At 42.3% G+C, this 72,089-nt stretch overlaps 2 protein-coding genes across 2 annotated transcripts; both read left to right on the top strand.

Moving 5' to 3' along the window:
* The first annotated feature begins 15,839 nt into the window (after positions 1 to 15,839).
* Positions 15,840 to 51,429, top strand: LOC139650832 (FERM and PDZ domain-containing protein 4-like). The gene is made up of 15 exons (XM_071527614.1): positions 15,840 to 16,009; positions 23,127 to 23,278; positions 34,410 to 34,512; positions 35,625 to 35,670; positions 36,859 to 36,963; positions 37,281 to 37,388; positions 39,254 to 39,385; positions 40,787 to 40,906; positions 41,415 to 41,551; positions 42,301 to 42,427; positions 44,361 to 44,450; positions 44,592 to 44,774; positions 44,972 to 45,110; positions 46,411 to 47,448; positions 48,074 to 51,429. Exons 1-15 carry the CDS (start codon positions 15,840 to 15,842, stop codon positions 51,427 to 51,429), a joined length of 6,006 nt encoding a protein of 2,001 aa, XP_071383715.1.
* A 2,848-nt stretch (positions 51,430 to 54,277) lies between these two features.
* On the top strand, positions 54,278 to 60,523 carry LOC139650835 (uncharacterized). Its single transcript, XM_071527618.1, has 6 exons — positions 54,278 to 54,600; positions 54,955 to 55,062; positions 55,541 to 55,671; positions 56,486 to 56,647; positions 57,023 to 57,249; positions 60,076 to 60,523. Exons 1-6 carry the CDS (start codon positions 54,534 to 54,536, stop codon positions 60,176 to 60,178), a joined length of 798 nt encoding a protein of 265 aa, XP_071383719.1. The 5' UTR covers positions 54,278 to 54,533; the 3' UTR covers positions 60,179 to 60,523.
* The last annotated feature ends 11,566 nt before the right edge of the window (positions 60,524 to 72,089 follow it).

The raw sequence follows: 72,089 nt of genomic DNA, 5'->3' as shown, positions 1-72,089 counted from the left end.
GCTCCATGCTAACACTTTAGCATACACTGTGTTGAGTGATAGTAGGCGACTACTAGACTCACCTCTTAGTGTTTTTTTTTACATGGCCTGTGGATTTATAAATTTTAAAATACCATTAACTCAGTATTGCTGATGCAGCAAGGTTTATTTTTGGAACTATTTAATGTGAGCAACCATGTATTAATCTGCTGTGGAGTAATTTTTCACTGTACAGTCTCCCATTGCCACCACCTTCACTTCCTGTGGAAACAGGGAAAGTAGTTCCCAGTAGTTCAAAACAGGATATTATTTTAGCATCATCTTTTCTGTCAATTTTACAAATCTACTACACAAAACTGCCAGACTTAAACACATATCATTTATGATCACTCACATTTAGCATTATAGCTGCTACATGTTCTAATTTTCTCACTGTTGAGATAATGCTAGTCACCTCAACGTAGTGTATGTTCCATCATCACATGGTGTAGAATGACTGTGGTCAGTGGGTGGTGATGTTTGAAAAATACAACCATACTGTACATTCCTCTTAGCAAGTGCATATTCAATAATTTATCAGTTTGGCTCCATTTTAGACTGCATAGGGAACTGTTTTCTGTGTGGTGGGACACAAGGGAGGTTAAAAATATCTCCTTCTTTCTTTCTTACTTCTTTGCCTACATGCTTATATTCTGTCTCATTCTCTCTCACTCTGATTCTAGGCGAGGTTTGAAACAGCGAGAAGGAGACAGCGATGTGGCACAAATAAATCAAATAAGTGAGAAAAGAAGATGTAGGGCAAATGAGTCCTTGTTATTTATCCTTTATATGGAATTGCTCAAGCTGAGGAGTTTTGTTTTCTGGCATGGATTTGTGTTGTATTTCTGTTGGGTGGTTTTGGTGAGAGACCTGGATCACTTGTCTTATCTGACAAACTGTGTTTACCACATCAGGACAGAGACAGTGTCACATAAGTTGGAAAGGTTGTGGAAAAGTTGTGGAAAACCGCACCTATCTGGAATTCCAAGCAAGTTATAAGATAAGATAAGTTAACATAACATAGCATGATATGACATGACATGACATGACCACATAGCATCACATCACATGACATCAGGATATTATGGCACGACAAAAAATCATATTAAAACATCTTTGGAAACTGCTTTGAACTGATATCAGGAAGATATTTAAGTAAACATTTCACAGAATGATGCAGGTAGCAGCTATGTGCGACTAGGAACTTTCATTTTGACACTATATTTACAGCATACTATATGCACAGATGAGCACAGAATAGAATGGAATACAATTTTACTGCCCACACAAGGAGGAAAATAGTCTTTTGCCTCACCCAGGATATAAAACGAACATTAGTGCGCAACATGCAACAACAGCTGCAATACACTTCACAACACCACAACATGGCCTATGGAAGGTTGTTCAAGTGTGACATTTGCTAGTGCAACTAGTAAATGATGACTGAAGGCTGATGGACGACCCCACACACTGAATTCAGTTGTGACGCTTTACATCAGCTAGCTGAAGAAGCCAGTGGAGCGATTAGTTCTGCTCCAGATACTATCACATAATACTTAAGAGAGATTGTGCCACTGTATACTCAGAGCCACTCAGCCAAACATGCCAAATATATACCTACACACACACACACACACACACTTAGACATGCACGTGCATACAAATTCACACATGCACTCACACACTCACGAGTGCACACATGTTCAGGCTGACAGCTGCTCGGATAAAGGTTGCAAAATGTCGGCGCATATCCCACAATCACCACTTGTCAACCCCAGTACTTGTGGGTGCGGGTCTGTTGGTGTGTGTGTGTGTGTGTGTGTAAACATGAGCATTCACATGTCAAAGGCCGAGGTCAAAAGTCAAAATCTCAGTCTGAAATTACATTAGCAACTAATTGAATTCTCCCAGAAAAAGCCAAGAGCCAGAGCTGTAGTAATCATGCTTTCAGATCACAACTTTCTGGATGCAGCAAGCATTATATTTAAATATTTGGGGCCAAACAAAATTGAATTGTTATCTTTGGAATAAACAGGTGAACCACTGTGCATGTAAAACAGTATTTTAATAGTGTGTGTGATTGAAAAGCGTTATCTTTACGCTTATAGCCATGGTTCGCAGAAAAATGCTGCGTGTGGAAAATGTTTGGTCTGGTGTACAGTGACTTGCGTGATTGTTTTAAGAGTCAGGCACCAATCCGCAAATGATTCGAAGTGCATATTGTAATTCCCGTGTTGTGTAGCGGGAGCACTGTTTGGGAAAAACACAAAGGTTTAGGTTCTAGGTTAGACGTTTCCCCACTGAATACTGGAATAGCACATTCTTTTAAATTCTTTAAGGTGTGATGTCTTTCACTGCATCACGTCTCAAAGTGCCGCAGGAAACAGCTAAGGAACCTGTCAGTGTTGCAACATGCTTATCTGACACATCCTTCCCCACTGTGCTGGGCTTCTTTTTTTTTTGACTGCAACTGCAAATGTACTACAGAGATTTTGATTCCAATAATACTACGATTCAAGACGCGAGACATAGGCATAAGTGTTTCCTATTCATCCTTAATGATCGGCATCCTTCTGTGTAATCTTATTTAGCGAGCATTTAGCTACGCTTGTTCTGGTGTGGTATTTTTAGCTGGCGGAATTATGCTTCAATGTTTGGTGCAGATGTTCCCGCCTGCTGTAACGTACATGTGTGTGAGTGTGCGTGTGTGTGTGTGTGTGTTGTGACATGGACTGAACGTACCGAGCGGCAAATTAACTCGCTTGAGCGTATCATAGAAGTATGTGTATTTAATGGTGTACATACACTCATCAGCTATGGCGTTTTTCACGAGCAAATACACACACACACACACACACACACACACACACACACACCTTTAACCTTTCCAAATGACTTGAACCACACAGATGGAGATAGTCAATGCATGGTCGCCATTACATCACGCTAGTACAATCAACCAACCGGAAAGCGAATGGTAATGAAACTCCCCATTGGCGTGACCTCGGTTAAAGTCCCAGTCCTTGATCCAAAAGTAAACAACAAGAGTAAAAGGCTCAGACACAGAAAGCCGAAGCAAACTCACACTGGCTTTAAGAGATCTACAAGGCCTGGCAGGGTGTGACAGCTAAAAATGACTTTCAAATTCATCATTCGTTCACATTTGTGGTGTAAACACAGAATGCTTAGTGATGAAGGTAAAAATAAAAAAGTAGGTAATACTTCCACAATATGAAATGAGTCCTTTACCTGTAGCAAAGCAATTCATTTATGTGATAAGAGTGATAAGATGCCTTTAAGGTGGAAAGAGTAAAAATACTATATGTGAGCACACCTTGAGGAACAGATTTTCAAAATTGCTTCATGAACTCTGTGAACTCAAAACCTCCACCTGGCTTGAGTCTGCAAGGTGTAATGATGCCTTTACTAAATCCACTGCATCTCCTCTACAATATATTCTTTAGAAACAGGGTTTGACAGGGTATCACTGGCCTCTCTGGGACCATCAAGCACTTCCTTTATCACAAATAGAGAAACTTAAACCTCTAGTAATTGTCACTAGTTTTGTCTGGGGAGCCAGCCCTTTGATCCTACAATCAGTACAGAGAGTTATTGGTCTTTAAGTTGTCTGTTTGAGCTTATTCTTTGATCCATAAATGGACAGTATCTCATTATTATGACATATTCTTCTGCTCTGATAAATGAAAATTTTGATATTACAATGAGAGGTTCAGAAACAGAATCAGAATCATTTTATTTGCCATATTTGCCAATTTACAGAAATGTGCAAAGGGACAGTGGAAGACATATTATAGAAAGTAAGGTATACATATTTCTATTGTGCATATATGCATTCTACATGGACGATTGACAGTACATCCATTAGAAAGTCACTTCACAGTTCAGGTGAAGTAGCCAGATAATTTTATTCTGCAACAAATCAAATGACTCTACTCCTAAGATTTGAAATACAGTAGTTTTTCTCTCTCCTTTTCTTTCAGTCTGGATGTCATTAAGTAGAATACAATAACTGAAATGCAGTTGCTGTGTTGTGTTGTGGCACACTGTTGCACCAAACTCCAAATGTAAAGATTGACGATTCTGTGACCGCATAGAGGCATTTCTTAAAAACATAATTAAAACAGCCAATCATCAGATTTCTTCCAAAACATAATTTAGGACTTGCTTAGCTGCCCTTTGTATTTGCTGCCACTTGATTCCACAGGGCTTTATGTGACATTTACAAAGAATCAATGAAGTGGCGCGCTGTGGATTGTTGTGTCCCACAGAGGCGTGCCGCAGCGCCGCAAAGGTTGCAAACCGCTGCTATAAAGTATTTTAGGTCTGCTTCTGCAGATACAGTGGAAACTAACAGCATATCACACAGTGACAAGCTACAGACACGGGTGAGTTAAAAGCAAGAGAAAATATTCTCTGGTTGACTTAAGGTGAAAAGCATGTAGGCAGAATAAGAAATTGCATCACTGTCATAAAATATACAGAATACCTTCTTGTCCTGATACAGCGCAAGGCATTTGTCTTGTCCTATCCAGCTGGTTTTCTTCTTAGGATGCTCATGTCGGTTTCTTTTTGCCCTTCTAACTTTCATTTAGAATTAGCAGTGGCTACAATTTGCTGATGTTTTGGCAACAGCCCAAGATCCAAACTGTTTCTGTTTCACCTGGTTCTTAAACTCCTTTCAGACCAAAGAACTACAGCAGGAATATCACATGAAAAAAAAGGGATTTATCCCTTAAGGACCAAGCTTTTCAGTGTCACCAGTGATTAAAATTCCAAGAAAAATGACAGAATGCTGCATGGCCATGATGCAATTCATTCTCATTATGCAAAAAAACTGTGATCCATCCTAGGTTAGGTTTCCAGTGGGCTCTTCCTTACAAAAAACTGTTTTCAAGGTATGTATAGTAGGTCATTGTGGCTCAAATCAACCACAAAACACAAGTAAATGCAACAAATAAGTTGTCCTCTATAGCATATCACAAGAAGACAAAGCTAATATAGCAAAACAAAGCAATACTCCCTGCTGCACAAGCAAGACCTCCTGCTGTATGGTGAGGGTCATGCTACCTATTGATCTTTGTTTCAGCTCCGCCATTTTCATCCCACTAGGCCGTCCTGTCAGTCAATCAAAGCTTTGACTTACTGGCTCCCCCAAGGGCAACATGCAGTTCATGTATAAAAGCACCATGGATATTCACGTCTAAATGGTCGCATTTACAAGTATAAACTACTTATATATTTACTTCTGTTTGACAGAGACAGAGAGTTTCGACACGCTCATGCTTTTGCCTCAGCCTGCTTAAGTGCAGAGGGAGGCTTACAGCTCTTCATGAGGCCTAAAGATGCAGTCATTGAAGAGATACGTGTGTGTGTGTGTGTGTGTGCGTGTGTGTGTGCGTGTGTGTGTGTGTGTAGGGAGTGGATGTTTTTGCTATGGTCAAGAGTCTGGCCAGCAGCCCGTGGAATAGTCCAAATGTCTGCATTGGGAAAGGACAGGGTGTGCCCAGTTCCAGCCTAGTACACTGCGTGTGTGTGCGTGTGTGTGTGTGTGTGTGTGTGAGAGAGAGAGAGACTGCAAGAGAGAGAGGAGTGGACGAGGAAGAGATAATAAAAGAAGGGAGGAGGGGGTTGGGACTCAGCACCAGATAGCGGCAAAGTCCTCATATTCCTTTGCCAGATGAAAAATAAGTGATGAAATGTTTACAAAGACCGGTGTAATGTATATCTGATGATGTGTTGTCCACAGCCACAGTGGGAGATTTGCTGTGAAATAAGGGAGCGGTGGCCTGAGGTTCAATCAGGCTGGACAGCTGTGATTGATGGACCCGGCAGCATAGTTAATGCCATAACCCTGACGCATCTTTGTGTTTGTGTGTGTGTGTCATGTATGTGCATGTGTGTGTGTGTGTGGGTAGACAGTTCATACATCATCCTCACCCCTTTGCACCACACTGACACTGAAAATCCGCATTCACATTCATGCATACAGGGAGAGAGCTGTCCGTGGTCCTGAAGTGGACTGAGCGCAATTACAGATGGCGGGACTGAATGAATGAAATGACAATGAAATAACTCTTTATCCTACTTTTTTTTTTTTATTTCCCCTTAAGGAGTCGCTTTGTATGGCGAGCTTTTAATTGCTTCCATCATCTCACGCGCTGTTGGCCGGGCTCCACATCATCGAGCCCGGGACGCGTTTTATAGATTCAGTGTTTGTAGGGAGCGGAGAGTTTCATCTCTTGAGTGTACAAAGAGCCAAAGCCCACTAATCAGCGCAAGTACAGTTCGGTCTTTATTATGATCCTGCAGGACACTTCATTTGCAGCGGAAAGACTGTAGCACACAATGCAGCACAATGCAATAAGACGAATGCAACATTTACCCGCAGCTATAAAATACCAGAATCGCAGTCTACATTCAAGTGCCTGACTACTTCTGCAGTTAATGCTGATAGACTATGGATTTAGCAGTGTGATAGCAAATGGTAAAAAAAATAATGTATTGCATTTGTTGGTTGGGTCTTGGCAGCCTGAACCAGATGCAAGAGGAGAGGGTAAAAACTCTGAGTGCAATGGCTCTGACAGTATACTGTAGGAGCACTGAAAACACAAAGTGCAATATATCAAAATGAAATATACACAGTTTGAAAGAAAATGACCTCTTTTCATGAAATGACGACACAAAAATCAACATGCTTATCACTTATTTGGTCCTTGATTGACAAACACTTTCACTGACTGGATTCTGTATAATAGAGACATTGACTGACCAACTTCAGATACTGTTTTCCCCAAAAGAGATATATGGTATGTTGGAGCACACTTTCTACAGAATTTCATTGGTTTTTCAGTTTTTCATCAGGACCTTGTATGCTTGTAACTTGTATGACTTTACGAATGACTGACTGCTGTTTGAATTGCTGTTCACATAAAACCTTCCTCCCTTTGCTGAACTCCTGCCGAACCGTCCAAGGTTGTGAAGACTCACTGCTACTAAAGGTTGTAGTGAGAGGAAAGCTGAATGTGGTCTTTAAATGCTAAATGTGTCAGTTCTTCAGTTTCAGATGGATGGATGAAAGGATACGATTTTTTTTCATTGCATTCAATTATTTTTCTGGCTTTTCATAGCAAAGTGTTTGCAAAGCGTCTGCTGGAAACACTTCACAAGTCTTGCAGTTTTTTTTTTTATGGTTCTCTATTCCACATCGCTTGTTTAGCAAACATCTTCGCTAGGCAAGATGTTCAGAGAGCATGCAGAATGGAGCTCCTTGTTCAGTGGGTTACATTAAGATTAGATCTGTGTGTGTGTGTGTGTGTGTGTGTGTGTGTGTGTGTGTGTGTGCATGTTAAATGCACTGAGAGCCAAAGCATGTTATCTCGAGATAGTAAAGCAATATAAAGTGGGAGCACTTCCAGGGCAACTTTTAACAACACGCGCCAATGTTTCATTTATGAATAGCACAAAGCCATGTCGAGAGAGAGAGAGAGAGAGAGTGAGAGAGAGAAATAGAGGAAGAAAAGAGAGAAAGCAGCAGAGAGGGAAGTGAGAGGATGTGGATTGGATGGAAGCAAGGTCAGGCGATGGCTTGAGTTGTCTTGCTAGGAGCTAACTGTGTTAACTCGGAACAGTAATGAGCACAATGACTGTGACTGTGAAACTTCATTAGTGGGTCAATTAGGACGTTTCTAGTGACAGATCAATGCTCAGTTGGACAATCCTATAGTACTGACAACAGCGCAAATCCAGTCAAATTGAGCTGTATCTAACATACATCTACTGTACAAACATAAACCCTTAAAGGTGCTACAGCACATGTAGCATTTAAACATCGCTAAATCATTACTACATTAATTTGAGACATTACTATTAGTGTAAACAAATGATACCATCGCAGAGAAGATTGTCAGCCTCTGCATGCATTTTACATTGTGTGCCAATGGGTTGGATTTTGTGGGAAATTCACTGTATTCACTTTAAGGCACAATTGGATATTGTTTTAAGGCACAAAACAGGGAAGTAATACACAACTTTATTCCACTTCCATTCTTCTAACTGCAGAGTTTAAACTTCATGTTCGCTTAGCTCACATTGGGAATAGTCTTTTTCTTTTTAATGGAGCTTGTGGCTGAGTTTGAAGGAGGATGCATTCCTGAAACATGCATGCTAAGAATCACTATTGTGGACTTGTACATGATGAGCCTTTGGTTTATCTTTGCATGTCTAGTAGTGGGAAATCACATTAAGTAAGTAGCAGGCTCTTTGCATGCACAGCCTACTTTGTGCGCTATTTGTGCCATGTGATGTGCCTAAAGGTGGAATACCTATGAATAATATAGCCTTTATGGTAGAGATCAGAACAAGTAAGCCAAAAAAAAAATTTACATTTACATCAGGTTTGGCATTGAAATAATTTAATTTCTAATCAATTCTGGATGTGGATTTTCCTAAACACTCAAAAATAATATTCCATCAAAAGTCCTCATATCATTCTATAAAGAAATAATTGAGAATGAAGACTTTACTACGAACTGTAGTTTCAGTTCCCATTTTGATGTGAGCGAATTGAGAGGGAATCGACTCAAACCCTGATTTACATTTTATCTGTGTATTTCAAACTGGAATTTGGAATGGCTCCACCCAGCACTTAACCTGCATGTCCTCGCATCCTGAGAGGGGTTATCTGTTCCAGCACCACCAGTATGCAGGACACTCAGCAGCTGAGCTTGCAAAAATAAAAAAGATTCCATAGATTTGTGGTTGAGGGTGAATTAGCCTAGTTGTTCTTTAGAGTGTAAAGGGGCGAGAGTTGGCAAGAAGACTAAGGCTGGCGGGGGCGGGGGGGGGGTGTTACGCTACTGGCTGTTTTAAGCATTGTCATAATGTAGGCTAAAGCATCTTGGGAAAGCTCTTCGCCTTTTGTGCAAATTCAGTCTGGATAAAGATCTTGAGGGGGTTTAGCAGATTTAGTGTGTGTGTGCGTGCGTGCAAGTGTGTGTGTGTGTGTGTGTGTGACCTTAACAAAGCAAGAAGGCCAAACAAAATTATTTTCTGTCCCAGCAGTAATAGGTAGCCGGCAGAGATTTGCTTGAAATGCCCTTAAACCATGCTGAACCTCTACAATATCTTAATCTTGTTTTGATTATAATTTAATTCAGTTGATTCAAATTCCACATTTAAAATGTGTGTGAATAAAGGTCAGAGTAAAAACATGCCACTGACCTCCACACCCCCTCTGCTACTGATTTCTCTTTGAAGTGGCACTCAGCAAGAGACTGGCACAGGGTTTCCAACCTTGGGGTTGGGACCCAAACTAGGGTCCCCTTACCTACAACTAGGGTCCCTAGACCAAACTAAAATGACTAATACTCTATGTTTGTCATTGGACATGTGACTACTGCCAATGGCTTTTGTGAAAGCCACTGTAATCTTACTAGCTTATAAACAAAATCAATATAAGAGAAAGCCACTGCTCCACCTCTCATACCACAAACAGTCACTGTAACGGGGGCTGTGCTCACTCCCTAACATTTAAGTGTCAACAGTGAAAACATCATTGGTCCACAATAAGCGAGTAGACTAGCAGGTCGCAGACTTCTGGGTTCAGTCCAGACTGCAGTTGACTGCACAAATAGGATTCAAGTCCTGGCAATCCGTCGCTCCAATGCGCACCTGGTCTCCTCAGTAATAATTGTTTATTCCGAACACTACAACCAACCAGGAGAAGGGACAGAAGGAAATAGAAAAGTGGTTTGGGAGAGTTGTGTGTCTACCATGGACAGCAGTCCTCTGATCTTCCTGTCATTCTGTCTGTCTCTCACTCTCCAACTCATTTTCCCTCACACACTGACGGAGCTGACGCAGAAGGCTGAGGCCCATCGTGCAGCGCATCGCCATGAGCTAATCTTTGCTCTTAGTGTTTTCAGCAACCTAATGAAAAGAATGGGGGAATCAATGTCTGTAATGGCAGGCTATGAAGGACCGGCCATGACAGATCAATCTGGCTGGGGAAGTGTTACAGGGGAAACAAGTATCGGCATTCTAATTTAGTAAAAAACACTGAAATACAACAAAACGTACTGTCTGGTGGCCTATCCAAAACTAAATAACAAACCCAACAAACAGGGAGTCTTGGTGTTTTGTCTGCTAATTTAACCACAGCTGCATGACTTTAAATTCTGCGTCTTTCTGTTGTTGCAAACTCTCTGTCTCTCTCTCTCTGCTGTCAACTTGTCAGAAAATGTATAAAATACTGAAGTGGCAGACATTAAAAAGACAATAAGTTGCTGTGATCATCAGTTAGCTTTTAAGTGGTTTGGCATGTCTCTAGGCTAACGTATTGGGTTTTTATGGATGTCACTAGTGCTTAATTTGTAAATGATGAGGTCCCGCAAGTCGGTCTGGAGGGAACCTATCAAGACAACAAGCGCATTGGAGGCACGGTGGTGCTCAGTGCAGCCATACAGCTTACTGTAGACCTAACAGTCTAAACATTACTAAATGACTATATGACCTTAGAGCTCTGACTACTGGGGACCTATAACAATATTTGATTATTGCATAGGCTACATAATGCTCATTTTGTCCAAAACAATGGGTTTTTACAAACCTGCCCTTCAAGAACTGGACTAAAGATATAACTGCCCTGAGCACAACATAAAAATGCCAACACTTGGCTGTGAGATATCCTAATCAAACACATCAAGGAAATTCCAATGGCTTCGACCATCTACCAGACAAATTCTGGCTTGAGTAGTTACGCATTAATATTCAACACAAATACTTTGAAAGTAGGAAACAATGTCAGCGAAATGAAATGAAATCACATTGAAATGACAGAAATAAAAACGTATCATGGTCATGCCATGCAGCTAGAAGTTGGCCTAAATGCGACACTCAGCTGGACCACGCTGGTTTTGAAATGCCCACATTGATGTGGCTTACAGCCCTTCACTCAACCAATTATATTACCAATTATTTCTGGACACTCAGCATAACATGCGCAATTGCCCACATATTTTAACTGCGGGACTTACAGGTCCGCACTCGAATAATTTCTGTTTTCATCTATGTAAATATGAATTTAGATGTTATTGTCCCAGCAGAGAACTGTAACACGTTTACAAAAAAAAAACTTTTTTTACCTACTTACCTTGTCTAATTTTCCAAAAATAGTCCACACAGCAGATATATGGACAGTAAATTCAACTGTCTTTTAGCCATGACGATGTCTCAAGTTCACCATAATAGCAGAGCAGCTCACTCATGTAACGTGATTACTATGCGCTTGTTGCTACTTTCTAATAGGGTAATCACCTGTCTTCATATGGAAATGAGCCAATTAGGTTTTTGGAAGGGAGGGGAAAGGAAGTGTCAACTATCGGGATTATTACCAAAAAAAAACAAAAAAAAAAACTTTCATGCCACCAGAGGTGCCGGGTCCACACAAATAAGTACCGGAATGCAGGTAGTCCAAAACCGTGAGGTGCCAGATCCTGTTCCGGCAGGATCCGGCACAAATTAAGCACTGGATGTCACATTTCATACTAGGTGACAATTTGAATCTGCTTTTGAGGTGTAGTTTTGTACGTCATGCAAACTACAAAATGTGAAAGCATCATTTGGCATTTTGCATTTAATCATGCTCTTTCTTTTCACTGGAAAATGTGTATTTCTGCTACATTTTGTCAAAGAAACAACGAGAAGTTGATAGAGTTTGTGTTACTACTTTTTCTCTACTTTTCTGAGTTCGCTTTCTGCTCAGTAGTAGAAATGACTAAGAGAAATTGATCCCTGGAGGTAAAGGTTTTTTGAAAGGAGGATGAATTGATCATTTTGAAAGAAAAAGTACTTTTTGAAGTCAATACACAGTGGCCTTTTCAGCAAAGGCGCCCTCGAGAACAAAGCCGCCCGCAGCCCTGTTTCGAATGCATATATTTGGATTCCTGAGATTTTTAAAGGGAAAAGCATCAAACAGGAGGGGAACAAGGGGAAGGAGCATTGTGTCAACACAGCATGAGCATGAGTTTGTGCCGTATCAGCTGGGGCAAAAACTGTGTTGCATAGTTCATCAAGCAAACTGCCTTCATTTTAATGCATGAATCCAGTGTGAAGTCAGGGGTCACATTTCTAGCTACTGCGCCTTCTGTGTTGTGATCTGTGTACGATTGTAACTTTCTGCACAGAGATCCTACTGAGTCAGTCACCATCTGCTTTCCTATTATATAAAATAGCAAGAAAATACTGAAGAAAAAAATAACAAGACAAGCTCGAAGCCTGAACCAGCCCAGTCAAAGCCATGAGAACGGAGGAAGGCTTTTTCAAGATGCTGCCTGTTGGGTTTCCCCCCATGAACACGCCGCTGTAAAATTAGCGGTGATGGATTAGGTGTGAAGAAATGATCTGCTTTGTGCTCTCATTTAGTCCAATTTGAGAGTGCTTGAGCTTGAATCCCCACGAACACTGAAAAGTAAAGGGAGGTAATGCTGATAGAAAGCAGCTTGGAAGGAAAGGGCCATCACACTGCAGAGAACATCCATCTTAACATGTAATATAGTATAGTAATGGGTCTTAAAGTCTTATTTTTCTTTAATCAAGTGAAAAAATGTGCCAATGGGACCAGATAATTGCACTTGTCTCTAATGCAAATCAGATTGTTTTAGGAATTTTCTCAAATTAAGTGTCATTTTCTTGTCGTTAGTGCAATCATCTGTTTTATTCTGCCTTGTTTCAATATTTTGGCACTTGTTTCTAGAAAATGTAAATTTTTGGCAGTGTAACACAGTTAATTGAATGGCGATATATTATAGATCCTATCCAGGTTAACTTTAAGGAGCAGTTTCCCTTTCTCCTCCCAGCTGTGAGGCTGCTGCTCGGAGATGGAGTGGTGTTTCCACACACGTTGTCGCTCTCTGAAAATCCTCTTACTCTGCACACACACACACACACACACTCACACATACATGCACACACACACACCCTCTCTCTCCCTATCATTCTCTCTCTCTCTCCCACACACACACAAACACACACACAAACACACACGGCGTGGATTTGTTTTCTCTGTGATGAGGGGGATTATGGGATGAAGGAGGCGAGGCCACGGCAGTTTAGTTCAGTTCCGACCAAAGCTGCTCTCAGCAGCAGCACAATGACAAACAGATGAGTGTCTGTCTGAACGCTGGACGTCTGCACACTCTGGACAGCCACTAACACCACAACGTACGAATTCCTGTACATTTTCTCTACGACTCTGATTGGGATTTATAAGTGGCAGCGGATCTATTTTATCCTTCAGACGACTGAAGCTCATGAGAAGCAGGATTGTCTGTCTAAAATCAGTGGATTGCAACAAAATCTGGACGAGTTCAAGCCATCACCATGTTGAAATGGATCTATTGTTTCTATGGATGATTTAAATACCAGCTGTTTTTCTTTTACACTGAGAAACAAGGGTGTCTAAGTATCCAAGTATCTAAAGAGTTTGCATGGATGGAAGCTAGCTGTGCCACAGAGTGGAGATGTAACATTTCTTGAGATGTTACAATAATTCATATTTTCTTGTGTTAATTGGAAAAAGGCTTACTGGCTGTCATCTCCATGACAACTTGACGGTAAAGATCTATACAGTCTGGATGGATTGATTGGAGCACATTGAGGCATTGGATCAGTGTTACACTTACTCTTTAAAATGCAACGATGACTGGATCGATCAACAGCGACCATTTTGATAGACATAACCACAACATGGGGATGGATGAAATGCATTCATTTATTACAGTCATGTTTGTGTCTATTTTATTCAAGGGCTCATTTTTTTGTTTTTCACAATGACAGCTGACTAAGCAGCTTCAACACACTATATTGCCACACTGTGGTAATGATTATACTGTTCTAGTGAAGCCTGCGCTGATGTTCTAATCTTTTTTCATTGAATCATATGAGGACAATTTTACTTTTTCACACTCCACAAGCTATGAGATGACTGACTGATGTATACAACCCATCGACGACACAATATGGGAATGGATCCATTGGATTGTTACAGTGATGACGTCCTTATCTAGTATGCATTTACAATGAACTATTGCCTATTTTAAAAATTTGTATAGTAAGAATTTGCTATACATATGACTAATGACAACCCCATCTGTAATTTTGAACTCTTTTGCAAAGCTAGAGAGCATAAATTCAGACCAGAGTGATGTACAGCATTGGACATAACCATTGGAAGTCTAACTATGCTGTCTCATAGCATTAGGTATTAGGGTGATTTTTTGTACTGAAATACTATTAATGGTGTTTATCAAGAATGTAAAATGTCCCTTTTTCCCCAGAAAATATTGTTAGTCACCCCTTTTTTTATCTTTCCTCATTCATTGTTGTAGCTGTATATCAGTGTGCTATCACAGATTTGAGGTCAGCAGAATAAGCTCTTCTGTATGGTTTATGACAGTAGTATGAAAGTAGTAAATGTTCTCCAATACAAATCAAACATGAGAATAACATATTTGGACGCTTCAAGTGAGTGGTATTTCTCTGCCTTGATGATACGTTTTATATTCCTGATTATTCCTGTGGAGAATTATGGGATGCGTGCTTTATGACCTGCGCACGATTACTCAAACAGAGCATGCACTAGCCCACTCCAGCATATTTCAGAGCGAGACAAGAGAGGCTCGGCTCCGGCAGCGTTAACTCAGCCTCGCCTCTCGTGATGTGGATGGTTGATTCACAAGGTTGGAGGCTGAATGTCAGCGATGTGGTTCATTACAGAGGAGGGCGATTCACTTAAACAAAGTTATAGCAAGGCGATGATGATATGCTCAATTCTCATTGACTAGGAGATGAGATTTTTTTTTTTTCTTTTTGCATAATGCACATTGCTTTCAAGTGGCGCATTGGAGGCACTCTGTCTAGTCTTTGTGTTTCTCCTCTCTGTCTCTCTCTCTCTATCCCCGCTCTCCTGAAATCCTCAATGACATTGTTAACGTAATCTGCAATAAGCCAATCAGCTGTCACATCAGTGGTTTTTCCTCCCCGCACTTGTACGTTTTTGCAGAGCATATAGCCATTGATTGCCTATCTGTGGAGCTGGCGAGCCGTTATTTGACTGTGGTCGATTGCGCTAAGCAGCGCTATCTCACACTGCAGCACTGCAGGCCACACACCAAGAGACAAGAAGGCACACTAATTGGACTGAGAAGGACCTATCCATAGCTGTACAGTGGTTCTCTTGAGTGTCATTACTCAGAACGGAAAAAATCATCTCTTAAATTTTTCAGCTCTTGAAATAAGTAGATACGGATACTTTATCTGTGAATTATGATCTCGACCTGTACTCACTCATCTGGCATATATACAGTACCTTCTAATCAATCTCAAGCCTTGCTGCAATTACGTCCACACTGCAAAAAATATCCATCTTAACTCGCCATTTGATCTAGTGTTGAGTCTTAAAATCAACTTGTTTCCTTTCCCTTCCTTTCCTTTCCTATCGTCTCATTTCCTTTCCTTTCTTCTTGTCCCCTCAATTCCTCTTCTTGCCTTTCCTGTAGCAGATACTAATGATTTGTCTTACCTGTCTTATTCTTCTTAATTCAAGCTATATTGACCCTTGTTTCTCGACTATTCATACAAAAAATAAAACTGCACTGGACATAAGTGGAAATGTTTCACCCCACTGAGACTTTTTCACTTGTTGAAAAATCGTATTTGAGACTGAATTTCAGACTAAATGACTTTTTTATGACGGACATTTATTTTGCAGTGGACTGACAAAACACAAACCTCTTGGTATGATAATGATCAAAAGCTTATTTAAGCTTTTTTTCCTTTCTTTGTGTTTCAGCCATAAGAACAAAGCGTCGGGCTGGCCGCCCCCCGGCCCAGGCTCCTGGGGGGGTTTACAGGGCCCCCCCTACAGCTGGGACAGCATGAACACCGCCAGGGAGCCACGGGACTACCTCACCAAGTACGTACGACCACACACTTGGCATGCACTTAACTGTCGGTATGTGTACGCACCAGCATGCACGATCACACACCTACAGTTCCCATAGACTTCCATGTGTGAGATGTCACCGGAAAACCCTCCATACATCGTCTCAGCTTAATGCTTTCAAGAGCCATTCTCACTCTGTGTTGTATGTTCATTCCCACCACGTCACATACGCTCACCCGCTGTATCAGCAGCGGATTGCACCGGAATACTGATCCTCCTCCTCCTCCTCGCCTCTCCTCTGCTCTTCGTCTGTCTTCTCCTCCCCATATAAAGTCTCACACCATTACTGAACGCCGCCTTTCCAGTAAGCCCATCAGCTTTGCCAGCATCACCACAAGCACACCCGCTCATCATCAATATCAAAGTGCCTCTAAAACCACGTATCTATTTGTTTATCGTCACCTACTTCTGTTTTTGTGTGCGGCGGATGATTAACAATGCAGCACATATAAAACCTCTGACGTCCATTATTGAAAAACGCCCCGGCCGAGCTCCGGTCGCTGCTAATGCGCGACGCCTGTTATTGTTTTGGCCTTTTTTCCTGGCATCACTTCCTCTGTCTTCCATGACTAGCTGTCGACAAGGCGGGGATGCGGTGCTGGAGCGCCGATCCAAGGCTCAGGAGCCGGGAAAACAGAATTAGCCCTATCTCCGAATGGCGGGATGTGTGTCTGATTTCGATAAGCAGAGCATCCAGTGAACTTTGTGCATCCTAATGTGTTGTTTGTCGCAAAAATTGGCATATGCATTGATGAATCTGTTTACATACTGTGGACTGACTGTGAAATTCGTCATCCAAATCGTGCAGGAAAGCGGGAAGAGGCACATCAGATCGGGGCGTGTCCGATAACTGATTTCTGCTAATGGACGCATTTGTGTTACCTCCTCCTCTCGTTTCCTACTCTCCTTATTTGTATTCTCCTCCTCTCCCCACTGCCTTTCTCCCTCATTTCCACTACTCTCCTCCCCTGCTATCTATCTCATTCCCCATTCTTACATTCACACTTTCCACCCATCTTGCCTCTTCTCATCTGCTCGCCCTCTCCTCTTTCCTCTTTTCTCCTTATCTATATTCTCAATTTCTGCTCCCCCTTCCTTCTCTCTCCTCTCCTCTCCCCTCCTTTCTCCTTTCCTCTCCTGTCTTCCCATTCTTCTCCTCTCCTAGCCTCTACGTTTCCTCCCCTCTTTCCCCCCCCCCTCTTTCTCCTCGCTGCATCTCCTCTTGCGACCTCCTCTCCCTCTCCATGTTTGCCAATCGTTTTCCATCTTTTCTCCCCGCTCTCCTCTCCTCACCCCTATATGCCCCCTCTCCTCCTCCACCATCCCCTCCTATTTTCTCTTCTCCTCTATCATCTGCTCTCCTTTTCGTCCCTCCCGCCCCTTCCCTCCCGCTCGCCTCCTTGACACCAATTCCCTTGGTCTCTGCTTTCAAAACACTGATTCTCTTGGCTTCGGTGGACAAGCGCAGCACGTTATATTGTGATATGCCAGCTGCTGCTTAAGCGGCGAAGCACTGTACTTCGGAAATAGGTTTTTAATGGAGTTCCCAAAAGCTTTGTAATACTAATTTTTTCTTCATAGCATTATAAGCCAATGGAAAATAGTAATTTTTGTTGTGAACGTGCTTTTGGGGAAGCCTGGCTTCTCAAGAGAGGGTTTATGGCTTGGCAGCACACACACACACACACACACACACACACACACACACATACACACACACACACCGCATAAGTCTTCCACCTTCCCAACCCACCTTTAATGTCTCTCTCTCCTCAATCCTCTTTATTCTCGCTATAAAAAAAATATTCATTTAATCTCGTATTCAAGTCTTGAAATCTTTTTTTTTTTTTTTTTTTTTACCTCAAAACAAGTTTCAAAAATCTGACACTGTGGTAGGATAGCTTGAGTTATTTTTTGTGCAGTCTCTCTCGTTTAAATAATTCTGCTGAACCCAATGCCGGTATCTTGAAATGACATAGATCCAGGATTCAAGATTGAAATAGTTGAAACTCCATTGGAAAGCTGTCAAATGTCCTCACCCAACTCACAGGTTTTTGTTTTTTTTTGCTTGTATGATGTAAAATGAGATTTTAAGACTGAATTGAATTCAATTAAATGACTTGTTGAAAATAATAGTTTTGGCAGAGCTCCCCGTTTCCATTTCCTCTTTCCCTGCCTTTCGCTCTTTCTCTCTACCAGACATTATTGAAGCGGTTGATTGAGCTCATTAGGGTTATTTTCTGTTTTCCCCACCTCTCTGCTCTCCACTCTTCCTTTTCTTTCCTTTCCTTATCTCTTGTCTCATCTACTGCTTTCCTTTTCTTTCCTCTTATCTCCGGGTTCTGAGATTGGTCCTTTCCTTCCCTTCCCTTCCCTTCCCTCTCCTTTCCTTTCCTCTCCTTTCCTCTCAGCCTCCTTTCTTTTCATTTCCTTTCCTTTTCTTTCCCCTTATCTCCTCTCCTCCTTTCCTTTCCATTCCTTTTCCTTTTCTTTCTTCTTGTCTCGTCTCATCTCCTCCTGTCCTTTCCTTTCCTTTCCTCTCACCTTATCTCCTCCTGTCCTTTCTTTTCCTTTCCTTTCCTTTCCCCTTGTCTCCTCTCCTCCTTTCCTTTCCATTCCTTTCCTTTTCTTTCTTCTTGTCTTGTCTCACCTCCTCTCCTCCTGTCCTTTCCTTTCCTTTCCTCTCACCTCCTCTCCTCCTTTCCTTTCTTTTCCTGTCCTTTCCTATCCTCTCACCTCCTCTCCTCCTTTCCTTTCCTTTCCTTTCCTTCCCTCTCCTTTCCTCTCACCTCCTCTCCTCCTGTCCTTCCCCGTCCTTTCCTCTCCTTCTCTGTCCCCCCCCATTAAATTCTCTCCTCTCCTCATGAGAAGGGAGTCAAACATGACGAGGGCAACAAGCTCTGGCTCTGGGGCTTTGTTCCCCGAGAAAAGCTGTTGGCTTAAGAAGAGGTGACACAGTTATCCAGATAGAGTATCTCAATTGGATTTCTAGGAGAGTGAGACAGAGACAGAGAGAGGAAAGAGAGAGGGGAAGAGAGGCTGAGTGAGTAAAGCGAATGATTGGTTTAGCTAGATTGTTCCCCTAACCTCACCTAACTTAATCTAGCAGGTTTTACTGAATACGACAGTCTGCATTCAAACATGGGAATTAAAATGAATGCACAAAATATTAGGGACTCTTACTCTTTTCATGAAGTAAAAGAGTGAATCCAGCTAAATATCAGGAAGATGTTCCTGTTCAGTGTATGTGTCACGTTTGAGATCTCTGAGATGTGTGTGTAATGAGACTGCATGTGTGTGAGTGTGAGTGTGAGTGTTTGTGTAAGTGTGTATGTGAGTAGTGTAAAAAATGGCCATCTTTACAGGTTATTTAGTCATATGTTCTGTCTTAAAATCATATTTTTCTTAAAACAAGAAGAAATTCCTGCCTGGAGTGAGGTAACTTTTCTCGATTCCAGTCCTGGTTTACTTGTTTCAGGAACATAACAAGTTTTAGTATCGTGAGAAATGACAGAATAGTGAAGTAATCTGCTACTTCACTAATATCAAGAAAATGACACTTTTCAGATTTTCACTTATTTTAAGAATTTTAAGACTGAATAGCAGATTAAGTGGATATTTTTGCAGTGAATATGTGCATGAGTGTGTGCATGTGCATGCTCTCACATGCTTGTGTGTATGTGGTTTAAGCACTCTAAGTAAACATAAAGACAGTGAGAGAGAGAGAGAGAGAGAGAGAGATTGGAGATTGTGCTGACTCTCAAAACTTCACTGCAAAAAAGATCAATTTTAACAAGTAATTTAAAGCAATAATCTGCAACATTGTCTACTGACGATTGAAAAAACACAATAGTGATTCAACCTATAGCCAGGTCATGAAAGCTTTTCCATTTGCTGTTCTGAACACTTGGTGTCTGGTAGGTCTTTCCTGGGAAAAATCCTATGGCGCACAGGAAGAGATGCCAAGATGTGTTTTGCGTTTCTGGCAGCTGCAGCGGATAAAGCGAATTAATAGAAGAAGAACTGGGTTGGTTTCTGTTGGTGAACTCAAACTTTATCAACAGAAAATCCAAGGAAACAGAGGTCACAGTTCTGGACACACTGTTTGATTGACAGGTGATTTGTGGGAAGAGCAGAGCAGAAACACCACAGCAATGAGCGCTGAGCAACAAAGATGGAGACAAAATTTAAAAAAAACGTGCAGATCACCAATTTAAACTAGTATTAAAATTGTATCTTTCTTAAAACAAGTGAAAAGATGGGGCAAGTTAATTGTACTTGTTTGCAATGCAAAATAATGGGAAACCATTTGTAATGCAGAAAGTAAGCAAATGTATTTATTCCATCTTAATATTGCAAACAATTGTGTTAGAAAGCTGTGGAACACTTATCACTGCCTTAATGCACACTTGGCAACACGTTTCAAGTCTACTCTTCCTGCTGCCTGAGGAAGAATTGTGTGCATTAAGTGTGCATTAAGCCAGTGATACATGCTCCACAGCTTTCTAACACGATTTTTTGCGATAAATAAATTTCCTTTATGCATTCCGAGTATTTTCCCTCCTGGATTGCATATAAGACTAAATGACTTGGTAAGATTGTAATTTTTGCTGCGTTTTTGCATGTTTTTCATTCTCTCATGTCCACTGTGGCAGCACCAGCATTTGACCTTTCGCGCTCAGCTTTGTCCTGACCCCCCCCAGCTCCTAGGTCTGCCCTCCCGGGGGATTAAACCCCACCGATCCTAATAGGGGAGATGAGCCCACATCCCGGATTGGAACACGCTTCATTACGGACAGATTTAGTTTGAGATTTCAGTGCCGTATGTACGATACAGAGCAACGCAGTAATGAGAGAGAATGAGAATGAGAAAGAGGAAAAGGGAGAGCCGTAGAGGAAAAGAAGGCAGGATTGTGGAGACTGATCCGGATTGGTTGGAGATCAGGTCGCATCCCGGATTGTTGGTACATGCTTCATCATCGGGGCAGATTTAGGCAAAGCCATAGGTATATATATTCTAATAACTACATATATAACTATGAGCAAAGCTATGCAGGTCGGGGCATTTGAAAATGGTATTTTAGATAAAAGAGAATAAAAGAGAGAGATAGATTTGTGAAAGGGTTGCAAAACCATGTAGTCCCACACCATATCAGGAGTGAAGGCTAAGACATTGAAGACAGTATGTGTGTTTGTGTGTGTGTGTGTGTGTGTGTGTGTGTGTGTGTGTGTGTGTGTGTGTGTGTGTGTGTGTGTGTGTGTGTGTGTTGGGCTGGAGGTGGGGTGGGGAGGAGAGAGAGAAATCCATGTCGGCTTTGCTGTGTGGACAGCAGAGACAGAGAGAAAAAGAGGATGGAGGTTGGCCAGTTGACAATAGACACCCTGTGCTGGACTTTATGTTCAGAGAGAAAGGAGCGGCTGCCAAGAAAGCATTTACAGGAGAGAGAGAGAGAGAGAGAGAGAGGGAGAGAGCATTCAGACATCTGAGGTTCAGAAAGGAAATAAGGTTCAACTGTAGTTAAGTTTGATATGGTACAGTTACATTTTACTGACGCTCTTATCCAGAGTGACTTGCAGTACGTACAGTAGAATAAACTGAAATTCCTAAATTAACCATAAAGCTGCGCTAGGCATGCTGGTCCCCAAATGGCAGCAAAGGTTACCTGTTTGAATTCTGAGGACTTCAAAACTCAGAAATTGTGTATGTTTATATGTAAAGTGCGCGCTCCTCCGACCTAAATTCCTTTTTTAAACATTCATTTTTAGCTTTTGATAGATCGCATAAAACTTGGAATAAATCACCGTAAGTCACTGATTTTAGCACTAAGATCAACTGTTCATAAATCACCGCTTTGGCTCGGATTTGGTCGTTAGCACCAAATTGTATGCTTAAGAGCCATTTATAAATGAAAGCCCAGGTCCTGCATTCATTAAATGTCTCAGAAGAGCAGCGGCGATCTGGGCCCAATTTGACTCTTAGATGAAAGTAAAAGTCTACAGATTATGAAGTCAAGTCACGATGATTATCTTCTTATTGTATAAAACACTTTGTAACTCTATTTTGAGAAGTGTTCTATAAATTAATGTCTTTTTTCTTCTTCTTCTAAATCAGTACTTTTCCAAGAATCTCTATGTAGGGCCTGATGTGTCACATGCATGATATCTAGTTTCTATATCTATATCTATGATGCAGGTTTCCTTTGGCATCTCATTTCCATTAATCTGATCTTTCCTGAGTACTAAAATGCCACTGCTATGATTAATATGTGCAGTGAATATTCAAGATGTAACACTTGCTCAATATCTACTCGCAACCCCTTTTTCTACAAATCATGCCTCAATTATCTCGAAGCTTCAAAGTCCTTATTTAAACTGTCTCCTCCTCATCTACATTTCATGACTGAAGTGGATTTAATAGGTGAATCATTTAGGGATCATAGCTTTTAACTGTCAAGTATATAGCAGGCAGGCCAAATATTGGTATTGCTCTGATACCAAATGTGTTGCAAGCAGGTGGTGATTTGAGGGTGCAGAGTGCAAAAAAAGAACGTTCAAATTATCAACCTTGTTAGGGAAATTATGAGGGAAAATATCTGCTTATCTGCCTACACCCCCCCTCGATAAATTATATGGACAGTTAACATAAAATATGCACACTCACACACACACACACTGGTAACTGGAACTATCACTAGAACCCTAGGCCAGCACTCATGAAGTTTCTAAGATCTAATTGTAACGTGATTTTTATCATATTCTTCAAAATGATCGCACAATGGAATCTGCTGGAATTGACAAAGTGGCCCTGTGGTTAGAGAGACCCTCCCTTAACCATGAGGTCACGAGTTTGATCCCCGCGACAGCCAGTGTGTCCATTAACAGCCACCTGTCTTGTTGAAGTGAACCCCTCTCTGCTGACTCACTGCAGGTCGCTCAGGATGAAGAGAGTCAGCCAAATGCCCGAATTGTAATTGAATCAAGGACAAAGTCATAAGAGTCAAATGAGGCCGTTGCTCCGTATCTAGAAAAATGGCTTTTTGCTGGTGCTCTGTTCCTCACTGTGTCCCTCCTCTCCCGTGTTTTCCAGCCAAGTGTCCCAGAGCAGCTCCCTGGAGGAGGTGCGTCTGGATGGGGTCCCCCCCGCCCCGCGCCTGGTGGAGATGAGACGAGACCCCGTCCTGGGCTTCGGCTTTGTGGCTGGCAGCGAGAAACCTGTGGTGGTCCGCTCTGTCACGCCAGGTAGGTTTGTGTGTGTGTGTGTGTGTGTGTGTGGAGCAAAGAGGTAGATTACCCTGCCTTCCTATCCCAAAATGCACCCAGCGGACATCTTGAGACGGGACGAGTCGAACATTTCTCCACACAATACACAAACATCGATACTTTTTGTAGGTGTTTTAGGTCCAGACGACATTTCGGCTAATCTCTATAAACAGATATCTGCATATGAGACGTCGTCTCTCAATTCCAACTCCATTCTCGTGTCTCAAGTTGCTAATCGGACTGTAAACAATGACCGGCGTATGGAAGAGGAAGTCTTGGCCCGGATGTCCGCTGGCTACACCAGAAACCCCAAAATATTGTCCGTCGCCCCCAGAGTGTAATCGTCCTCAGACCGATAGACGATGGGTTCCGAGATTGTTCTTGATGAAACTACCTGCTTAAGCCTTCATTTGACATTTAGTCAACTCAGAGTTGCCTGTCTGTTTTAGCTTGCATCTCAAACCAATGAATGGAAATCACGATCAAAACAAAAAATTTAATTCATGCATTGACTTAGGTAAAATCACTGATCTCCTGGTAAGTGAATGTCCACTGGCTGCAACAAGGATCCTGTCCATGTGTGTGACTTCTAGCCTACTGCCTGGTGTACAAGCCAATCATGGAACATTTGGCATCTGTCAAATTCTGCTGAAACCACCTAGGTTTAGGCTAGTTGCAGTGGGTTGCTGAGTCTCGAAACATTTTGAAGCAGTTTACCTGATTGCTAGTTTGTTTACCTGGCCTCTGTCAAAAGTCCAGCTAGTATCAACTTTTTTAACAGACTGATATTTTCACGCACTGATCTCTATTAATCCATGCCATCCAGCAATGCACAGGTCTCAACGAAGTACATTCATAACTAGTAATTTTTATGTAGTACAAATGCACATGTGAACGCCACCATATTGCGGCGAAAACAGTCTATGGGCGTAAAGAGCGCGTACCGTAATTAGGCTGGGGGATGAAACCTTTCTTAGCTTTCATGTGCGGACTGGGAGAAGAGCTTCATTTTTGTAGCAAAACACTGGGATCAGGTTACTGGTAATTAACACATTAAAGACTACACAACTTTTTGGGAGCCAATATATGAAAATCATCTCTGTGTCTCTGGTGCATAAATCTACCTTGTGCGCTTGCTAACGCTTTAGCATACAGTATGTTAAAGGACAACTCCAGCGTGATTTGAGTTTTTGCAAATTTTTGACATTTTACATCCCTTTAATGTTGACTGTTTTTACAGGCATGTGCCACAATTAAAGATATTTTAAAATCAGTTTTGCCATACCGCTCGGGCTCATTCACTCCCATTCAATTCCAAACGGCATAGAAAACAACACTGGAGACTTAATTCAGTCAGTAAAGGTAGTCCATCACTGTGAACGAGAGGCTGCAAGAGCTAAGATGAGACCGACTTACCACCGTTTTCTACTTGTAAACAAATATACCGCTTCCAGGTCATTACATGTCTGATTTCTGCATTTTCCACTCCAAAATAAAACTTTTAACCACTAGAACACAACAACTATAACAACTTAAACCTGGAGTCAATCGGATTTAAGTTTTGGTCGGTCGGTCGGTCGGTCGGTCGCATGCAACACGCAATGAGTCATATTTTGGGCTCAAACATATGGGAGAGTCGTACACTTTTATTTTAACAAAATACGTTCTTCAAACATAAAATGTTCTATGGTTTAGTAAAATAGCCTCTTACTGTATTGTCTGAGAGGTTGGAGAACACTTTGAGAGGGACCGTGCCTCCATGCAGAACATTTCAAGATCCTTGATATTCTTAGGTTTGTGCTTGTGGACTGCCCTCTTCAATTCAGACTGCAGATTTTCACTAGGGTTCTGGAGACAAGATGGCTATTGCAAAACATCGATTTTGTGTTCCTGCAACCATTTCTGTGATGATTTTGATGTATGTTTGGGGTCGTTGTCTGGTTGAAAGGTCCTTCCACGGCCAAGTCTCAACCTCCTGGCAGAGGCAACCAGGTTTTGGACTAAAATATCCTGATACTTAGTGGAATTCATTATGCCATCGATCTTAACAAGATCTGGACCACTAGCAATAAAACAGCCCGAAAACATCAAAGATCCTCCACCATATTTCACTGTGGGCATCCGGTGCTTTTCCTTGTATGCAGTCGTCTTTTGTCGCCAAACATGTTGATGGTTCCATTTTGGTCTCATCTGACCACAACACACAATTTCAACTGTAGTTGCTTGGCAAAGTTCAGGCGCTTCAGTTTATGGGTTGCACTCAGTAAGGGCTTCTTTCCTGCAACCCTTCCAAAGAGCTTGTTGACATGGAGGAGGATTTTGACACTTGATAACCTCAGCATTCCACTCAACTGTGCAGTTGTGAAACTGTGATCCTTGGGTTCTTCTTTGCCTCCCTCACCATCTTCCTCCCTGTTCATGGGGACAATATGCACATGCGTCCTCTTCCTGGTGAATTTGCAACTGTTCCATATTTCTAAAACTTTTTGATTATTGCCCTGACTGTGCTTAATGGTATTTAACTATCTGTCTCTGAGTTGAAAGCTCTTTGATTTTCCACAAAGTGATGGATGACAAAGTGATGGATTTTACATGTATGCAACCTCATATTTTGACCCCAGTGAAACAGGAAATGATGAAAGCAATACAGTTTCTGGATTCTGAGTTCAATTAAAAAGAAAACAATAGAATTTAATTTATTTTATACAATACATTTTGCTCATTTTCATGAAGGGTGACAATAATTCTGGAGGTGACTGTATATGGATATTCCTGTATGATAATTTCAGAATTTTATAATGCATCAATTCACAGTAAATGAAAAAAAAATTGACTGACATGGACTGATTGCAATGCAACACTGAATTTATTTTTTTGCCGTGGGATTTCAGTCCCTCTCAGTTTCCTTGGCTGTTTTCCTCAGTGTTTGGACCAGCCGACGGAAGAAGCGCCAGACTCTGTTCTTCTTCTTCTTGGTCTTTTTGATCTCTGAAAAATAAAAGAGGACAATGCCTCAATTCATCATCATGGAAGTAGACATGAGCTACAGTGTGAGCGGACCTGATGAAGAACTCCTACCTGATGTGGTGTCAGAGGATTGTTGCACCTCCTTCTCTTCAGTGCCAACCAGTCTGCTGGTCAAGCCTTCCTGGACTGCAGTAATGGCAAGAGCTTCAGTAGGGAGGGTCAGAGGAACCAGAGGAGCTTCAGAAAAGAGGGTCAGAGGAACCACAGGAGCTTCAGTATGGAGGCTCAGAGGAACCACAGGGGCTTCAGCAGTGAGGCTCACAGGAACCACAGGGGCTTCAGTAGCGAGGGTCAGAGGAACCACAGGAGCTTCAGTTGGGAGGCTCAGAGGAACCAGAGGAGCTTCAGTATGGAGGCTCAGAGGAACCAGAGGAGCTTCAGTAGGGAGGCCCACAGGAACCAGATGAGCTTCAGTAGGGAGGCTCACAGGAACCACAGGAGCTTCAGTAGGGAGGATCAGAGGAACCAGAGGAGCTTCAGTACGGAGGCTCACAGGAACCACAGGAGCTTCAGTAGGGAGGATCAGAGGAACCACAGGAGCTTCAGTAGGGAGGCTCAGAGGAACCACAGGAGCTTCAGTAGGGAGGATCAGAGGAACCAGATGAGCTTCAGTAGGGAGGCTCACAGGAACCACAGGAGCTTCAGTAGGGAGGATCAGAGGAACCAGAGGAGCTTCAGTACGGAGGCTCACAGGAACCACAGGAGCTTCAGTAGGGAGGATCAGAGGAACCACAGGAGCTTCAGTAGGGAGGCTCAGAGGAACCACAGGAGCTTCAGTAGGGAGGATCAGAGGAACCACAGGAGCTTCAGTTGGGAGGACCACAGGAGTTTCAATAGGGAGGCTCACAGGAACCAGAGAAGCTTCAGTAGGGAGGCTCAGAGGAACCAAAAGAGCTTCAGTAGGGAGGATCACAGGAACCAGAAGAGCTTCAGTAGGGAGGCCCAAAGGAACCACAGGAGCATCAGTAAGGAGGCTCAGAGGAACCAGAGGAGCTTCGGTAGCAAGGCTCAGAAGAACCACAGGAGCTTCGGTAGTGAGGCTCAGAGGAACCAGAGGAGCTTCAGTAAGGAGGTTCAGAGGAACCAGAGGAGCTTCGGTAGCAAGGCTCAGAAGAACCACAGGAGCTTCGGTAGCGAGGCTCAGAGGAACCAGAGGAGCTTCAGTAGGGAGGCTCAGACAAACCAGAGGAGCTTCAGTAGGGAGGCTCAGAGGAACCAGAGGAGCTTCAGTAGCGAGGCTCAGAGGAACCACAGGAGCTTCAGTAGCAAGCGTCAGAGGAAACACAAGAGCTTCAGTTGGGAGGCTCAGAGGAACCAGAGAAGCTTCAGTAGGGAGGCTCAGAGGAACCAAAAGAGCTTCAGTAGGGAGGCTCAAAGGAACCACAGGAGCTTCAGTTAGGAGACTCACAGGAACCAGAGGAGCTTCAGTAGCAAGCCTCAGAGGAAACACAAGAGCTTCAGTTGGGAGGCTCAGAGGAACCAGAGAAGCTTCAGTAGGGAGGCTCAGAGGAACCAAAAGAGCTTCAGTAGGGAGGCTCAAAGGAACCACAGGAGCTTCAGTTAGGAGGCTAAGAGGAACCAGAGGAGCTTCGGTAGCGAGGCTCAGAAGAACCACAGGAGCTTCGGTAGTGAGGCACAGAGGAACCAGAGGAGCTTCAGTTGGGAGGCTCAGAGGAACCACAGGAGCTTCAGTGGGGGGGCTCAGAAGAGCTTCAGTAGGGAGGCTCCAAGGAACCACGGGAGCTTCAGTAGGGAGGTTCAGAGGAACCATAGGAGCTTCGGTAGGGAGGCTCACAGGAACCAGAGGAGCTTCAGTTGGGAGGCTCACAGGAACCACAGAAGCTTCAGTTGGGTGGTGCACAGGAACCACAAGAGCTTCAGTTGGGAGGCTCAGAGGAACCAGAGGAGCTTCAGTTGGGATGCGCACAGGAACCACAAGAGCTTCAGTAGGGAGGCTCAGAGGAACCAGAGGAGCTTCAGTAGGGAGGCTCACAGCAAACACAGGAGCTTCTGTAGCGAGGCTCAGAGGAACCACAGGAGTTTCAGTCGGGAGAGTCAGAGGAACCAGAGCAGCTGAACCAACAGCAGAGTCCATTTCTGGGCTTGGTGTTGTGTTCTCTTCCAGTTCCACCTTAAGAGCAAGACAAGCCATTTGAATTTTAGAAAATATTTTTTTTTCTTTTTTACTATACAGTATCTTCAGTATCCAGCTACTCAGTCGTACATCTGCGCAGGTCTTCTTACCTCTTTGGTGGTCAGCACTTCAGACATTTCCATGTGTTTCTGTGGCTCGAACATCACACAGATTTCCCCCACTGTGACGTCAACAATCCTGGTCAGCAGCTCTGGCCCAAATCGCTTCAGCTCCTCCAGCAGGACGGCTGGAGTGTACTTCTCTCTGACCTTGTTCTGGATAGAAAGGACCTTCTCATCCCGGATGGAGCGGGAGAAGGAGGCCTGACGGTCTGTGAAGGTCAGAGAGGCAGACAGCTTATCCTGAACGGCCTTTGTGAGTCCGACGGCCAAGTCGCTGAGCTGCAGTGGGGGTACGGACAAGAGGATCGCCGGATTAATCCAGAAGCCCTGCAGGACTTTGGGGACAACCCGCATCACCACTTCCTGGGGGCCGAGGAGGCTGGAGCTGGGCTGCTGCTTCTCCATCAGGCTCCTGATGGCTTTGTCAGCCAGACGGATGATCTGAGGGTCTCTGTCAATGAGAGTCGCTCAAAATGAGTTGAAATACAGGTTTTCTGAAAAGACACAATTTCCCCACAGGAATCATTCGACTTTCATCTTATCTCATAACTGTGACTTACTGAAAACAACTGTTGGCTTCATGTGAGTTGAGCACGATTTGGGCTAAAAACTCAATAACAATCATTTTCATACTGATGTTCACCTCCCACATCTGAAACAAGAAATGAGATGCACCATTCAGATTTGACATATTTACAGGATCAATCTAGTGTTATGTGATCATTTACTCCAAACTGAGTCTTTTCATGTTCTTGGTCTTACCAGTGTGAGGAGAGGCTGGACACTTTCATCAAAACTCTCAAAATCAAACCTCCACAATCTTCAAATAGAAAGAAAACAGAAGGTACATCTTAACTGTTGCTCTCTTTTCTTCTCATTAGTAACAGACTAGCTTAAAGGAATAATCCACACAAAAAAATAAAATTCAGTCACGTTTGCGCATACTCTAGCTTCGATAGGTAAACAAGAAAACAAGAGCCTTCCAAATAAAAGCGCAAGATTTTAAAATATAAATACTATTTTAAAGTAATTACTTTGCATTTAATTGTCAAATTCAATAAGTGAGCACCCATATTAATGTTTGATGTATTGATAATTTGATGTTTGATAATGAAAAATGCCATAAAATGTGCCATTGACGCTATAAACGCTGCATGTATTACACTGTGCAGAATACATACAGAACAGAGACTAAAGTGGACATCAAACATTAAACCGATTTTCTACTGGCATGGGGGTGAGTAGATAATGACTGAATTTTCATTTTTGAGTGAACTACTCCTTTAACATGAGCAGAGTTTAAGATAGATTGAGTGGTGGACTGTCTCACCGCTCCCTGAGAGATGTCTTGCCCTGCTCCACCAGCCAGTCAGTCATGTCCTCAGCTGTCAGCTCAGATGGGACCTGCTTTTGTTGCTGACGCCTCAAAAACTGCACCATCATTTTTTTCTACAAGACAACAGAAAACATCAAATGTTCTAATGTATAATCATAGGAGACACTTTACCAGAATTTGTCAGGTGTTTTATTTTGTGCGGGCCTGAAACAAAAGTGGTTCTTACTTGTACTTCATAGTACTTCCACTCCCAGCAGAGCTGTACAGTGTCTCTGTACACCGGTACATTGAGCAATGCCTTTGAAGGAAATGCGATAATGTCACTCAAAAGCCTCTTCTGCTACATTTAATTACAGCTCAAAATCTTTACAATTTAACTGCAATAAACAATCCTCACATACCTTGATGGGTCTATAGATGACCCTTTCTCCTTCAATCCAGTCCATCGATGTTTTGTTATTGGATGACAAATCAACAGTGCAGAAACAACGACACAATAAAACCAACTACCAAACTCACAACTACAGCAGAGATGTAAAAGCACTCAAACACAGTTGATACTGGTGGCTGAAATGAACAGAGGGTGTTCAGGGAGAAAGTTTCTGTGTGAGACGGAATGCACTTATTGTTGAGTCACTGGGAGTAGAATTCTGCTCTTCATGACAGACAGATTGTGCTTTGGTTCAACTGTTCAGGCAGAGATGACCAGGGAAAATACATGTCAGCAAATATGATGATCAAGTTCGATCAATAAGTTGCCTTTAAATGTTTTATTTAATCACACAGGATTGTCTTTTTGCAAGGCAACACTTGAATAGATGTTAATCCTGTGTTTTGACTGGTTAGTTGGTTGGTATTGGGAGTGTAGCCTACATTGCCCTAAAAAACGGCCAGGTGTGTCAGCACTTTTATATCCTTGATACGCACACTGTGTAACATTTTGGTCAACATTGCAGGATTACACAGCCTAAGTAGATGGATAAACACTCTCACATTGTCTGCATGGCAGCTTCTAATGCTATGGTATTATGCTGCAAGTCTGACTTCAATTCCTGTTGACCGACACGTTGCCTTGTCATCTTCTCCAAAATGTTGCTTGTTGTATCACAAGCTTTAGGTCCAAGATGCACAAGCAACATTTTGAAGCTGTGGAGAAGGGAAGTATCGCTCACAACAGGGATGGGACTGGCAAGCAGGGCAAAATCAGTGTAACCACACTGGCTATAGGACAATAATGAAAAAATACTTACATACTTTACATTGCTTCACAACACTTCCCATGTATCAGCGGACATCTTGAGACGCGACGAGTCGAACATTTCTCCACACAATACACAAACATCGATACTTTTTGTAGGTGGGACATGTCCCCAGCGTCCCCAGTGTAAATGACACCTATGCTTTGCCCGATCTCAGAATGTCTTCCACTTTTTGTCATCATGTCAGGCTTCACATGGGTCTTACCCTGAGTTTAGAACAAACACACAAAAAAAGAAAAGAAAAACAAGGAGGCAAACAGAGCAAAGTAGACGCAACTTCACTCTTCAGTCAAAGAGGTGTCGAGCTTGAGATTACATTTTTCACTTGAGCAAGAAATTGACCTGACGCAGTAAAGCAAAAGCTAATCAGCTTCAAGCAGGACTCTATCCATCACCTGTAAATTTCTCCTCCAACCTAGTAGTTACAGCAGGAAAAATGTCCGAACACTGACAGCTGCACAAAAGGTTTAGAAAAGCTATTGTAGATTCTCAAAACAGAGACTGGTCACGCTGGCTGCCAAGCATGGCACAAAAGGATGAAAAGAACAGAATAAAACTGTGACAGAACAAAAAGTATAATGCTGAAGCATAGTTTGTGTTCATGTTCACTGACTCATCATTGCTTACATTTAAAAAAGATTCAATGCTTTTATAGGGTTGATAGGAATTTGTCTTAGTGCAGCTTGATTTGAAAAATAAATATGTCAACCAAAACCATGAGTCATACTGGTTGTGACTATAGATCTTGCTGCTTTCTGTTGTGTCAAGCGGTGTCACCAAACGTGCTTCTGTGTCATCATGCCAAGTAACTCCACAAACCAGCTGCCTGGAGTCATTTTCCACAACCTTAAGCAAGTTGGCTAATGTTACATTTTATATTTACAGCACGATCAACAAGTCACTAGAAGTCCATTAATTTCCCATAGAATTGAACAACCAGGGACACAGGGCAAGCTTGTCAGCCAAGAAATGTTGGCTACGGCTGAACTTTTCGCGGTCATCAGCCAATCAGATTTGTGTGGCTGCTACTGATGTGATCTCATTTCATGAACTATAGTTCCCGCCTGGAAAGTGCAAAATGGATGAGAAGTTGTTCACAGCCATTCAAAGCTTCCCAGTTCCCTCCAACTTTTATTTGAAAGACTACAGGACTAAAGTTTCGACTGCGTCTGTCACTGTACTCCACTGCCTTTCTGACAACTGACTTTCTTCTTCTGCTCTGAGAACGGTCCCCCTGTGGGTTAGGCTGAAGCACGAGAAACCGTCATTCATTCACAAAGTTTATGGCGTCAAACCTGGCTTGAAATTAACTGCTGTCCCGGCTACAAAAAGATAAGAAGATATGGATGTGACAATAACGTTTGTAAAGCAACATGTTTTTGAGGGATTATTTCTTGGCAGAGACTTCCATTTCTTCCTGTGGGTGTCAGGTGATTGACAGTAAGCAGAGGGTAACGTAATGCAAACATTCATATAAAAACACTCAATTTGGGCACCCTCTGGGACAATGAAATAAAGATAAAACAGACTTAGACAAAACCAAATTAAGGCTTCATGTTGACTGTGACGGATTATCTCGCTCTGGCAATTTCCAAGTCTGTGGAAGTTGTTTTTCATACTGTACAAAAATAAGTGGCAGCAAATGGCTTCTTCTGAACGGAGGAAAAGCCTTGATATTGCCAACTATGCTGACTGTGTGCAGACCTCAGCAGGAAGAATGTAAAGGAGAAGGGCAACCAAGATGATTGGCACAAACTTTAACTTTAACTCTAACAAGATAAATTCATAATATACATCACTAGTATCCAGTCATGTGCCATGTAGGACCAAGAGTGTGCAAGTTTTCCTTCCAGCCAATCACTACACCAGGTGGTGTCACTCATTAGTCGCTCCCACTCTGGTTGAAGCTGTACTAACCAGTGAAATCAGCTGCTGCAGTTTATATTAGTGGTTGTTTGCCTTATGATAATCACCAACTGGGGGCCAAAGTGAATGTATGTATTCCTCTCTGTTTATGTCTTGATGTGTGGATGGATGTCATGTCTTATTATTTTAATGCTATGCCCTCTGTCTTGGGCAATATTTTGTGTTGTTGATTTGTATTATTTTGTTGTGTGAGAACCAGCAGCACTATGAGTCCAAGGCAAATTTCCCCACAATAAAGGGGACAATAAAGTATACTGTGCCGTATTGTATTGTATTGTATCGTAGTGTATTGTATCGAATCGTAGTGTATTGTATCGAATCATATCGTGTATAGTGTATTGTGTATTGTATATCATATCGTATGTAGTGTATCATATATCGTATGGTATCGTATATCTTATTGTATGCATCGTATCATATTGTATCATATCGTATCATATTGTATTGTATTGTATAATATCATATCATACCCAACTTTTCATTTACAGTACCACTACATCACCAGTCCTGCCTATTGCTTCAACACCATTGGAGGTATAGCTAGGAATCTGTGAGCTCAAATACACCAACAGTGACATGGCTGCTAGCGGTCTTAAAATATCACCACATCCCTCCTCCTCCTCCTCCTATCCACTGTCAGTTGCAGTGGCTCCTTAGAAGGAGAGTGATTAGGCATCTCGATAATCAATCAGCGTTGAATTCCAAGCAGACAATTGAATTAATGAATATTCTATTTACAGCCTTTGGCCAAGTGAGGGAATATATATGCATGAGGACACTGCAATAGATTGATTCTTACTCAGCGCACATTACATGCATCAGGGGACGCACACACACACGCATTTGTAGATCGGTTTATAAATTACCCACATACCGACACAGTCACACACACACATGCGTGCACACACATTCACACACACATGCTCGCCGTTCACAGGTTCTCCCCGCTCCACTGTGATGTACAGCACTTCCATTCACCCCTCCCTCCATTGATTCATTCACACACTATCTTTGGCTAACAGACTGAAACAATTAGTGTGATCAGTACGGCCGTAGGCAGATGTCAGGACAACAACTATTTTCAATCTATCTTGCTGCACACAAACACACACAAACACATGCTGCTTCAATAGAGCGGCTGGTGTGTGTGTGTGTGTGTGTGTGTGTGTGTGTGTGTGTGTGTGTGATCAAAGTAGAGAAAATCAAACTTATGCAAGTTCCAATGTACCCTATGGTTCTTTTAGACAAAATAACCTTGACACAATCACTTTGTCTTGTGTGTGTGTGTGCGTGTGTGTGTGTGCAGGCGGTCCATCAGAGGGGAAGCTGATCCCAGGTGATGAGATCATCATGATCAATGATGAGGCTGTCAGTTCGGCTCCTAGAGAACGAGTCATCGACCTCGTCAGGTACAAACTAAAACCTCGGGGACGTTATAATCTATCAGCACCAAATTTGAATCTATTACTCCAGTCTCAGTTTCAAATCTCTTAATTGAATCAAATCAGCAGGTGGGTTTTACTTAAGATACAAAAACTGGGAATCTTGTGCTAGAAAAGTCTTCTTATATCTAATCTGATAAGTCATTATTGAGCATAAAGGCTCTATCATTATTTGGTGAGTTTGAGACTCATGTATCAAGGTAAGGTAACATTATGTGATGACTTTAAAAATCTGTAGAACATAAAGATAAATCAACTTTTTATTCCAGTCTACAGGCTGTAACTTTGAGTTGTGTCATTAATAATATCTGCAACCATTTTGAAACATTTGAAATGGGAGATTGATCACTGGTTGTAGCAGAAACAATCACTGCCAGCTAAGAAAAAAATATTATGAAACATGGTCAAAGTTATCATCTGATCAATATTTTCACAAAACTGTTGAACAATGAACATCAGTCACCTTTTGTCCAAAACGGTCGCAGAACTTTGGCCTGAAGAAATATTGTGATGTTTTATCAATTAGATTATAATGTATTGTTTCTTTGTCTTTTAATTTGTCTGTTTGTGTAAAACATAGAGGGCTGAGTGAAAAGCGAGTTTTTTAATAAACAGAACACGCCTAACAAATATTGCTCAAATGTGACCTGTTTGAGTATTTTCATTGCATATTAGTAATGCTTTCCACCCAGATTTGTCTGCATAATGCATAATTAATAGAGTTCTGTGCAACAAACAAATGGAGTAATATTCAGAATAACAGAATAAAATTATAACCTATTTACAGTTTCAGTGCACACTGCAAAAATTATACTGAAATGACGTTTCGGTCCACAGTCACATGATTTTTAAATGAATAATAAGGTGTGAGTGTCTGTGCACGTGTGTGTGTGTGTGTGTGTGTGTGTGTGTGTGTGTGTCTGCAATTCCGTGCGCTTACGAGTTCTGATTGCCGGGGGCATCTCATTCCATTTCATCCAAGCTAATCAAGTTCCTGTTGTTTATCTGCCATTGTTCACTGTGATTGTTGTTTTTTGCTGACTTTGTTGACTGTGTGATTTGTTGTCTTCTCGCTCCAGGAGCTGCAAAGAATCTATCATGTTGACTGTTGTCCAACCGTATCCTGTGAGTAGATCGGCTCTGGGTTAAACTGTAGCCGCAAATAACCAAGTTTTTTGTTTTAATGCACTTGGAGCACCAGATGGGGTTTACTGCATCAGGACAAATTGGATCATGCCAGATAAATTATCATTACCAGAATAAATGTACTCAATAGAAAGTCCATATTTTATGGCACTTTTATTGTTCCATGTGGCAAAGCTCACTGGTGCTCCAGGAAGATTAATACAAATGCTGAATATTATTTGGAATTGCAATGCGACCCATGTTTGCAGTAGTTACAGTATCTACTGTGCATATGTGATTTGTTGCTCTATTTATATGCCCTAAATAGAATGTTTTGTATCCGTTACATCTGGCTCCTGTGCCTTCTTTATCTGGGTCTTGCATACTACATACACTAAAATTTTTACCATTCGTGCATGGTGTTTGTATATTTAAAGGCACTGCATATAGCATTGTTAAACATTAATATATCGTTGTCAAATGAACTGTGATACCTTGGTATAATCACTGTAAACAAATGAGACCATGGTGGAGATGATTGGAAGCCTCTTTCTCATGCCAGTGGTGTCGTTAGTGCTCGTGTTTCTCAAAATGAAGACCACATTTCCCATAAACCCTGTTTCTTCCTGTCACCAAGAGCATGTTGCTTCTTTGATCAGAGTTTTTCTCTTTGGCTTTACATGTTGGAAGTGATTTTGGAAGTGAGCCTTTCCCTCCGTCCATCATCTGCCACTGAGAGAGACTCTGAAAGCTTTAGCTTCATTTGTGCCGTAAAAACAATCCAGCAGATTTCCTGCCAAATCCGACCTGATGGTAAAAAATGCAGTGTAGAGTCTGGTAGAGGCTGCCAGTCTTCTCAGCAATGGTCTTGTTTGTTTACAGTAATTATACTAATGTCTCAGAATTAATGTGGTAATGATTTATTGATGTTAAACTGCTACACGTAGCTCCTTCAAGCCACAAATGTTTGTAATGTACTGTAACCCTCTCTTAACTGTCTTTTTCTTTATTTTTGTTTGTGTGTTTATGCTTCTCTTTATCTGTCTCTTACTGTCTCTGTCTCTCTCCCTCCATCTCTCCCCTCCCTGCCTCTCTTTATCTCTTTCTTCCTCTCTCTCCCTCCATCTCTCTCTCTCTCTCTCTATCTCTCTCTCTCTCTCTCTCTCTCTCTGGACGGTTGCCTCTTAGTCCCCTAAATCAGCGTTCATCAGTGCAGCCAAAAAAGCCAAGCTCAAGTCCAATCCGGTCAAAGTGCGCTTTGCAGAGGAGGTCATTATCAACGGCCAGGTTCCAGTAAGTTCTCTCTCTCTCTCTCTCTCTCTCTCTCTCTCACACACACACACACACACACACACACACACACGCGCGTGCTTATGTATTGACCTATATAGCAAACGCCAGATGGTTGCCATTTGCCACATAGGACAAAACAATGGGTGTCAGAGAGCCAAGACAATCACAGAAAAGTGTTAGTAGAGTATAATTTACTGTGATTGACAGTTTACCTGCTACTGCCCCTATGTGTTTAACCTCACCCATCTGGTACTGTATGAAAATGAACATAACCACTCAGAATGAAGAGAAGGTCTGATCTTATTTCTCCTCTGCAGAACTCGGTGAAGGACAATTCTCTGCTGTTCATGCCAAATGTCCTGAAGGTCTACCTGGAGAACGGGCAGACCAAGTCTTTTCGCTTTGACAGCAGTACATCTATCAAGGTGTGTGTGTGTGTGTGTGTGTGTGTGCGTTTTCTCCCCCTTAAGGCACACTTGACACTTCCTACAAAATTAGAAGCCTCCGCTGCACCTATAATTACAAAGGGAGAAATGAATTTAAGGAGCGAATGAATGTGTCTTGATGCAAACACACTAAACCTTGAAATTCAGTATCACTTTCTGAGAGTTTCAGGCAAGTTGGCGAGGAATGTATTCTCATTCACAGCGGTGTTGTGAACATTCTGGGCACAATTACAGCTGGGATCGGCCCAGTACAACCACAGTAATCCACTGGGTGGCTCCCGCTCTGTTGTTTAGGGAGCGGGAGAGCTTGTTTACTTGCCATGCCCAAATATTTCTCAGCTGCACTGCGATAAATTCAACATGTAATTTAGTTTAATATTGGGTTGTAAAATACATTTTTTTCTTAAAATAAGTGAAAAAAAACCTGCCAAAGGGTTAAGACAATTTCACGTTTCCAGTGGAAACTAATTTGTTTCAAGAAATTCTCTCACCGTGTTAACAGATTTTTTCCCTTGTTTTAAGGAAAAGACAATTTTAAGGCTCAATACGAGACTAAATGACTTGTTTCGATGGAGTGTGGGGTTCAAACTGGTGAACTTTCAGGCACAAGTTTACTTTTGCAACCATCTATGGTTTATGAGTCTATTGATGCATACTTGTAGGGAGCTATGTAGCTGTTTATCCAGGAGGTGTATCTGAAAAAGACACGTTCCGCGGTACCTAGTGTAAAATGAGTGATCAGATGAGTGACAGGCCTGTTGGCAGCAACACACCCTGCTATGTCAAATTTTGCTACACACCTGGGGCAAAGGGAGCTGTAATGTAAATTGTTAAAGGAAATTCTTGTCAGAATAGATGACATATTCAAGGTTACAGGGGGGTTCTCCGCTCCTCTTTTGCGTCATCATAACTTTATTGCATATATTGCGTATGGGTGGCCCCAGCGGGAATCAAACCCCTTACTCTGGCAGTGTTGATATCATGCTATTCCTGTTACATTGTTAAAATCACTCTGTATGTACATATACACTACCAGTCAAACGTTTGGACACACCACATTTTTCTTTATTTTTACTTTTTACTATTTTCAACATTTTAGAATAATAGTAAAGACATCAAAACTGTGAAATAACACAAATGGAACTAGAAGGGCACTCGGAGAGCGCAGACCTCTGCCAAGGCCAATAGTCCAGTCTGCTATGATATGCAAATTTTGAGTCGGATCCGGATCCGCTCCAAAATTTAATTGGTTCTTCCTTGGCCCATGCTACACCCTTCCACAAAGTTTAATGAAAATCGGCTTAGCAGTTTTTCCGTAATCCTGCTGACAAACAAACAAACAAACAAACGGCACCGAAAACATAACCTCCTTGGCGGAGGTAATTATACAGTGACCAAAAAAGTGCACATCAACACATCAAAACTATCTTATATTTTAGATTCTTTAAAGTAGCCTCCCTTTGCCTTGATGGAAAGGCAAAGGCTTTGGAAAGAAATTCATACATAGGATCAACTTCACTATTTATATTTGTCTAAGGAACAAATTTTAAGCATTTAAGCATAAACCTTTAGATCAGTATGGCTTTAAGATAATGAAAAACATAGTACATTCAATCAGGTGTGTCCAAACCTTTGATTGGTAGTGTATACAGATATATGTACATATATATTAGAGTTGTCTCTAAATAGTTCAAATAGCGTTCAGTCTGCACAAAGATTATACATGATACCGACTTTTAACCATACTTTTTCATATTTGGGACTCACTATCATCCCCACTGAGCTACAGCAGGCCACTATGCTTATGAAGTTCTAATTTTTTTTGTCATTGGTTTTGTCTCCAGGACGTGATCCTGACCCTCCAAGAGAAGCTGTCGATCAAATGCATCGAGCACTTCTCCCTCATGCTGGAGCAGCGGACAGAAGGCTCTGGAAGCAGACTGCTTCTCCTGCATGAACAGGAGATGCTTACTCAGGTAGGAATAAAAATCTCTCTGTTTCCTCCTGTTTCCATCTTCCTCTTTTGCTCTCTCTCTCTCTGCCCATCTCCCTCTCTGTCGTACACACACAAACTTCTACACACACACACACATTCCTGCTCTGTATTCAAGCAGCATCTAGACCCCAGTGTCATTTATCAGAACTGGCACAGCAGGGGCGACAGCTCACATTACACCTACCCTCCCACACACACTCCCATACACACACACACACACACACACACACACACTCACCAATACACTCACACACACTTATACACAGTGCCCGCTACATTCTAATGAGGGTGTGAGATCACAAGAGGACAATTTTAATATTCACACCGCACAGTTCAGATCTGAAGCTCTGTACGTGGCGCGCACAATGGCAGGTGGATATTTGAAAGAAACGACGTTTTCTAATGCCCTTGATAAAACATTTAATATTATGTTAAATTATCAATATTTAGTAGATGATGCTGGTCTTGAGGTTTTGCTTTGAATGAGGAATAGAATAAGATGCACAGACGCCTGCTTTATAAAAATATATTCACAGCCACAGTATATATGCACAGCCACAACAAGAAGTTGGTTCTTTCTGGAGTATTGCCGAGGCGTTGCACAATCATGCCTTTAGGTTATGAAATGGTAAAATGGCACTTATTTGAATACTTCTACTACTACTACTACTACTACTATTATTACTACCACTCCCACTACTACTACTACTTACTCTACTGCTACTACTGCCGCCACCATAACTACCACTACTGCTACTTCTACTACGTTCCTACCTGCCACACACTGCTGTTAATGGGTGTGCCTGCTTATTCCCTCCACCACCCCATTCCCTTCCTTATTATTATTAATCAATGCTGTGATTGTGGCCGATTGTATGTAGTTTCTGACTGAACTACTACTACTCCCACTCCCACTACTACTACCACCTCTACTACTACCATTACTACTACTACTGGTCTCACTACTACCACTACTGCTGCTACTACTACTACTACTACTACTACTACTACCATTACTACTACTACTACTACAATTACTACTGCTGGTCCCACTACTGCAACTACTACTCCTATTAATATTACTAATACTGTTGCTACAACTACTACTATTATTCCCACTACTACTAATACTATTGCTACTATTACTACTACTGTTTGTCATTTTACTACTACTACTGCTACTACTACTACCATCAGTCCTTCTACTACTACTACTACTACTAGTTCTTGTGGATATCAAATAGTTCTCACAAATTCACAATTTCAACTTCACTAAAAGATTAAAAAAAAATGTGAGCCTCATTTTGTTGACTTTCTTGACTGCCTTTCTCTCTATATATTTTTCTCTCTCTGTCTCTGTCTCCCTCCTGTGTGACTCCAGGTGACCCAGAGGCCCGGCTCTGACAAGATGAAGTGTTTCTTTAGAATCAGCTTTGTGCCCAGGGACCCGGTGGAGCTGCTCCGGAGAGACGCTGTGGCGTTTGAATACCTCTACGTACAGGTGAGCAGCAGTGCTGCTAGCACAGGCTCCAAACTAACTTTTACTGCAGACTGTAGCTTGACGACTGTGATGAAACAGGATCCTAAATCAATAAATAAATACAATTATTCAGTGGGTCTCAACCCTTGCGGGGGTGGTGGTGGACAAAATGGCATAAAAGGATAGAGATGTATCCTTACAGTGAAAAACAATTACAGATTTACAAATAAATGATCATGCTTATATCAACTACTTCCTCTAAAATAATGAATATTGCATTCCCGTAGGCTTCCTACAATAATTAGTCAATAGTCTGAGAGGAGGAAATCTAATCCTTTGTTGTCAGAGTTCACCATTTTGCTCTAGCAAGCCCGGTTTGAATTAATCTCAAGCCAAAAAGGTTGAGAACAACTTATTTCAACTCAGCAGGGAAGCACTGCTTCTTGAATTGCCCCATGGACAGATGAAATGCAGTTGGCATGGTCAAATTGACATTCTTACGAGACTATCCTTCCTGGTTTTGCCGTAGAGTTGTAACGATGTGGTGTTGGAGCGGTTCGGCCCGGAGCTGAAGTACGACGCCGCGCTCCGATTGGCCGCGCTGCAGATGTACATCCTCACCATGACAACCAGACAGAGCCAAAAGGTCTCGCTCAAATACATCCAGTAAGTTTGTGTGTGTGTGTGTGAGTGTGTGAGTGTGAGTACGTGTGAGTGTCTGGGTATGTGTGAGCAGCTCTATCAATAATGAAGGGTAGACTGACTTTGCCAATTTTTTTACAAAGTTTGAAGGATCAAGGTAGGAAAGTTTGTCCTGGGATAGATGTGGTTATTGTCCTATTTTCCCCTCCTTGTATTAACAGAATATATTACAACAACGCTTAGACAGTGGTAATCTAGTGGTAATCGAGTTTGAAGACCTGTTGTGTATATACATCTGCTGTTGTGGAGCTGCTCAGGGCCAATAGCAGAAAGAAGTGGTCTCAGTAGGCAGATCCCAGGTATGAATGTGTTTAACTGTATCAATGAGAAGAAGGTAGTTGCTGAAAAACAGCAGGCTCAGCAAACCTTTGCTAGGAAAGTAAAGGTAACAAAAGACAGTCTGAATAGTATTAGAAACAAAGCTGCTGCTAAAATGCACAGTGCAGCATAGGATAAAGACATATTTGCAAGCAAAAATTGTGAGATTTAACATAGGGACGTTATGTTATCAGGAGTCGCTGTGGAGAAGCACGTTCCCGAGGGAGACGTCTCCTCCTGAAAGTCAATTCAGCGTACATTTCCATTACCGGCAGCTTAACTGAGACCGAACCCCACCCAAATGCTTCAACCTGATTGCGAGTCTTTGACCCGGGTCTGGTGGAAGTACTTCTCCGAGGGTGACTTTATCCCCGAAATGTGTCTCCTCTCCGCAGAAAGGAGTGGGGTCTGCCTCTGTTCCTGCCCCCCGCAGTACTGTCCAGCATGAAGGAGAAAAACATAAAGAAGGCTCTGGCGCACATCATCAAAACCAACCAGAACCTCGTGCCTCCGGGGAAAAAAGTAACCAGCACTCATTGTCTTTCTTTGCCCTTGTTAATAAACTCCTGCCACATACACACACACACACACACACACACACATTCTCTCTCTCTCTCTCTCTCTCTCTCTCTCTCTCTCTCTCTGTCTATGATGCAATATCCTAAAATAGCATCGCTGCCAAGCTCAACCTTGTAAAGTTTCTCACCCTTGTCAACCCGAGACCCTTTGCCGAGCTACACCTTGAATGTTAATGCGAGTAACGAGCAATATGCAGTGTCCAATCTGTGGGCAGAATAGGATATATTCACATTCACACACACAACATGTCCCCAACTAGGACTGCTGGTCTGGCTCCAGCTGAACTTTTTAGGTCTTTATGAAACTGTTTCACAGTGCAAGCAGCCGCTGGTCCTCTGTCTTGAACGAAGTGGCCAAAGATGATGACAGAAAATAAAAAAAAAATCTTGTAAGAAGAAAAGCCATGCTGTCTCGGAGTCATTGATAGAAGCAAGAACCCAACACTTCAGTATGCAACAATGAAAAGTTTACTGCAGCTGAACTTTTGGGCAACGTAAGCCGTCAGCACCCAATTACTAAGTTACATTGCTATGTCCCAACTATTGCTGCAATACCATTGGTGCTGTAGCTAGTAATCAGTTGGATGTAGGGATGTAGTGGAGGGTTAAAGTTTACCCACCTTTATAGGCTGACATGAATAAATCTTTATGAGGTAAACTCATAGTAAACATCATAGTAAGTAGTATCACACTGACCTAATTATATGAGTAAATGGTCTTTTCATGAAACAATTGTATTGCTGAAAATATAATTGATCTGTGTTTACATACATTACATTACATTACATTACATATGTTTGATGCCGTTGATGCCATAATGATCACCAACTGGAGATCATAGTTTCACCTTTTTATTTACTACTACATCACTTGGGTAAATACATGGGAATAGACTGATGAAACATTTTTAGGCAGTGGACATGGACAACGTTGCCAGTTAGAGTGATTGGGGGTCTGACAGATGCGATAAAATATACATAGATAACATAATGGTCTATGGGAACACATTTATCATGACAGACAATCTGATGATTGTTGGCATTTCTGCGTTGCTTCATAATGTACATGATGTGTACAAGATCCATAAAATGTCTCATGAGAAGGATATCGATCTCTTCCCTTCAAGCCTGAGCCGTGTGATGAGTTGGCAAATAATTTGTATTCAAAGACTGACAGCTGATATCCAGTCTATTCATTAGAGAGAAATACAGCCAAGCAATATCAACTAACTGAAATGCAATCGCTCAATTCAGAAAGTCGGTGCCTCCTCATTACAGCCTCCAAGTTCTCGCTCAGGCTACATCAAAGAAGCTGCTCAGACTCATTCCATTTTTTTGTAGAAAGATTGAAGCAAAGATTTTATATAAAACGAAATTATTTTTTAATGAAAACGTCTGTTTCCAGTCAGCAGGGTCAGCCGTCCCATTAGCCTATTGTTACTGAAACTGATGGTGAGGTGAGATATTACAGGAATGAGATTGTGGATTCGGTATAATCCAAAGAGTAGGTACAATGTCTAGGGAGTGTAGCTGTATTGTTAGTTCTGATCATCTGATATCTGATATACTGATCAGATAGTTCTGATCAGTATAGAGAATTGGGTATAGAGACAGTTAGATATGGGACGCTACAACTTACTGTTGTGCCTTCTGGAGATCTTGTGGGCCCGATTCAATGGGAGGTTGATTATCCTAATGACATTCAAGAGAGAAGTAGCTCTATAGTGAAGCAATTCATGAGATTTTGGTCAGAATCGATTGGTATGATGGAATATGAAGTGAAAATTGGTCCAGGTCAAACATGGCTGCAGTTATGCTTTAAATCCTGACTTTAGAAGTTTTGGATGTCTTACAAATGTGTTTCATTTCTCTCTGCAGTTGACTGCTTTGCAGGCCAAGGTGCATTACCTGAGATACCTCAGTGAACTCAGACTCTACGGAGGGAGAGAGTTCAAATCAATACTGTTGGTAAGAACATTAGTTTTGGAAATGACTTGTATAAGTTTGACTATGAACTTACTGCTAAGATCTCTTGTGAGGACAAAGCAAAAGTCTGAAAAGATTGTTTTTGAATGACTTTCTCTCTCTCTTACACACACACACCTGTAGCAAGGCGAGAAACAGACGGAGGTGATGCTGTTGGTGGGCCCGCGTTACGGCATCAGTCATGTGATCAACGCCCGGACCAACCTAGTGGCCCTGCTGGCCGACTTCAGCCACGTCAACCGCATCGAGATCCTCACTGAGGACGAGACCAATGTACGACTGGAGCTGCACGTCCTGGATGTCAGGGTGAGCACAGCGCTGTCTGAAACACTGACCAATCTCAAGAATGCAGTTCAGCATTGCAGCCAAACAAAATATTATGTCCCATACAAATTATGCCTTCTTTCTTTCTTTCTTTCTTTCTTTCTTTCTTTCTTTTTGTCTGTATGTCTGTCTTTCCTTCCCTCCCTCCCTCCTTCCTTCCTTCCTTCCTTCTTGTACAGCCCATCACGCTGATCATGGAGTCCAGTGATGCAATGAACCTGGCCTGTCTAACAGCAGGCTACTATCGCCTCCTAGTGGACTCAAGGAGATCTATCTTCAGCATGGCCCACTGCAACAGCACTGGAGGGGACGATGCTGGTAGGTTACTATTAACAATGGAGAGTGTGTGTGTGTGCATGTGTGTGTGTCAAGACAGAACAATATTAATGAAAAAACAAGTCCTTCCCCATTTCAAGAGTCCAGTGCTTTATTCCTATCAACTTGCAGTTGTTAGGAATTTGTCTAGTGTGCTCACAGAACATAATCTCCAAAAAGACAAGACATCAGTCACAGGTAACAACAAAAAATCATACCGCTCCCTCAGTATCCCACAATATACAGAGGAAAGGTGTATTAACTTGAAAATTAAAAATAACAAATTTAAAAGTGCCAGGTATATTTGAAGAAACTAACTCTCTTGCACAGACTTGTGTCTTGTGTAGTAAAGTGCATTTAAAATTCAAACTGTTTCAGGGCATGTACTGATTCTAAAACTAGATGTTCTGGTGTTAATACTCTTGAGTCTTTTCCCTGAGGCTGGGTGTTTGGGGTCATATAAAATTTTCAGTCCTTTTCACTGAGTTTGGGTCTGGTGGATCTCTGAGAGAGAGGGGAGCTGAGTGCCGAGTTTTTGAAGTTGTGCGTACATTTCGATCCAACTGTTTTATCTCAGTAGAGTTGCTGTACCAGACTGTTATTGAGAAGGTGAGTCTGTAAAACTGAAGCATCCCCACTCTCGACACTCTTAAAAAGAAATGTCTCTGGTGTCTTTTTTGATTATGCTGATAAAGTTGGCCTCCCATTTCAGAGAGGAGGAGATTGTTGTTCCCAGGAACTTGGAAAACTGTCCAGCTGCCCCACCTCTTGGCCATTAATATATCACTGCAGATTTAAAACATGCAGACACCTTACATAGTTCTTATGCAACCCCATGTCATACATTTTTAAATGGCTATTCATTGAAATTAAACCATTTGTTCATTTCCTTTTAGTATTTGCTCTTAGTTGCTCTTAGTCTTTCCAAGAATACCTTGCATTATTTGCTGCTGTTGCTCATGTTCACTCTTCATTTAAATTTAATAAAATTATGTCTGAAGATGATCTGGCAAGAATAAATATTAAATAGCGTAAAATAATCAAAAATAGAGTATTTCATGCATCCAATAACTCTCCTGCATAAAATGCTGGAAACAAGTGGAATTGGCAGAAAAATAACATTTTCTCAAGACTAGATTAAATGGCTTAAGTGTGATATTTTTGCAGTGCATTGTAAAACTTAGAATATCCTGAACTAGAGCACTCAAATGCCCAGTGAATAGTAGGCCCTTCCTTTGAATTTTCATTGCCATAGGATATAAAACACATAAAGTAATAAAACTTCCTCTCCTGCTCTCTTCAGGTCAGGATCGTGTCCTGGAGTGGCCATACAGCACGTCTCTGGGGGACAGCGAGGAGCCGTCACCCAGCCAGGGAGAAGTCTACAACAGGGACTCCAACTATTCAGACAACGGGCAGAGAGAAAACAGCATCTCTCCTTACTTCCATGAACTCCAACACCCTGACAGAGACCTTGGGGCGAGGAGAAGTCCATTACCCCCTCCTCCTCCCCCCTCCACCAGACACAAACCGCAGGACTCACCTCGGAGCGCCAAAGTGTCGTTTATTTTTGGGGGTGACCCACCTCTGAACCACCCTAAGAACTTAGGCTACGAAAGACTGCTGGAGAGCCCCGATGTACCCGAGCACAGACCTCCCTACTTGCACAACAACATGGACTTTCGGCCACAAGACGGGGTGGCGTTCCAGTACAGCGGTCGCCCGCATGTCTACAGTAACATTGGCGGCGAGGAGTGTGGTGAAGAGCCGCTGCTAAGAGACCTGTGTTACGCTGACACGACGGACGACGCGGAGGATGAGGACGATGCCTCCTGTGAGGAAGACTCCACTGGGGGGACACCAGTGGGCGACGAGAGAGGCGGTGGCAACGGAAACAGTAGTAACCATGGTAACCAGGGAGGAGTGTTAGCCACCGCTGCCAGCAAGGCCACCTTCCTCACACTTTCTGGTTCTACCGATGATATCATCGACCTGACGTCACTGCCTCCCCCGGAGGGAGACGACGGCCTTGATGATGATGAAGACGACACACTGTTGCAGACACTCAACCTTGCAATCGCTGCTCCACCGCCGGGCTTTCGGGACAGCTCAGATGAGGACACGGCACCCGAGGGAAGGCCATTAAGCACACGCGACAATGATGATATCCCGGTGTCATTAATTGATGCCGTACCGACACACGGGGAAGGGGAAGGGGAAGGTAGCAGGGGAGGCGAGAGGAGGCTGGATAATGCAGTGGTCAACACTCTGCAGGCGCTGGAGGCTCTGTCTGTCTCTGAACAGAGGCCTCCCCGGCCGCAGCCCCACGGTAACAATCCAGGTCTGTTGCATACTAATGCAAGCACCACATGATGTATATGAGTGTTGTTTGACCAACAGCATTTATGTTTATTCTTTACCAGTGGTTTCTAACCTTTTTACTCAGAGCGCTCTGTAACTCAGCCCACATAAAATCAGTGCCCCGGTCCTCCCAATGTAGGTCCAATGTTTGAATCTTTTAAAAACACATTTCATATGATTTAGACCAGTAAAAATCTGGATTTAATTTGTGTTCATTTTAAAGCTATATAAAGCCATATAAAGCAAAAAAATATTGGATTATAACCTCCTACTCATTGGAGTTCTTGCCCCCCTTAGATCTTAATTAACTCCCCAGGTGTGTCTGCCAGGTTGGAAACCACTGTTCTATTCCCCCCGCTCATTAATGTAAAATTTATTTTCATTGCTGTTGTGATGTGTTGTTGCATTGTGCTGTGTTGTGTTTTGTATGGTCTGGCTGCTTTATGTTCTTTTGTGGTTTCTGTTTTGGTACATATCAAATTAAGAAGGCAGTATCTATTTCAATTTAGATATCCAGCTTCAAAGCCTTTTTCATGTACACTTTTTACAGCAATCAACTTTGAGTTGAATGCCACATCTCTAACTTTTTATCTCTTATCTTCTAGGTGTTTTGATATCTCGTGACTTCAGTGCTGAGTCCTCCTCAGATTCAGGCAATGAGACCAACTCGTCCGAGATGACTGAAGTGTCTGAACTGGCTGCTGCTCACAGGCTCAACGAGAGCCACATGCGTCTACTGGTGGCCACAAGGGAAGGGTACCAACCTTTACTTGAGGAGAAAACAGAATTCCCTGTCTCACCCAGTACAGGAGGAACTGTGCAGAAGAAACCCCGTAGTCCTTCACGACACCTTCAGCCTCCAGCGGTACCTCCAAGACGGAGCCCCCAGATGGACCCTACATCATCAGGGCCAGATAGCATGGAGGTGAGGTCCCAGACTAACCTCTTCTCCACTGTCCAGCGCCCCAGCTCCACCGCTCCCGGAGGCAAACATCATAAAAAGTCTGCGGACTCCAATGGGAAGTATAACACCTTCAGTACAAGAGAAGGACACCGGGGTGGGAGTGGCGGCAGCAGCGGCCATCTTGACATGGAACAGCGCACTTCATTCTGTGAGCGAGGGGAAAGTCAAAGAAGACAGAATTCTCTTTTGGCAGAGAATTCTGTAGCTGAGGGCCTTGGGGTGAACAGTCTGCCCCGAGGCCATCACAGTAGCCCTCGGCCCCCCTCCTCTACCTCTGACCATCTGTTAGAGGTTGGCGAGTTGGGGGAGGGCGCCGCAGATAATGGAGCTTCTGCTGTTGAGCAAGATGAACACCTGGTGGTGGCATCATTGCTGTCCCCAACCAAAAAACCCCGATCAGGGGGGTCAGACCAGGGGTCAGACATACAAAGTGACCATCAGCCTATTTCCAGGCAGCAGAGCGTGGCTCGGCTGTGTGAATATCATCTAGCAAAAAGGATTTCAAGTTTACAAGGAGAAGCCCACAGTTCACTACAGGGTTCTCTGTGCTCATCGCTGGATGCTGGTGGCAGCACGAACAGTAGCGCCTGTGCCACCCCAACTGACTCACCGCTTGGCCCTGGCACAGTCGAGTCGAAACACCACCATCTCCAACGGCACCCACTTTCTAGCTCCTCCTCCTCACTGCTCAGGGTGCTCAACTACGAAGATAACAAGCCTGGAATCCCCCACAGCATCCCTGGCCAGAACGCTCTGGGTAAAGACCTCCATCCGCACGCAGACCCAGCGCTCTTACGGAAGATGCTGCCCAACATCCACCCTCCTGCTGTTGGGGCTGAACCATGCCGCCCCTCCTCCACTACACCATCTAAGCATAAAGAAACCACAGGTACAGCAACCAGGAGGCTCCACAATGATCTGCATGCTAAGCAACAGGCCTGTTTGAGGGGGCTGAACCAGAAGGAAGGCAGTGAGGCCTATAGGCAGCTGATTAACTACCTGACAGTCAGTCAGATGCATCAGGGAGGGAAGCTGCACAGTGCAGGCATGGGAGGGGCAGTAAAAAAGGACAGCAGGCGCTACATCACTAGCAACCCCCAGCTGGTGGAGATGGTTAAGAATAGGGGGAACACCATTGGCCGGTGCCCCTGCATGCCTTCCTCCATGTCATCCCCCTTCCTAAGCCCCAATTTAGTCAACCCCAATACAGCCACCTTGCTGCTGGCAAATAAAAACCCCCGGCCATATCACTCAGCCACGCTTCCTGCCAAACTCAAGAGGAGTCCTGATTTGCATGCTCAGAGACCAAACGACAGTCTAGAGGTGAGGCCGCCTGGCACTGAGAGGAGGAGCTCCTTTTCTGGCCTGGAGAGTGAGCTTATCATGGACCCAGAGCGATTCCTGTTGCTGTGTAAGAGAGAGAGCAGTGTCAACCGTGAGGGCGAGGGTACCGCCAACCGTCCCCCACCTCGGTCGAAAAGCCAGCCCAGTGGCAGCACAGAGGACTGGTTGAAGTCTGACCTGAGGCCAAAGCATGCAGTCCGCCAGTCTCCTCATCCTCGCCCTAATGATTCTCTCTGTTTCTCTGCTGCCCCCAGTTTAGCCGGCCAACGAGCGGAACTCAACACCATCTCGCTGGGAAGGGGAGACCACCCTTCAGCTTTTACCAGGCAGGCGTCCACTGGCCATAGAGCTTGCATCACGTCTCCAACCCCCAACCTGCAATCTCCACCTCCTCCACCACCTCCTCCACCACCTCCACCTCCGTTGTCTCTATCAGTGCAAGGCAACACCAGCTTCGGCAACTCAAGTACCCTGCCGAAACAGGATTCCATCCATTCCATCCAGTACCGGCAGAATCAGAACCACATTCAGGTGGTCACTCCAACTCTGCCACAGACACATCCCTTCGGCAACAGCCTCCAGCGGGGCCGGGAGCTCAGGCGGAGCTCCAGCAACGTGACTGCTGGTTCTGGTAGTGTGGAGGTTCTGTTTGACAAGCCCAGCCGAAGCAGAAGCCAGCAGCCCTTGTCGCCATCTGCGGCCCAACAAGGTGAGACCAAAGTGCAACGGAGGCCAACAAGGAAGCGGCTCTCCAAGAGCTACTCCCAGGGATCTGTGTCCTCCCACACCACATGCTGGTCCACAGGCAGCAGGGGAGACAGTAGAAGGGCGTCTGTGGCGTTTCCTCTGCAGAAAGACAGTAAACACTTGAAGGGTTCTCAAAAACTGGACACCAGTCCTTGGAGATGCAACGGGCCTTTTAGCTACTGTTTCTTTAAGAGGAAGAGTGAGGGTGAAGAGGATGAGATTGAGTGGGAGAGGCCCAGGCGGAGCCGTGGCGGGAGTGATATCGATACTGAAGGTGGCGCAGCATCAGCGGTGTTGCCCTGTGGTGCGGCAGTGGATTCAGTCGGGGACCAGCTATACGGAGAGGTCCTCAACAACATGAGCTTCAGTGACCGTCTGGCACGCATCAACGCGCTCAAGGACCGCATGTACATCTTCCCCGCCGGCTTCGCAGATGTCCGCCGTGACGCCAGCGAGCTCATTGCACTGGTGCGATCCAGCGTAGGTCGCAGGGATCGCGGGGTCCAGATGCCTCAGATCCAGGACCTACCCCAGTACAAGCAGCTCCTCTCTATTGAGTCGAAAGAATTAGGCCGGGCATGCCGGAGGATGGCACAGGCCCACGGTAGTCCTGAAGAGATGCTGCTAGCCGTGACCTGTAGCTTCCAGGTGCTGTGCTGTCTCTGCGAAGCTTGTATGTGTCTGGTTCGGGGGCTCGGAGCCTCAGCCGCACACCAACAGAGAGAGGTGGTGGCCAAGGTCGACGAGGTTGTGATGAACTACATCTGTCTGCTCAAAGCAGCTGAGGCGGCCACCGTGGGAGCACCAGGAGAGCACAGCGTGAAAGCCCTGGTCCGCCACTCCAGCACCATGTCGGCCATCGCTAACGCACTCACCCGCTCCCTTAAAACGCTGCTTAGCAAGTAGAGGCTACTCCTTATACTTTCTGGTGTAGCCTACGGAGTCAGTAGAAGTCTGTCTTTAAGCATCTTTTTATTTTCGATTCAGGCTCATGAGAGTCCGATCCTTCTTATTTAAGATCTGGACTATTTCCATATCAGAATCAATTTAGTGTCAGACGTGAAGGTTATATAAGACTCTAACTCAAAAGATGAGGAAGATGTTGAAAGGCAATCTTCACTGACTGCACTTGCAATTTCTGATGACAATATTGTAATGTACATTTGCAAAGCCATACTGTCACAGACCTTTGTAATATGATATGTACCTAATAGATAACCTTTTACCTGTGCATAATATAACTTATTTAAAAATGTATAAAATGTACATAATACAATATGAATATATTATTTGCTGTAGCAGTTTGAGGAGGCCATGGAGTATTCTGCTTAAGTTACTCTTTGATATATCACTGAACGGGGTTGGAGTGAATTCACTTTAAATTCACTCTAAAGTGCAGTTTCACTATAACTAAAAAAAAAAGGCAAAAAAAAAAAGTCTCACTGTCCATTGAAGAGATGGTTGCTATTGTTTAAAATCACATGCTAAATTCTATCACAGTTTACTTTGAATGATTGTACATAAAGTGAACTGATTTCAACCCTGTTGCATTACAATGCAGTTTGTGGGAAGTTGAGAGGAACATTTATTGCAAATGTTAAAATTGCAGGGACACTAAAATTGCACTGCATTTAGTACTGCTTCATATTGTAACACTTAAATTATTTTGAAATATTTTTAACAGATAAATAAGCCGTGAATAAGAAACTACAGTAATAGCAAAAAATATGTATCAAAACAATTTAGTAAATATTTGTGTTTCCCAACCCAGTCCTCAAGCACCCCCTGTCCAGCATGTTTTTGTTCCAGCTCTACTCTTGCACACCTGATCCAATGAAGGGCCACATGCTTTCATGATAGCTCTGTTCAGGTAGATCTGTTTCTCCTACTCAACCAATCAGCATTAAGTCCTTAACTGAATCAGGTGTGTTGGAGCTGGAACTAAAACTTGCAGGCCAGAAGGAACTTGAGGACCGGGCTTGGAAACACTGCTCTAAAGAACATTTGAGATTGAGCACTGTGTTATTATTATATCTAATTATTTTTAAGTTTTTGTGTTTTATTATCATCTGTTTTGGAATAAGTTGTGTGCTTGAATGATTTATTATTCCACACCATGTATCAAGATGCATTTATGTCTCTTGAGAATAACATTAAATTCCCATTTTTTTCAATAGTCCACCAACCTATTAAAACGTTTTACATATAAATTTGTGTCTCTTTTCATGTCTCCTTTGTTTTCAAAGCTTCTTTGTATCACAGCTATGGTGTGTACTAGGAGAGATTTTTGTAAACATTATTCTATCTTAGAATAGAAATAAAATAGAACAGACCAATACTTTTAATGTCCATTTTATAAAACTATTTAATCCTATTCTTATACAAATTATATTGTGGTGCACAGCAACACTCCTAGAATAACATTAGATGCCTTGCTCAAAGGCAAAGAAGTGGACTCGAAAGTACTAAAGCACTGATGCTATATAAGATTTTTTTTTAAATAACTTATTCATAATCTCCTAAAAGCTCTTAACAACAATTTGGCAATTTATTACGGATGTTGTATTAGACCAATTTCACACACACATTATTGGGTGGGAGGCTCGTCAGGGGTTCAAAGGTAAGAAACTTACAGTGAATGAAAATAGTACAAGAATAGAAGTTTTGCACAACACCCAAGTATGTTAGTTCAAGACTTAAAAAGGATGGAAAAGATACTTCCTTCTCTACCCTAGCTTTGTCCTGTGGCACACTGGAGATGAATAGAATTTTAATGGAAATGATCACGGTTTCCTATGTGGGAGTGCATACCTCCCAAAAGAACGATCCATGAAATAATAATCCTTTCTCCATGGTAACTCATCAACTTTTCAAGTCTTATGCGCTGAACCAATAGTACAGCTATTTCAAAAAAAAAAAATGTCTTCAATCAATACGTTTTATCACTGTGTCAGTGGTTTTTCCTCACCTACCTGAGAGGCCACTGCCTGGAAATCTTATTTACCATGTACAAGGCCTGGACACTCAGGAGAGAGGACGGTTCAAGGTGCCTCTTCACTGTGATCCTGTGCTTTCTTGCTTGACCAGTTCAAGGGTCCATGACAACAGAAGGGCTGCAGATGGTACTGCAGTCCAAGCCTGTAAGTATACAGCCGAGTAAGTCTGTGTGTATCTGAGTTTGGCTCAATGGCCCTGAGAAGATGTTATGTAGCAAATAATTACATACTTACATAACTTTAGTATAGTTCCGCAGGAACACCATACGTGATTTTAAGTAATTTAGGATGGTTTTTCCCAAAGTTTGTATCGGCCCATATGTCTCACATTCGTTTAGCATCATCAGTGAACTGAATCCCCAGCAGCTTATCCACTACAGTGATCAATAAAGTATCAAGACCAACCCATACATAAGTTGGGTGACACTATGGTACGCTTGCGCAGCTTTAGACTGTATGTCTGAGAAGGATCAAACATCTATCCATGCAAGGTGAATATTTATTGTGAATGAGGGCAACACAGAGAAGAAGACCGCGCGCGCACGAACGCGTATATGTGTGTGTGGTGTGTTCAGTGTGATCTGCATTTGCATATTGGGCGCCTGTTTGACGCATGCTCCTACGTAGACCTATCAGGTTGACAGATGCACCAAACCACGCCCGCGCGGCAACTCGTGTCGCGCGCGCCTCATCAGCATTGTGTTGGTGGTGGTGCGAACAAAAGTTAGTGCCCACTTCTTTCCCCCACTCCAGTGCAAGGACTTTATGTAGCGCTTAGTTACACACTTTTAGTGTTTAATGCGAATAGTTTGTCGTTGCTCTTGATATATGCGAGCTTGAAAACTACATTGGCGCTTTAGAAGAAGCTACTGCTTGCCTGGTTAGCAGTAGCAGCCAGGGAAACTTATTGTTGCATAGGCTACCCAGTTTGGTTTAAAGTTCAGCTAACAGTAGCTCCACTGGCTAATTTAGCAGGTAGTTAGCTACATATCTTACCCTGATAGCTTGGTTATAATGGCAGCCATCTGCCAAACACGACGTGCCTTGATGGAAATTCCTGCTCCGCAACCCAAAATTGCAGGTAGGTCTGAAATTTGATGACTATTTTGGCCACCGCCGTAGCTTGTTGTGTTTTCTTTGGTTCGTGCAGCTGGCGCCAGTTTGCTATCATCACTAGTAATAACTAAGTGCGCGCCTCCAGGGTTAGTTAGCATATGATTAGCTGTTATTGTTGTGTGGAAAAGAGCATCAAAAGTTGGGGTGGCATGCATTTATAGCAAAATGCTTCTCAGAGGCAGTGAATGAAGTGTGCTTAAAGTTGTGTGTAACGTTGTACCAAGAGGAAATATTAAAATCAATAACATTAGCCACTGTGACTGAGTTACATTTGACAAAGTACTAATTTAATGTTCTAATCTCAAACATGTTGTTTCAGCCCGGATGAGAAGGTCCTATTTGGAAATTCTAAGCGCCCGCTTGGCTCCATCATCTCCCATCCCAAGAGGAAGAAGCGCAACTGCAAGCTCGAGGCGTGGGCAGTCATGTAAGTACAAAAACAAACCATCTTCCATTTACCCACTGACAAATTGTAAGCACGGTTGGTTTTCAAAAGGGAGCTCTTTAGTAAAGGCTGATGTGAAATGAAAAATGGACACTGTACACACTGAATGATTAGTGTGTGTGTGTGAGAGAGAGGAGGGGTACGTTTCTCCTAGAACAATCCTATTTCCTCTACAGTTGAATGGTAGGGAAGCTGTCAGCCCACCTCAAAGCTTTTAATTTGTTTCAAAGGAGAGTTTTATTATTGCATGGTATAAATACTGTTTAGCTTTCCTCCCTACTGAGAAACATTTGTGTAGGAAAGATGGCCATTCACAAGCTGATGGCTAATCCCATTTAGCTTAGTTATTTGGACATGCAACGTTCCAGTTATTGGTTTAATTATCTTGCCTGCCCCCCCCCCCCTCCCCCTTACTTGTTGTGCTCTATTATTGTACTCATCACATCCTTGTGTTTTGCAGTGGACTCCTCCATCAGCGGGTTGTGGAGTGGGAGGATAGAGGAGCAGTGTGAGAAGATGGAGGAGCACCAGACCCCACTCTCCAAACAGCAGCTGGTACAGCTGATCAGATCCCTCATCTTAGTTGAACAGGTATTAACAGGATTTTTTCATTGCAAGGCAAGAAACAAGCATATGTAACAGATGAGGAGGATGCAGAAACTCTATTGTGTGAGTGGATAATGGTTACTGAATGTATTCAATGGGGGAAAGTTGAGCAGTGCAGCCTCCTGCTGGTATCTTCTGTCAACAACTGAGGCAAATTTGGGCCAAATTCTCCACTAATTTGAAGTGGTGTTGGCTTTCTGAGGCAAAGAATGCATAATAGCCATAATTGGGTTTTGAACAAACACACTTGATCACATTGGCATGGAGCATGCTTGTCTGCGGCCGTTCCAGCACTCATGGGAAAGAGCATGTGGAGTGGGGTTAATGCCCTCTTGTGCAGGCAAAGAGTATCACTTTTTGTTAAAGCAAAAATACACCCTAAAACACAATATACCTCCCATTTTGTTGTTTATTGGTGTATTTTTCTTATTCCATGGATAATTGGCCAAACGTAGACAACATCACGTTGATTTTCCCGTGCAGCTACAATGGGGTTTAATCACAGAAACACTTTTGGTTAAAAGGTTTGACACATCACAATAACCTATGAATAACAGGTGAGACAATATCACATCATGCATAAGTATTAGGATTAGAGTGAGTATTAAACACTCAAGGAAATGCTTTCTTTAAGTTTGAATCAAAGGAACTTTTTTGTCTTGAGATGCATGGTTTGGATGATGTAACCATAATTAAACCCCCAGCTTTACTTGTCTTATAAGTACCATCTGTACATGCATGTGCCTGAGCAAGTGCACAACTCAACTCTGATGTGCTGTATCATATCGTCTGTCCCCAGAGCCAGGAGCCCAGAATCCTTACCTCAGACTTAAAGTATCTCCAGGAAGACCTGCAGCTGAAGAAGACGAATGTTTACAGATCCATCCCCTACTCACGGTTTGGCTCCAACAGGGACGCTCACTGTTACAGAAAGGCATATCCTCACCTGGTGGCATTCGAAGTGAGTACCAGTGGTGTCATGACATGTTTGAGGAAATAGTGGCTATCTGGCAGTTTGGAAACCTTCAGAAATCTGTCAATTTTCAGTAGCAGAGAAGTGATTTTAGTATTTTACTGTACTTTGTTTTTAATTTTTTGTAACTGATTAAATTTCAGGCTTTTTTGTCACACCCTTCCCATTCTTTTCTAATGGAGCTTCCAGTCACCCCTCCCTGTTTTTCTTGTTTTTACTACAGGGGATTTTGGTCACTGACTGACTAAATATTTAAAACGTCTTCACAGATGCCTCCTTGTGGGCCAAGTGTCAGCCTTGATCCCCTGGTCTTGTCTTGTTTGGTGCCATCCTGATCACCCACCTCCTTATCCTCCTCCTCAGGTTTCGTGCCAGGAGTGGGGCCAAGTACTCCTCAGGAACAAAGAGTGGGACTCTGTGTTGGAGCATGCACTGATGGCGTGGCGCTACACCAGCGAGCTGCCGCAGTGGGACACGGTGAGCCACAACGCTCTCAGAGAACAGTGTTACAGCACTCTGGCAGCGCACTGCCTCGCCACTCTCCAGCACTACCGCCCAGAGCCCAGCAGAGGACGCGAGCTGCTCAGAAGGTAGCTATTCTGTTTTTGAAGGCGTCTACTTTATCTTCAGATGGTACATTAACAGCGGTCAGAGAATTGAGGGGAGAGAAATGTACTAACACAGCAGGAGTCAGGCATATGCAGTCTGTGAATTCAAGGAGCTGAGCTAGAACGCCACTCTGGGAGTTAGACACTTAACTCTGAACAGATCACCTTCCAAGTGAAGTGACGGCAATTGCTTCAATCAAAGAAGTTTTGTCCTACCTTGTTAAATGCCAGGAGGAGGGGTGGAAAGGATTTGAAATGCAGTTTTTATTGATTGTGTGAAACCACCAGGTGCTAGGGCTTTTATTTTTCACTGTTGTCAGCAGAGTGCATGCAAGTCGGGGATTTCAAAATTAGAATTTATAAAATTTCTACTCTTCAACAGGATTGTGGACAAATGGAGCCTGTACACTCTTTGTGTCTTACATGCAGAGTTGAGAGTATATTGCATTCACAAACAGGGCAGCAAAGAAAATGTATGCACTGTAGGGTTGGGCGATAGGACGAATATATCAGCTATCGGCGATTGGCTGAGTCCATCGCCCGTTGATTTAATTTGTTTGTGTGATTTTTGTCATTTTATTTTGCTAATTTAATGGTCTAATTTAATGGTAAATAATTAACCTGTAAAGCGCAATTCAAAGCATGCGCGAATAGGAACTGGCAGTTGGAGTTGGGCCATATTATGCACGTTCTTGTTGCACTGATTTCCGACGAGTCTTTCACAAAACAGGGCAGTGAGTGACTAAATGACAATTAAGCGTCTTTAGTGGTTGCTGTTCGATCGATTGGTGCTGAAAAGCAATGTCAATTCATAAATCATATTTGAGAACTAGACCAAAAGCTGTATGTGCAATTGTGCACCCTGATCATTTAATAGCATAATATGTTATCCCCACCTGTTTGTTCATTTGGAGGCTGCAAGCGGAGGCATCCTTCATCTGACGGCATTTTCAAATAGTGTCGGACAGCTGTTCAGCCTGTCTTTACAGCTTATTGGTGTATTCGCAAATGCTCGTGGAAATTGGTAGTGTTAGAATCTTTTGCCAGCACTACTCGTTTGACAAGACGGCAAGACGGGAAAATTTTAACATATTGCCCAACCCTATATTGCACTGGCAATTGTTGTTGGTGGTTTCTGACATTTACGAGCCAGAGATATTTAGAATAGGGTCTCAAAATTGGTTCTCCAATATGTTGCTTCTAGTTTTCACAGTCCCAGTGTTTACATTTCCACATGGGTGTTGGGCATAATGCAGTCCTGGCAACCTGCATAATTTTTCCTTACCATGCATGCAATTTTGATATCAAATTACTCCGCTCAGTGTCATTACCTTTTAAAATACAGAATAGAACTTTTAACCACACTTTGAAACAGCCTTCCAGGCCAAAGCAATGGGTGATAGGTAGAGCTGCAACGATTAATCGATTAGTTGTCAACTATTAAATTAATAGGTTTGAGTAATTTTTTAAAGAAAAATAAGTCAAAATTCTCTGATTCCAGCATCTTAAATGTGAATATTTTCTGGTTTCTTTACTCCTCTGACAGTAAACTGAATATCTTTGGGTTGTGGACAAAACAAGACATTTGAGGACGTCATCTTGGGCTTTGGGAAACACTGATCGACATTTTTCACCATTTTCTGACATTTTATAGAACAAACAACTAATCGATTAATCGAGAAAATAATCGACAATGAAAATAATCGTTAGTTGCAGCCCTAGTGATAGGTAATTTCATAATGTCACTAACCACGCAGCAGGACTCCTGTCGCCCCTGCCCACCTGTAGCAAGCCTACCTCACTGCGTGTGCTTGTTTTACTGTGCAATTCCTTTGTTCATCTCACATAGATGCTCTCATTATGCCAAGGTAAATGAGAGGAAGGAAAGCTTTGATCAAATGTGCATTTACATTCCAAAGTTTTGTGCCTATGAAGCACTCCATTAATGACATGTTGCCGTTGGCTAGTTCTACGTAGCAGTAGTATTACGTAGCAGTAGTATGCACTAGCATTGCTGAAAGCAGGTGGCAACGCAGGTTAGCTTGGAGGCTAAATGCAAGAACAGCAACCCGAGCAATAAAGTGCTGCTGCTGACCTGATAAGTTTGCTGAACAGGCTGATTCATGTTGGAATTGGGAAAGACAATTCTGAATCTTGACTAATGCAGTAACTTGAATTATTACATTCTTACTCGAGTTATTGCAGATAAATGTCCTAAATGGTCAGGTATGAACTGATCACTGTTTCAACTGCCTGATCAAAAAAAAACAACAATTAAACTGCGGGATCCGGAAAGCGGTCAAACGTATGCTATAAAAAGTATGAGCCAGTTTGCGTCAGTCCGCAGAACATTGGCAGGGTAGGCATGTCGTCCATCTGCCAATTTTTCTAAATATGATACATGATGATACCACTGTTGCACTATGTAATGTCATGTGCTGCCAGTGGCAATAGGTGAGTAAGCAGCATTTCAGTCATCAAGCCCACACTAACATGTAATTAGTATGTTTGGATAAAAGCTTTGATATATTTACACATGGATAGGCCAGTTATGTCATGCAGCCATAAGAACAATCTGTTAAGCATAGTGCTACATTGAAATTTTACTATTTATGCTTGTTGTGAACTTTTACTTGATGTGTCGTTGTTAGTAGAAGGTCTAGGTAAAATGCATAATTTTCCAATCAAAAATCGGCAGTTGGAATCAACACCAGAAAATTTAATCGGTGCACCTTTAACTTTGCTGTAACCAAGGAAGTTCCAATGTGAGACTTGTCTTACAGCTCGCTCCTCTCTTTCCCTCTCTAGGTTGAAGATGGCTCAGGTGCACAGTCAGGCCATCGGGCCCTGTATTCAGGAGCTGCAGAGGATTCTGGGACATGCCGAGGATTCCTCCATGGACACGCAATGAAATGAGGAACAACACTATCTCACCAGCTGGCTACAATCCCCAGTGAATACGGTGCTTCATTGGTCATATGGATGAACTAAATGATTTGTGTGGATAAGGGGCCAAAAAATACATTTTTACATGGTAGTGTTTGTTTAGAAAAACCACTACAGTATTCTCCCAAAGTTATCAAAGGGCAGTGTAGCAACCGATAATGTAATAACTGCCAGATAATGTAATCAAAATACAATAAAAACATCCATCTAAATGGGTCAAAAATACAATAAAACTTAAGTTATTAAAAAAAATTGCTGGATAATGTAATCATGTCACATGATATACATTAACAGGCAATTATTACTATATAAGGGGTGTAACATTTTTGACTTGACTAATGAAATAACTTGAATTATTATTATTATTATTATTATTATTATTATTAGAGTATAGAGTTATTGCATTAGTCATTATTGTATCCGCAGTTAAAAATTGTTACGCCCCTTAAGTAATAATTGTAATAGCAATAATTTTATAAAATTTTCAACACATTTAGAGTGATATGTTATTACATTTTAAAAGTTATTACACTATCCACCAGATATTACATTAGCAGTTGCTACATGCAGATACATATAAGATGTTTGTTATATATTTTGTATAGAATAACTTTTTGCATTGACCATTGAAATGTTAAAAGAATTCAAATAATGAAATGACCTTTTCTTGCTTTATATGGGTGTGTATGTATGTCTGTGTGTGTTACTGTTCACAATACTTGAAACTGCGGCCTTTCTCATCTTTGCTTAGTACTACCTGTTTTGTATATATGTCTTTAGAGAGTATTTTCTGTCATTACTGTTTGCACTGTTGGTGTTTGACCTGAAAACTTGAAAATTTTGATAAAATAGACCCTTAATTTAAATAAAGTCATTACTTTGTACTGCAGAGGTTGTGCATCTGTTGTTGAGTGTGTGTTGGCCTCACTTGTATTTCCTGTATGTGTATACAGTCCGCACACTGGCAGACTTTCCATCTGCCATCTTTCCATTTGGCAGATGTAATTTTTTGAATCCGACATTTTAGGCATTTATGTGATGCGCTAATCCTGAAGGACTTGCAATAAGTGAGCAGGTAGCATTTCAGGGTCTCATTCAAGACACTTTGACAAGATGCGTGCTGTTTGAACACATTACTTGTGGAGATAGAAACTGTGACCTTTTGGACGATCCAAACTGTCTTTAACCACTCAGGGAAAAGATGTCAGTTTGATTTGATTTGAACCTACAATTTCATAGAGATGTGCGTCTTAACACTTAAAGGCGTCAGGACACATTTTACATTTGGTGCATGTGCTGCTCGTTTTACAGTCGTACAGTCTGTGTCCAACACTTCTTTGTCAGTAAAATTGGTGAGGCCTTTTCCCAGGAACTCATAGTGGATTAATGAATACCGGACTGGTTGAAACTCAATGTGTCTGCTCACAATACAGCATTTCATAAGCCACATAATAATGGGTACGATTTGAATAGGTTTTTTATACAATTGCAAATGGTTGTTGCACTGGTCTTGGGTTTATTTCAGAGTTGCAAAATACAATCTCTCTTCACTGACCTTTTTTATTTTGTAGTATGAATCGCTGTAAATGTGAATACTGGGCTTTTTCTGAATTTATTTTTCAAAACTTGAAAAGAGATACAAATGCGTATCAAATATTGATTGACTGACTGACTGACTGACCGACTTACCAACCATTACTGGAGTGTGTACTTACAGACTGTAGTTTTTAGGTTACCATTTTATATCACTAGGTGGAGCCCATGTTGCACCATTTTCCTGCATCCAGGATCACTGTTACTGAAGTAAGGCTTCTGTCTGACTGGAGGAAAAATGTCATACTGCTGAAAACACAGCTATTGCCATGGTGCTCTGTAGACTGAATATTGAGCTAGTGAATATTTAAATGCCATTTGAGAGTCAAACATCAAGTTTATGAATGAGAGCCTGATGTTGTGAGAGGCTGTTGGCTGACCAGCAGACTTCCTGCTGTACAGCTTCTCTGTAGGAAATACCCTAAAAATTGCTGTACCATTCCTATAATATTCATATTGTGACTTGTAGTGTGTGTGGTACTCCGTAGTGAGTTTATAGTCACCTTATTGCCCTTTATGGCATTATTCTTTATCTCCTATGGTATCACTATCATATAATATTTCAGTAACATTCCTATAGGGACTTGTAGTTTTGCTGTGAGGTTTGCACAGTATCCTTTAAAACTCTATTATAGGATTACTATAAGAGTATTACACAGAATGGAAGTCAAAAAGGCAATAGTGTGCACTGTAATTGGAATGCAACTCAATTTGAGGAATTCAATTTTTTTATTTAAAGCCTACGGTAACTCAATATTAACATGAACCGCTGTCTCCTATAGATTAGCCTACATGGGGACTAAAGCTGTAATCTGTGAATGGGAGATCAACTTTAGGATTAAAGTGGTTAGTGGTTAGGACCCCCCCCCCACCCAACCCCATTTGAGCCCACATGTACAGTACTGTAGGCTTCCCCTGCTGGCCTAGGATCAAATCCCTCTAGAACCTCTCTTGTGTCTCTGTCTCACTCTACACCACTCTGCACCCTCTTGTTGTCTCAAGAAAGAAAGAAAGAAAGAGTAATACCATGGAGGGTTTGTTTGAGCCCTTAAAACAAATGATCTTCCTTAGATAGCTCTGAATACAAAAAATGTAGAAACATGACAGACATTTCATGGCAATGATGTCAAAAATTACCAAATTGCGAAACTGTTCCTTCTATAAATGTTCAATAACACCACTAGAGGCTATCCCACATATAAATGCATGATCTGGCTCCCACCCAAGATTAGTCCTCTAAGCAAATGGTTTCCAAAGTGGGATCGAGGGATGCCCAGGGGTCCTTTAGGGGGTACCAAGAGGTCCTTCGCAAAATCAGGAATACAGAGAATCAAACAAACACGTAGGTATGTTTAGTAGTAAGTACTGATCTTGACGCTGTAGAGAAAACAACCTTGAAGAGACGTCTGAAGCTCGCTGAAGTGGTCTGGAAGTTAAAAAGCCTTTATTATGGCACGGCTAGGCAAAGATAAAAACTACCAATGTGCTGCAGCTCTCCTGTGCCTCAGATGTCTTTACAAGGTTGTCTTCTGTTCAGCTCCGAGATAAGCAAGCTATACCTACTACAAAGACAGACTTGTTTGTTTGCTTCTCTGCATAATCGTTGCCCATTCTGAAGAGCGCCTGATTATGTATTTTACACATAGACTATAAACAACCCAAGAAGCACTCTGTTTCAAAATCAAAGAATAGTAATGCCATAATGTCTCTCATTCACTAGAAGTTAGCCCAATGAGAGAATGTAAGGATAACTATTTTGCTCAAAGGTTTCACTCTTTCCATTGTTATCTCTCCACCAGCAACATAGACAGCTATCCAGTTCTGTACTAAGTTATATATGGAACAAGCCATGTTTCAGCCATGTTGTCAGTATGCATTAATCATCTGTGTTACATGAGAGATGCAAGCTAGTTGGTTTTTCTCCCATGTTAAAGGAAAAATCCACCCTAAAACATTTTGACACCATTGAAAAACAGCCATCGTACCTTGCATTTCTGAAATTTCAGAAATGCAAGGTATGATGGCTGTTTTTCTGGTATATTTTTCTATAACTGGCCAAATTTCCAACACGGCTACAATGGTAGCAGAAAACATTCAGCCATCTAAAACATCAATGGCTTTGGTGTCAGTCCCTCAGAATCAAAGAGTGAGGGCTTCTTTCTAGACATTTTGCACCAACATTTAACAATCAAACAGGGAGAAATCCATCGTAGAAGAGGCAGAGAGACCAATTTCTCCACCGACAGCAGCCTCACTAGCCCAGAAAGCATGTTATCTTTTGAATAAGGGGCATGGCCGACTGAAAAAACTCTCGCTCCTCTATCACTATCACTCTCTCCACCTACTCATATTACCTACAGCTGAATGCAACAAGTTCAAAGTGGGAATGCAGCTCCATTTTTGAGGGGTTGTCAAAAGGCATTCTGGGAAATGTAGGAAATCACTAACTGAAGTAAAAGACAAAGTCAATTACCAAAGAACTCCTGGAATGCATTGAACATCACAGATTGATGATATATAACAGTGGAATTTTTTTGTAAGTTCTATTTTGGAATCACTCACTCTTGGTTTACTGAATGCAGGTTTTACATGAAAACAAATTGTTCCAGCCCTTGGTTTTTGATGTTGTACCGCAACAACCCGGACCGTAGTGAATATTCATTATGGCAAACCGAACATTCCAAGGGCATGGGAAAGACATATTTGAATATTGAGAATTAGTGGTATTTCTTTTAAAAGGTGTGAATTGTGTTCTGGAGCTGTGCGGTGGGAGCGATCAGGTCACAGATAGAAAGTGATGAGAGGCAGGAAAATAAATACAACTTACAGCATGTGTGCATTTAAGCGATAATTCGGTGTGTATATGGTATGGTGTAAATACTAATAATATAGGAGCTTATACTTCCACATTCTCCAAGCAATACAAGCCCACAGCCTTACAAGACTGTAAGGTCATCTCCAGTATCATGACAGCATGCTGCGTCCTTGCCATCCTTATCGGCGTCCTTGGTACCCGCTCCGTCACCGCGGGTCCTTTGGATTCATCATTATCATTCTGGATACATGTCATCAAAACGCTCTCTTTCGCTTTCTTTCAGCTCGGCTTGCCCCCGTTGTCGCGACAGATGTTTGAATGTTAGTACAGATGTCTATGGGAAAAGATGAGTTGATGTGTAACACTATTCCAGTCATGTACAAACGCTGACTCACTCGCTCTGTGCAGTTCTTTCGGTAACTTCTTGAGGAGGCTGAACAAAGCTGTTGTAGGAAGATTGGAGGGGAATGTATTCCCAGACCTTCAAGAAGAAATACCTTTTACTGTTTTCTTTGGCTTGTTTCGAAAGGAAATAAATGCCTGCTAAAAGAGGACCTCCTTAGGACTGACACTTTATGGGACTGCAGCACAATGAATATCGCTGCTGTCACGTGGAAACTAATCTCTAATTTCAATTCGTTTTTTTTTCTTCATTTTTTGGAGGACTACATGCTCCTCTATGGGTTGAGGGAATTCTACAACCCTCTGTGCATATTAAACCTGTAAAAACCGATTGGATAAACTCAAACTTGCATGGTGGTCAAGTTAAAAAGCAAGGCTTAGCTCCTGAAAATCTGACATTTTGGAGATAAACGGTTTTCACAGGACAGCAACAATATGAGACTGATTTTGTGAACATCGTCACAGTGTTTCTGGTCCAGAACTCTGAACACTACAAGGATGTAAAACTTGTCAGGGTGTGAAAGGTCAAACATTATATGAGTCTATTAAGTCAGCGTCTAATTCATTGTCACTGGAGAAGCTCTATATCTCGAGTCTTGTTGATGTGACAGATTAGCATCATAGTTCTCTGGTTTCTGTCTTTGGGACTAGTGTCATGCCAGTATGTGGTCCGGAAATTTTAAAATTCATATGCTAATGTAATCAGAGGATTCCCCCTTAGCTGCACTTCAGAGCTGCAGAATGGAGCAAAGATTTAGGTCGTTCTAATTTTAATTTTTTTCCATCAATGCAATCAAGTCCATTTTTATTTCATTGCCGTGTAAGATTACGGTGTCAAAAGGTTTTTAGTGCGGATAAAAACATTCCATTTATTCTCTAACAGCGGATGTTTCCAATGAGTGAGCTCAATATTTTGGTTGAGAGCGGTCGGGTTTTTCGGTTACAGAAGAGCGAAGCAATTTGTGCCGTGGCAAAAGGTCAAGAGAAATGAGCGAGCTCTAACAAATCCTGAAAACTAGCCACTGGAATCGGAAATACTCCAAATACGGTATGTTTTTTAAAAAGATCTGCCCTCGTGTTTTTTTTAGATTGTTTTTATGGTATTTCATCATTAGGCTGCACAGTGGATAGTGACAGAAAAGATGGGAGACATCTTTTCTGTCACTATGCAGCACTATGCAATGACGATATAAGAAGTGAAAGATATAAGAAGTGACATAAAGCGAAGGTCATGAGACTGATTTGAATTCATGATCTGCACCTTTGCCCTCTGAGACCAACCTGTCTGTATAATAAATGCTAAGGGGATTTTAGCTGCTGTCAGAGGAAGGAATTGTGCAGTATGTTTGTTTATTAATTTATATATAGTACTGTTGTGAGTGTGCCATGTTTCCATTTGCATATTCATCTCATCATTTCAGTTCCGAGCACAAAACAAATGCTCCTTGCTGACCAGTGCTGCATAAAAAAAAAAAATATATATATATGCTTCAATGAAAAGCCAACTCTGTGAGAAGTTGGGACGACAGTTGTCAGTGTTTTTCCTCTTGCTCTGGGACATGACGCGGCACAGGGCTGTCGGCAGGACGGAACCGGGCCCCAAGGCCACTTTGGGACAGGGAAGGTGAGAGAGAGACAGAGAGAGAAAGACAGAGAGAGGGAGAAGAAAAGCACAAGAAGAAGAAGAAATGTAATGACAGCCGTGCCCAACTGGCAAAGCCAAAACGCAGAAGTGCCTTGTAAGAATTTCAGGCTCCTAATTAATAACTTCACGCATATTTAGCATCCTCTTTATTCATGAGCACCTGCTTCATATTGACCTGGGGAGCACTAAGAATCAACCTGCATTTTAAACATTTGCAGTTGAGACTCTAGATTTGAGAGCCACCCATTTCACTGTCATTTACAACAGCTTGATGTTGTGATTATTTCTGACAGTGCCATTAAGTGGTCATTTATTCTCACAGAAACACATCCTGCTGAATGATGCTCACTCATTGGCAGTGGTGCCTTCAAAGTCATTTTAATATCCCTGTTGTCAAAGCCATAGAAATATAACCCTAATCCTTTGCATATGAAGTACACCCAACTGAAACATCAGCCTAGTTACCACTGAACCTCCATTCTGCCAAGGAGTAATATGATGACCCTACTTTGGTTAAAGGGGCATTAAGCAATTATTACATCTGTCGACCTCAATTTGCGACCAATAGGAATTGCATTGACAAGACTCACAGCTCTCTCTCTCCCTTCCATTCCTTTGAGCTACGGTGGCCTGTAAATGACAGAATCTATAAAGTCACATTTTCAAAAAAGAGATGACTAAACATGTTAGTTAGAGCAGAGATCCAACAGAAGCATCTAGCGAAGAGGTAACATCATGATGCAAAATACTGTAATAATAATACTGCTTTGGAGGGATGGGACGATATGCTTACTTCACGATACAGTTCGATACACCATATGTGGTTCACAATTCAATACAACCACAATACGATGTAATAAATAAAAGTTCAATGACTACAAAGTATGACTGCAGAATTATGTTTATTTCTGAGCCACAAGTCTTTCTAGCAGTGGCATTGGCTTGCTAGAATGTAATTTAAAAATGTCATTACAAAGTGCAAATAATATAATTTGGATTGTGAAATTGTGATGAGCAAGCCGTCTCATTTGTGATTACTACAGCAGAATAAAATGTCGCTAATATCACCATTCATTTTTCTGCCCCATGATACATATTGTCCCATTTTTGTATTTCGATATATTGAATTTTGATATACTGTCCCATCCCTACTTCTTTATCATTTGCTTTTTTTGGCTTGGGAATAAATTGTGGTGTGAAGCTGTAGCACCGTCCTCCACTTTCCAATGGAAAGTGAGTTTTGATAGCCAGAAATCTCAGCACCTGGTGAAATAATCGTTGATTCCCTGGTATTGACTAACTCTGTATACTCTATAAATTACGGTCATTTTGTGCTATTGAACAATAAAAATCTAACTTATTGCCGCTTTAAATCAAGGCAAACCAAAAAAGGTTTGTCACAAAGTGGTTTGCAGACCAACAACAGACATGAATAAAGACCAACAGTAGAGGACACACATCATAAACACAAATGTCCCTGCTGCCTGTGCTACAAAATGTGTTATTTCACCCAGAGCCTTGCACCGTTCTCAGCAGCTGTACAGGTGAGAACCTCACCACTTTCTGCTCTGAGACAGTGTTTCTACTGTGTGTGTGTGTGTGTGTGTGTGTGTGTGTGAGAAAGGCAGCAGAGGTGGGCGCAGCATAATGGTGGGTGGCGGGGGCTTAAAATGACAGAGGACAGAGGCGAGCCCGCTGACCGGCCCCCAGGGGCCCCGTCCCAGGGTCATGTGTCATTAGCACAGTCTGATTCGGTGGCGGTCTCCCGCACAGCTGAGCAGCAGGGAGACCGATGCTGTTTTCATGGCTGAGTGGGAAGCGCTCGCGGCCAGCGCCTGTCCTCACTTCTCCTCTCTCTCTCAGGGAGAATAAGCTCCACTGAAAGCAGCGTTCCTCCCACTCCCTCCGCCACACACCCAGATGTACGTGGAGAAATTCACACACGTACACACACACTCGTGTTAAAAGTAATTGCCCTATTTTGAGTAACAGTATGCTGCAATGTTAGTCTTCTGTTAATTTAACTCTGATAATGTAAAAATCAACACTATGCCAGTATGCCAAGTCTGCACCCATCAGAGTTAATTTAACACTTTTAGATATTTTTGACCATATCAGCTCAATGAGAGGACAAGCAACTCTCCAATCAGCACTTGTCAACTCCAAATAATTGTCACTGAAAAATCAGCACTTATTCAAAACTTTGCTGTGAAGTGATAGGGACACACAGATTTAGTTTAACAATTCTGCAACTTTGCAAATAATTTGCAACTAGCACTACAATCAAACATTTCTATAACCGCTTTGTGTGTGGAGACCCAAATTTTTGCATGGAATGTTTGGCAAAGCAAATTAGCCCAGAGGTGTTTCCTTTGTCACGAACAAACATGTCAAAGAAAGCGAGAATCCAGCATCAGCTCAGCCGGAGTTGGAGTCTGCAGTCGCTGTCCATCTCGCTCAATCATAGCTGCAATTCTCATTTAAATTTAGATCGTGCGTCACACGGATAGGCGTGAAAGATCTGGACTGAAAGCTAAATTACTGCCACGGAAACCTGAGCGCAGAAGTGCTGATGGTGCTGAAAGTAGAACACGAAAGTAGAGAGCTGTCAAGCGACGGCGCTGTAAAATTACACACCGAGCTGGGTGAAAAGATGATTACGGGCAATTATGCACCCGGCAAATGCCCTCCAAGGAGAGACCTTCTGCATTTCAGGGGTTAGCAGGAATGGACGCATAAATAACAACATAGTTGAGCATCCGTTGTGTTTGATCATGACAAATGCGATCCCTCGCAGATGTGTACAGCTAAGTGGTTCTGTATAATGAGAGCTATATATTGTATGTTTCATGATATGATAAGGGCATGGTGGTATCATAATTCTCTCTCTTCAAACTTCACATTTAGTTAAATCACATTTAACATCATTGAATAATTTACCTTGGAGACCAACAATTCTGCACTGCTGTCATTGTATCTGCAAAACAGCAACACTCAAATCTTTCACAATAAAAGTATTGCATGCCAGTTGTTTTTTTTTATTGTGGCTTATTTCCATTTACCCTGCACAGTCTGTTTCTGTTTTCCATAGACTGGAGTGAGTTTGCAGGTGTTCCCACTATCACCGTAGAGCATGGAGAGGGTTTTACACAGAGCAGTGTGAGGGGGGAATACTGCAAAAAACTGCATAAGATAGATAAACACAGAGTTGCAGAATAAAATATAAGCTATAGCAGGGGATACACACATAGATTCCCGTCCAGACCACAAATTTTTCAGTCATCGATAAATCATATCCAGACATCTAACATCCCCCTCACATAACCTTCTTCTTGTTGGATGCTCTGCCAAAAATTTCAAACTGGCTTCCATCGAATCCATGAAAAAACATGGGAATGGCTGCACTTAAAAAAGAAGTTAACCTCAGTTATACTATATTTTTAAGTGAGCTACTTATAGTGTTGCACTTCTATGTGTTGGGTCTTATTTTTGGCAAAGTTGTCCAGCGGTCAATCGACCAATCAGAACCCATATTCCCACTGCATGTCTCTCTCCCCTTTGAGTGGCAGAAACACGGTTTATTTCCCTGTCTTAACGTCCATCCAGTTAATTTAACTGAAGCAGCTGAGGCTATGTGGAGAGGAGAGGTTGGCTAATTGCTGCTTCACCTCAACCACAGTGGGCTGGTGTGGTTGAGGTGTGGGGAGAGAAGTCAAAGACTGGGCCAAAAACGACTGGAGCTTTTTCAGCTAGAAGCGAGCGGCTGTTGTCGGCTCACTGTAAGCGTGTTGCAGCGAGAAGTCAGCACAGTGTCACTCTACAATCACATATCTCGCTCCCATAACTTGTGTTTGCCTTCGGGCTCCATAGTATTGTGCGCGTCTTCCTATTTTTAAACGAGCCACTTATAATGGCAGTTAGGCTTGAAATAATTCTGGAGAGACATTCAATCAGTCAATCATTGTGCAATTTGATGCTTTGGCAGTAGGAGAACACTGAAAAAGAGAGAGAGAGTTTGTTGATGCTTGTTTGGGGGGGGGGTGCAGTGTGGATGTGATGCATTTCAAGATTCACTCCCTCTGAGACTAAAATTATTTATAGACCTAAGCAGGTTGCCTTGGGTCTTCTTGATTTTTGTCATCAGCTTAGGCTAGATGTTGGGAATTATTGGAAATTTTGAACCTACAATTGATATACTTGGGTTTGATACTTAAAGCTGTTTATATTGGTCAGCTTCACAGACAAAACAGGTGGCGAGCTTGAAACTAGCACTAAGCTACAGTAGTTCTCACTTATTAATTGCCACCATCAGGATAACATACACGTACAAGTAGGTACAACTTATGTATGCTTCTTACTGATTTTGCTGCTGAGAGTCATGTGTATGATGTACGATGTATGAAGGCTTATATGCCAAAACACATTAGTCTGATGTTGGACATTAATAAAAAAAAAAAAAATGGTATAATTGAGGTCAATTTAAGTCTTTTTTTTTGTTTTTGGAGTGCTGCCATTCCTGTATATTATCGTTTTATCTTCTGTCTTGTCATGGTGTTAGCCATGTTAGCTTACATCATGACAGTATTTGGCTGTCTTTCCCCTCAGCAAACTGTATAATGTTGAGAATTAATAACTTTATTATGCCAGCAGGCATTAAGAGAGACTTGGAGCATCACTAGTTAGCTGAGCCACACAAAAACCTGGATGGCCCATGTGTATCCATCAGGAGTAAAATGTGAAATCCCCTAGATTAATGATTTCCTTTCCTAGCATCCCCCTTGTTAAAATCTAACAAATCACATTGTGGGTTTACATCAACAGTTAACTTCATAGGGGCCACATAAAAACAACATTCATCACAGGAAAGAAAAACAAGGGAATGTCCACTGTTTTTTGTGCTCCCAATTACACCTTTCAAGTTTGCAAACTGATTGTGTCTCTCAGCCCTCCAACACTCCAGCCTTCCTCTCCAGACAGGAAGTCATTACAGGGGCTCTCACCCCATCACAGATGGCCATTTAACACATCGCTGGCAACTGCAAATGAACCAGGAGTAGCAGCCGCTAGACTAGACCCGGCCGACTTTGCACAAATGTTTATCTCTCACTCACCTGCTGTGCTGGGATGGGAGGTGCTCTTCAACCTTGGCTCAATTTTATTTTGTTTATTTATTTATTTATTTATTGCCACAGGGAGCACATGATTTAAGCTCTGTTTGGTTGTGGAGTATTTTGGTACGAATGCTGTACACTTCCTTTTTTCCTCGCAGAACAAACACGGTTTAGCATGGTTTTGCATAAAACAGTGAAGCTTGGATGAGCATTTGTTTTTTTTTCTGTTGTTTTTTTTTTCTTTGTTTTGAGGAGCAGGAAAAAAAAGGGTGATGCATGGCAGGCTTTTTACTTAAATCGCCTTTGCTGC

The sequence above is a fragment of the Centroberyx affinis genome, unplaced genomic scaffold (assembly GCF_046629955.1).
Source record: "Centroberyx affinis isolate AG114_WGS23_722 - 3 ecotype Tasmania unplaced genomic scaffold, CSIRO-AGI_Caff_v1 ptg001547l_1, whole genome shotgun sequence".
NCBI lineage: Eukaryota > Metazoa > Chordata > Actinopteri > Beryciformes > Berycidae > Centroberyx > Centroberyx affinis.
This window is presented reverse-complemented; position numbering and strand designations above follow the sequence as displayed.

Coding starts and splice junctions, on each gene's coding strand:
- LOC139650835 (XM_071527618.1), top strand. CDS start 54,534: ATGGCAGCCATCTGCCAAACACGACGTGCCTTGATGGAAATTCCTGCT. Junction 55,063..55,540: donor CTCGAGGCGTGGGCAGTCAT/GTAAGTACAAAA, acceptor TGTGTTTTGCAG/TGGACTCCTCCATCAGCGGG. Junction 55,672..56,485: donor CCCTCATCTTAGTTGAACAG/GTATTAACAGGA, acceptor GTCTGTCCCCAG/AGCCAGGAGCCCAGAATCCT.
- LOC139650832 (XM_071527614.1), top strand. CDS start 15,840: ATGATCAAAAGCTTATTTAAGCTTTTTTTCCTTTCTTTGTGTTTCAGC. Junction 36,964..37,280: donor TTATCAACGGCCAGGTTCCA/GTAAGTTCTCTC, acceptor TCTCCTCTGCAG/AACTCGGTGAAGGACAATTC. Junction 42,428..44,360: donor TCGTGCCTCCGGGGAAAAAA/GTAACCAGCACT, acceptor TTCTCTCTGCAG/TTGACTGCTTTGCAGGCCAA.